The sequence below is a fragment of the Triticum urartu genome, chromosome 2 (assembly GCF_003073215.2).
Source record: "Triticum urartu cultivar G1812 chromosome 2, Tu2.1, whole genome shotgun sequence".
NCBI lineage: Eukaryota > Viridiplantae > Streptophyta > Magnoliopsida > Poales > Poaceae > Triticum > Triticum urartu.
The window spans coordinates 542,049,010-542,121,098 of NC_053023.1; the positions used below are offsets into that span (position 1 = coordinate 542,049,010).

Here is a 72,089-nt window from a genome sequence, read left to right on the forward strand (position 1 = left end):
TGGCAACCTTTGCCTGATGCCTCGGTACTCCGCGGCTGCGCTTGCCCCCTTTGCACCAAAGAGGAAAGGAGGACGCTGCGCGGGATGGCACCCACCTGGCGCCCTGAGTCGTCATGGTTTGCGTCACGGGCACCTCATGAGGTACCCCGCCTTGATCTCTCCGCCTCCTCGTGAGCCAGCCTGACGAGGCCGTGCCTGAGGAAGCTCCGCGTCGTCCGCCCCGCGAGGCTTGGCCCCTCGCGAGGGTCTTGGGTTTGTGTTGGTGAAGATGGGACGTGCTGGGCCCCCTTTGAGCCACGCCGCAGGCTGCAGGCAGGCAAGCCTGGGGACCCCCGTTCCCAGAATGCCGACAGTAGCCCCCGGGCCCAAGGCGCGCCCGTACTTGGCCGTGCTGGGAGGCGAAAGGGCAAGAGTGAAGCGCCGCGGGCCCTAACAGCCTGCGTCCTTGGGCGCCGTGTGGCAGTTGACTGGACGTGGGTGCCTCCACTTCCCCACGGTGCCTCGGCAACTACACGGATTGGACAAGTCCCTGCATGCAAAATAGGTCATGATTACCTGCGATCGTGGAGGTTGGTGGTTGGCCTTCGCCGGCTATAAGTACGTAACGGTGCGCGCCCTTCCGGTCCATCCCTCCTTGCTCCTCCTTCTTCTCGATCCTTGCTCCGTCTTGCCGCGATGGCTCCAATCCGCCGGTTCTCGATGGCAGAGAAGGGAAAGGCTCCCCGAGAGGGACCAGACCCACTCCCGCCGAAGAAACGGCTTGTCCACCGTGGCCCGGACGAGGGGGCCCTTCAGGTGGTGTCGAGGCCTTGGGGCGAGCGGGCGCCGTCGGGGTTCCCGCTTCCATTGTACGCCCACGTCGAGGGCCCGAAGGAGCTGATGCTGACCGCCACAGGCGGCGCCGCTGTCGGCGCCGACGGGTCACGAAGGTGTGGGTCGTCCCCCTTGGGGTCCACACCGAGGGCTCCTCCCAAGAGTTCGTGCTCCACGTCGCCATTCCTCTTCAGTCTTGGATCCTCCTGCCTCCCTTCTTCGCCTCCATCATCCCGCAGGGGGAGCCCCTGGAGCTCTGGCTGCAGCACGCCGGCTGCAGCACCCTCGCGACCGAGGCAGAGGTCGCGGTCGTCGCCCCGGGCGAGGTCTACATGACTCGAGGCTGGAGAGAGATCGCCCGGGTTTGCAGGACAAGGGGCATCTTCACGACCCACTTGGACTACGATGGTGCTTCGGTGATGCTCTTCAAGGTCTTCGATGCGAGCGGGCGCTGGCTGCAGTGCTGCCCCAGGGAAGGCGGCCGGGACCCTGCTACGACGAGGACTGGGCTCACCAACCGCTCCCTTGGTGGCTCCTCAGGCGGTGGAGACGTCGGAGGTTCCAGCGACTCCGGCGAGCCCTTCGCGACTCCAGAGACGAGCGACGACAGCTACGAGCCCCTGAGCCGGCGCCGCTCCTGGAGCAGGGCAGGCTCGTCAGGCCACCGTCGACTCTGATCTGGATGGGGTTGGCGTCGATGCTTGACGACCACTGTTGATGATGGCGTCTTTTGTAAGGATGCGCGTAGTTTGCGTCTCTTCAGGATCTGTTCCCTGTGAGGAACCAAAAACGCGCCCCGTGGGGGCTTGTAAGGTGCCTGTGATCCTGTTTTGTTAATATAACCCTTGTCGTAGAATTGCGCGAGTTGCTCATCCCGTCTTAGCTCGGTCCTCCCTTTCGAACCTCACGAGGGCTTGGTGCTCTGCGTCGACAGGTCCCAGTCCCAAGGCGGCTTCAGCCATCGCTGGTATGCCAGGTCGCGATGTCGTGGTCAAGGCCAGGAGGTGAGCGACCCGGAGTCCGGTAAGAGCCCCTGAGTCGCGATGCTCAGGAGGTCCCCTTTGGCGCCCAAGCAGCCGTCGCTTGGTGAGAAAGGAGAGCGGCGTCGCTAACAAGGGATAGCATTAGGTGCGGGGATGGTGCCACGGTAGCTGGTGCTTTCGGGTGATGACTTATCTCGAGGACCAGGGGCCGCTCTCTGGTGTGTCGCCGGGTCCGTGCTTCGGCAGGCGCGAGGTTGCTCGGCGAGGGCCTCGTGTGTCTCTCCCCTCTCGCCTTTGCTCCCCTTTATGCTCTACATCCTCGGGTCCCGGCCCTCGAGCGAATCTCAGCCGTCGCTGGTATGCCAGGTCATGATGCCGTGGTCAAGGCCAGAGGGTGAGGGCTGGAGAGCCAGTAAGAGCCCTGAGTCGCGATGCTCAGGTACCCCCCCCCCCCCTTTAACGTGCAAGCGGTTCGCGCGGATGAGAGCGAAGGAGACACAGCAAGAGCCTCGCCTGATGCAGCTCCTTCAGGAGGTCCTGCAGGTCCATCATAGAAAAAGCAAGGGGTTGTCATAACAATTGAGGTCAGTCGTTGGTTGCTTCTAAGGGGTAGTGAGGCACTGAAGGCTTGACGAGGTGACGCTATGCGGGGCTGCCACTGCCAGAGCTCAGCCATCCAGGTTTGTCGGCGTTGCAGGAACGGACCCATGCGCAAGCGTCGTGCCATTTGGGAGCAGCTCCGTTAGTTGGCGTCAGCTGAGCAGGCAACTAGGTAAAACACATTAGCCACGAAGGAGTGGATTCGTTCAAATAGATGCTGGGAATGCGGAGATCACTGGGTCAGGCCCGAGCGACTTGGGGGTGACGTAGCCCGAGGGGCGCCCCCAACAAGGTAAGCTAACGACATGGAATAAAAAAGGGGATACACGCCGCAGGGACAGACCCACGCGGCCTGGGAATAATGCAGCCCTGGGGGCGCTCCCAGCTGGAAGTAAAACTCGAAAGATGTCACCTGATGATGTTGAGGACGAAGGGGTGTTGGTGTAGCAAACTCGGTGGGCTGCGGAAGCCGATCCTCATGAGCCCCCAGGCCCAGGGGCCTCGGGAGGCTTCGGAGGTGCTGGTGGCTCCTCGTGGACCATCTCCATCTCCGCCGGGGCTGCGGAATGCCTGGCCTCTTGCGCCTCCGTGATGCCCCTCATGAGGCGCTGGTACGCGTCAGCCATGCTCGGCAAGCCATAAGGCATGCGAACGTAGTTGTGGGGTGGACCTCCGTAGCGCCCCACTCGCGAGGGCCAGAGGCGCTCCAGGGAGGCAACTCGGTTGAGCCCTGGTACGTCGATGCAGATGCGCAGCCCGCCATCCTCGCCTGGATGGGGAGCCACTGCTGGTAGGCGGCGGCCGCCTTTCATGACTCTTGACTCCTGTAGCTCCTGAATGGCCTTGCTGACGAACTCCTGAGGGTCTGGATCTCCTTGCCTTGCTCCTTCTCGAGGGAAATGTGCTTCAAAACACGCCTCCAGGTGGTGCCCAAGCGCCTTCCTCGTGACCCTAGCTAGGTCGGTGGCCCTCCAGGGGAGAGCCCCCGAGCCCTGCCTGAGGAGGGCATCGGGCGCGCTTTCCTATGCGATGGAAGGAGGTTCCCCCTGGGCAGGCACGGGCCCAGAGGGGCCTGCCTCCTGAGGGGCCGGGCCGGATGATGTCTTCTTCTTCTTGGGGGCGGCCTCGGGAAGCCTCCTGCTTCCGCGATCCGGGTCTTCTAGTGATGCGGCCTGAAAGGCTCGTTCCAGGGAACACACCGCGTCCTTCTCTTCGCAGGGCACCGTGATGACTCCGCCGCTTCCTGGCATCTTGAGGACGTTGTAGCCATGGTGAGTTACGGCCATGAACTTGGCCAGCGCTGGGTACCCAAGGATGGCGTTGTACGGCAGGCGAATGTGAGCGACGTCAAAGTCGATGAGCTCAGTGCGGTAGTTGTCGCGTGCCCCGAAGGTGACAGGGAGGCGGACCTGCCCGATCGGGACCGTGGAGCCGTCGGTGATACCAAAGAAAGGCTTGGTTGGCTGAAGCTGGCTGTAGGGCACTTGGAGGTTGTTGAATGTCTCCACGGACAGGACGTTGAGCCCTGCCCCGCCATCGATGAGGGTCTTGGTGACCACCACGTTGCTAATGATTGGGGAACAAAGCATCGGGAGGACTCCGGCCGTAGCCGCACACTTGAGCTGATCTGCTGAGCTGAACGTGATGGCGCACGCCGACCAGCTGAGAGGGCGCATGGCTTCGAGCCTGGGGAGGACTGCGTTCACTTCGCGGGCGAACTGCTTGAAGATGCGTTGAGAGGCTGGGGCTTGAGCCCCGCCCAGGATGCAGGCGATTGCGCGCGGCTCCTGCAAGCCCCCAGCCTCCTCGTCCTGGTGGCGGTCCTCGTTTCTCCTTGGCTGTGGCGGCAGTGGTGGGAGGCCTGCGTTGCCTTGCGGGCGATCCTCGCGAGGCTGATCCCTCCAGCCTCCCTCGCGAGGCGGGTCTTGCCAGCGATCCTCGCGAGGTTGATCGCACCACCCCTGGCGCAGGCCACGATCTTCCCAGCGTCCTGCGTTCCTTCCTCCTCCTCGACCGTAGCCCCGGTCACCGCGGTCGGGGCGACGGCCGATCCTTCCTTCTTGCACGGCTCAGAGTTCTTGACATTCGTTGGTGTTGTGGGTGTGGAGGTCGTGGTACACACAGTACCGGCTGCCCTTGGAAGGTTCGGGCTGACCTCTGCCCCGCTTGGTGTTCGGTTCTGCCGCGAGCACGGCAGCCCCCTTGCGCTTCACATCCTTGGCCTTGAGCTTCTTCTCTTCTGGGTCTGCGGCAGGCAGCTCGAGGAGGGAGAGACGCCCTTCCTCAGCCCTTGAGCACTTGTTCGCCAAGTTGAACAGCTCCAAGGAAGTGCACAGGTCTTCATGCATCGCCAGCTCCTCCTTCATCTTGACGTCGCGCACGCCGTCGAAGAAGGCCGAGATGATGGCCTCTTCAGTCACCTTGGGAATCTTGAGGCGTGCATTGTTGAAGCGCTGGATGTACTTCTGCAGGGTCTCCCCGGGTTGTTGCTTGATGCGGCGCATGTCGCTCATGGCGGGTGGCCGGTCGCGAGTGCCTTGGAAGTTGGCGATGAAGCGGGTGCGCATCTCGTCCCAGGAGGAGATTGTGCCTGGAGCCAGGTTCAGGAGCCAGGTGCGGGCCCCGTCCTTGAGCGCCATGGGAAACCAGTTCGCCATGACCTTCTCGTCTCCGTGGGCAGCTTCGATGCCCAGCTCGTAGAGCTGGAGGAACTCTGCAGGGTCGGCCGTGCCGTCGTAGCGAGGAGGCAGGTCTGGCTTGAACTTGCCGGGCCACGCGACGCTGCGTAGTTCAGTGGTGAAGGCGCGGCAGCCTGCTGTGGCCACGGGAGGCCTTGGGTGACGGAGAGCTTGGTCTTGCATGTCCCCACGCGCTGGAGCAGGAGGATGGTCGCGACGTGCTGGAGCAGGGAGCGCCCGGGCAGCTTCTGGCGGGCGAGGGACTTCTTGGCAGCTCTGTTCTTGCCGCGCTGGCACCTGACGGAGCGGGTTCCGCCCAGGGGCCACGCGCCTTGGAGCCATGGCGTCTTCTTGAGGAGGAGGCGGCCGGGGCACCGCCGGAGCCTCGTCGCCCGCGCGGGGCGGGGTGTGGTGCAGCAGAACGGACGGCGCAGGAGAGCCCCCTGCAGCGCGGACGAGCTCGGCGACGCGGTCGAGCCATTCGTCGTAGACGTCATCGACGGGATGGTAGCGCAGGAGCTCGTTTGCCGCGATGAGTGCAGCCCGAGCCTCCATGGGCGCGCGGAGCGCGCGGGACAAAGATCCAGCCGGGGCAAGCGAGGGAGTTGCGGTGCAGCCGTCTTGCCGCACGGATGGATGCTGGGACGATGCTTGCTGCTCGTCCCCCGTCGGGCCGGTGGCGGCGCTGACGGCAGGTGACGGGGAACGGCGAGGATGCCCGCCGACAGGGGCCGTCTGGGCGACGTAGGAAGCGAGCGCGGCCTGGCGCTCCGCGCGGGCCCGACGAGCGTCAGACATGGGCGTGATGGTCGGAGGAGAACGGGGTGGTAGAAGGTGGATTCCGGCGCCCCCCTACCTGGCGTGCCAAATGTCGGATTTCGGGTTCCGGCAGACCCTTGAGGTTCGAACACTGGGGTGCGCATGGAGATTTCGCCTCCTACCTACATGCACCCCCCTGCCATGCTAGGATCTAAACTACGGAAAGAACAACGCAAGAGACACAAGGTTTATACTGGTTCGGGCCACCGTTGTGGTGTAATACCCTACTCCGGTGTGTGGTGTGGTGGATTGCCTCTTGGGCTGATGATGATGAACAATACAAGGAAGAACAGCCTCGCGAGGGTCTGTTCCTGGCTGGGGCGATGAACTGCTGGGAGGAGTTCAGTCACCTTTCTCTCTCTCTCTCTCTCTCAACCAACCGACCGAACCCCCTCCCGTTCTGTGGGTGGCTGGTCCTATTTATAGAGGCCTTGGTCCTCTTCCCAAATATCGAGCGGGAAGGGAGCCAACAATGGCGGGCTAATTTGAAGGGGGACAGCAAGTATCAGCTATCCTGACAAAAGTAGTCTTCGCCTGCGCAAAGCTCTGGTGATGACGCCATCTTGGGCTCCACGGTGACCTCCATCTCGTAGTCCTCCTGGTCTTGGTCTCGTTGCACCGAAATGGCAACCTTTGCCTGATGCCTCGGTACTCCGCGGCTGCACTTGCCCCCTTTGCACCAAAGAGGAAAGGAGGACGCTGCGCGGGCTGGCACCCGCCTGGCGCCGTGAATCGTCATGGCTTGCGTCACGGGCACCTCGTGAGGTACCTCGCCTTGATCTCTCCGCCTCCTCGTGAGCTAGCCTGACGAGGCCGTGCCTGAGGAAGCTCCGCGTCGTCCGCCCCGCGAGGGTCTTGGGTTTGTGTTGGTGAAGATGGGTCGTGCTGGGCCCCCCTTTGAGCCACGCCGCAATCCGCAGGCAGGCAAGTCTGGGGACCCCCGTTCCCAGAACGCCGACATTTATGGACTGGTGCAAGCCTCTCAGATTTGGAATATACGCTATGATAGTGTGATCAAAGCATATGGTTTTATACAGACTTTTGGAGAAGCCTATATTTACAATAAAGTGAGTGGGAGCTCTGTAGCATTTCTGATATTATATGTGCATGACATATTGTTCATTGGAAATGATATAGAATTTTTGGATAGCATAAAAGGGTACTTGAATAAGAATTTTTCAATGAAAGACCTCGGTGAAGCTGCTTATATATTGGGAATCAAGATCTGTAGAGACAGATCAAGACGCTTAATTGGACTTTCACAAAGCACATACCTTGATAAAATTTTGAAGAAGTTCAAAATGGATCAGTCAAAGAAAGGGTTCTTGCCTGTGTTACAAGGTGGGAAGTTGAGTCAGACTCAATGCCCGACCACTGCAGAAGATAGAGAGAAAATGGTCATTCCCTATGCCTCAGCCATAGGTTATATCATGTATGCAATGATGTGTACCAGACCTGATGTGTGCCTTGCTATAAGTTTAGCAGGGAGGTACCAAAGTAATCCAGGAGTGGATCACTAGATGGCGGTCAAGAAAATCTTAAAATACCTGAAAAGGACTAAGGATATGCTTCTCGTTTATGGAGGTGACAAAGAGCTTGTCATAAATGGTTACGTCCATGCAAGCTTTGACACTGATCTGGATGACTCTAAGTCGCAAACCGGATACGTACTTATATTGAATGGTGGAGCTGTCAGTTGGTGTAGTTCCAAGCAGAGCATCGTGGCGGGATCTACGTGTGAAGCAGAGTACATAGCTGCTTCGGAAGTAGCAAATGAAGTAGTTCATATCCGATCTAGGTGTTATACCTAGTGCATCGGGTCCAATGAAAATCTTTTGTGACAATACTGGAGAAATTGCCTTAGCGAAGGAATCCACATTTCACAAGAGAACCAAACACATCAACAGATGCTTCAATTCCATCCGCGATCAAGTCAAGGAGGGAGACATAGAGATTTTTAAGATACATACGGATCTGAATGTTGCAGACCCGTTGACTAAGCCTCTTCCACGAGCAAAACATGATCAGCACCAAGACTCCATGGATGTTAGAATCATTACTATGTAATCTAGATTATTGACTCTAGTGCAAGTGGGAGACTGAAGGGAATATGCCCTAGAGGCAATAATAAAGTTGTTATTTATATTTCCTTATATCATGATAAATGTTTATTATTCATGCTAGAATTGTATTAACCGGAAACTTAGTACATGTGTGAATACATATACAAAACAGAGTGTCCCTAGTATGCCTCTACTTGACTAGCTCGTTAGTCAAAGATGGTTAAGTTTCCTGACCATAGACATGTGTTGTCATTTGATGAACGGGATCACATCATTAGAGAATGATGTGATGGAAAAGACCCATTTGTTAGCTTAGCATAATGATCGTTAAGTTTTATTGTTATTGCTTTCTTCATGACTTATACATATTCATCTGACTATGAGATTATGCAACTCCCGAGTACCGGAGGAACACCTTGTGTGCTATCAAACGTCACAACATAACTAGGTGATTATAAAGATGATCTACAGGTGTCCCCAAAGGTGTTTGTTGGGTTGGCATAGATTGAGATTAGGACTTGTCACTCTGAGTATCAGAGAGGTATCTCCCTCTCAGTAATGCAAATCACTATAAGCCTTGCAAGCAATGTGACTAATGAGTTAGTTACGAGATGATGCATTACGGAACAAGTAACGGGACTTGTCGGTAACGAGATTGAACTAGGTATAATGATACCGACGATCGAATCTCGGGCAAGTAACATACCGATGACAAAAGGGAATAACGCATGTTATTATTACGGTTTGACTGATAAAGATCTTCGTAGAATATGTAGGAACCAATATGAGCATCCAGGCTCCGCTATTGGTTATTGACCAAAGGTGTGTCTCGGTCATGTCTACATAGTTCTCCAACCCGTAGGGTCTCCACGCTTAACGTTCTATGATGATTTGTATTATGAGTTATGTGTTTTGGTGACCGAAGTTTGTTCAGAGTCCCGGATGAGATCACGTACATGACAAGGAGTTTCGAAATGGTCGAGAGGTAAAGATTCATATATTGGAAGGTAGTATTCGGACGTCAAAATGGTTTCGGGTGGTTCGGGTATTTTACAGGAGTACCAAGGGGTTACCGGAACCCCCCCCCCCCCGGGGGGGGGGGAATATTGGGCCTACATGGGCCTTAGTGGAGAGAGAGGGGAGGCCGCAAGGGGTGCCCCCCATGGAGTCTGAATTGGACTAGGGGAGGGGGCGGCGCCCCCCTTTCCCTCTCCCTCTCCCTCTCCTTCCTTTTCCCCTCCAGTAAGAAAGGAAATAGGGGGCGCTGAATCCTACTAGGAGTGGAGTCTTAGTAGCACTCCCCCCATGGCGCGCCCCCTTGGTGGCCGGCCTCCTCCTTCCCTCCTTTATATACAGGGGCAGGGGGCACCCCATAGCACATCAATTGTTCTCTTAGCCGTGTGCGGTGCCCCCCCTCCATAGTTTACTCCTCCGGTCATAGCGTCGTAGTGCTTAAGCGAAGCCCTGCGCGGATCACATCACCATCACCGTCACCACGCTGCCGTGCTGACGGAACTCTCCCTCGACCCTCTGCTGGATCAAGAGTTCGAGGGACATCATCGAGCTAAATGTGTGCTAAACTCGGAGGTGCCATACGTTCGGTACTAGATCGGCTGGATCGCGAAGACGTTTGACTACATCAACCGCGTTAACCTAACGCTTCCACTTTCGGTCTACGAGGGTTTGTAGACACACTCTCCCCCTCTCTTTGCTATGCATCTCCTAGATAGATTGTGCATGGTCGTAGGAAATTTTTTGAAATTGCATGTTATGTTTCCCAACATGGAAGGCATAGGATGAAGATGGTCTCTCTCAAACAACCCTGCAACCAAATAACAAAGAGTCTCTTGTGTCCCCAACACACCCAATACAATGGTAAATTGTATAGGTGAAGGAAATATGCCCTAGAGGCAATAATAAAGTTGTTATTTATATTTCCTTATATCATGATAAATGTTTATTATTCATGCTAGAATTGTATTAACCGGAAACTTAGTACATGTGTGAATACATAGACAAACAGAGTGTCACTAGTATGCCTCTACTTGACTAGCTCGTTAATCAAAGATGGTTAAGTTTCCTAGCCATGGACAAAGAGTTGTCATTTGATAAACGGGATCACATCATTAGATAATGTTGTGATTGACTTGACCCATCCGTTAGCTTAGCACTTTGATCGTTAAGTTTACTGCTATTGCTTTCTCCATAACTTATACATGTTCCTATGACTATGAGATTATGCAACTCCCAAATACCGAAGGACCACTTAGTGTGCTATCAAATGTCACAACGTAACTGGGTGACTATAAAGATTCTCTACAGGTGTCTCCGATGGTGTTTGTTGAGTTGGCATAGATCGAGATTAGGATTTGTCACTCTGTGTATCGGAGAGGTATCTCTGGGCCCTCTCGGTAATGCACACCACTATAAGCCTTGCAAGCAATGTGACTAATGAGTTAGTTACGGGATGTTGCATTATGGAATGAGTAAAGAGATTTGCCGGTGACGAGATTGAACTAGGTATTGAGATACCTACGACCGAATCTTGGGCAAGTAACATACCGATGATAAAGGGAACAACGTATGTTGTTATGCTATTTGACCGATAGAGATCTTCGTAGAATATGTAGGAACCAATATGAGCATCCAGGTTCCGCTATTGGTTATTGACCAGAGACGAGTCTCGGTCATGTCTACATAGTTCTCGAACCCGTAGGGTCCGCACGCTTAACATTAGGTGGCGATCGGTGTTATGAGTTTATGTGTTTTGATGTACCGAAGTAGTTTGGAGTCCCGGATATGATCACGGACATGACAAGGAGTATCGAAATGGTCGAGACATAAAGATTGATGTATTGAAAGGCTATGTTTAGACATCGTAATGGTTTTGGGTGAGTTCGGGCATTTAGCAGAGTACCGGGGGGTTACCGGAACCCCCTGGGGAGTGTATGGGCCTTAATGGGACTTAGTGGGAGAGAGGAGGAGGCGGCCAAGGTAGAGGGCGTGCCCCCCCCCCCAAGCCCAATCCGAATTGAGTGGGGGTCGGGCTCCCCTTCCTTCCCTCTCTCTCTCCCCCTTCCTTTCTCTCCTACTCCAACAAGGGAAGGGGGAATCCTACTCCCACCGGGAGTAGGACTCCCCCTTTGGGCGCACCATAGAGGGCCGGCCCTTCCCCTCCTCCACTCCTTTATATACAGGGGAGGGGGCACCCCATAGATACACAAGTTGATTGTTTAGCCGTGTGCGGTGCCCCCCTCCACAGAATTCCACCTCGGTCATATCGTTGTAGTGCTCAGGCGAAGCCCTGCGTCGGTAACTTCATCATCACCGTCATCATGCCGTCGTGCTGAAGAATCTCTCCCTCGACACTCAGCTGGATCTAGAGTTCGTGGGACGTCACCGAGCTGAACGTGTGCAGATCGCAGAGGTGCCGTACCTTCGGTGCTGGGATCGGTCGGATCGTGAAGATGTACGACTACATCAACCGCATTGTCATAACGCTTCCGCTTACGGTCTACGAGGGTATGTAGAAAACTCTATCCCCTCTCATTGCTATGTATCACCTAGATGGATCTTGCGTGTGCGTAGGAAATTTTTTGAAATTACTGCGTTCCCCAACAGTGGCATCCGAGCCAGGTCTATGCATAGATGTTATATGCACGAGTAGAACACAAAGGAGTTGTGGGCGTGGGTATATACATATTGCTTGCCGTCACTAGTTGATTCTTGATTCAGTGATATTGTTGGATGAAGCGGCTCAGACCGACATTACGTGTACGCTTACGCGAGACTGGTTCTACCGACGTGCTTCGCACACAGGTGGCTAGTGGGTGTCAGTTTCTCCAATTTTAGTTGAGTCAGATTCAATGAACAGGGTTCTTTCTGAAGATCAAAAAGCAATCACTATACCGTGTTGTGGTTTTTGATGCGTAGGTAAGAACGGTTCTTGCTAAGCCCGTAGCAGCCATGTAAGACTTGCAACAACTAAGTAGAGGACGTCTAACATGTTTTTGCAGGACATGTTGTGATGTGATATGGTCAAGACATGATGCTAAATTTTATTTTATGAGATGATCATGTTTTGTAACACAGTTATCGGCAACTGGCAGGAGCCATATGGTCATCGCTTTATTGTATGAAATGCAATCGCCATGTAATTGCTTTACTTTATCACTAAGCGGTAGCGATATTCGTAGAAGCAATAGTTGGCGAGACAAAAATGATGCTTCGATGGAGATCAAGGTGTCAAGCCGGTGACGATGGTGATCATGACGGTGATTTGGAGATGGAGATCAAAGGCACATGATGATGATGGCCATATCATATCACTTATATTGATTGCATGTGATGTTTATCCTTTATGCATCTTATTTTGCTTAGTTCGGCGGTAGCATTATAAGATGGTCTCTCACTAAATTTCAAGGTATGAGTGTTCTCCCTGAGTATGCACCGTTGCTACAGTTCGTCGTGCTGAGACACCACGTGATGATCGGGTGTGATAAGCTCTACGTTCACATACAATGGGTGCAAGCCAGTTTTGCACACGCGGAATACTCGGGTTAAACTTGACAAGCCTAGCATATGCAGATATGGCCTCGGAACACTGAGACCAAAAATTCGAGCGTGAATCATATGGTAGATATGATCAACATAGTGATGTTCACCATTGAAAACTACTCCATCTCACGTGATGATCGGACATGGTTTAGTTAATATGGATCACATGATCACTTAGATGATTAGAGGGATGTCTATATAAGTGGGAGTTCTTAAGTAATTTGATTAATTGAACTTTAATTTATCATGAACTTAGTACCTGATAGTATTTTGCATGTCTATGTTGTTGTAGATAGATGGCTCGTACTGTTGTTCCGTTGAATTTTAATGCGTTCCTAGAGAAAGCTAAGTTGAAACATGATGTAGAAATTACACGGACTGGGTCCATAACTTGAGGATTATCCTCATTGCTGCAGAGAAGAATTACGTCCTGGAAGCGCCGCTAGGTGAAAAACCCGCTGCAGGAGCAACACCAGATGTTATGAACGTCTGGCAAAGCAAAGCTGATGACTACTCAATAGTTCAGTGTGCCATGCTTTACGGCTTAGAACCGGGACTTCAACGATGTTTTGAACGTCATGGAGCATATGAGATGTTCCAGGAGTTGAAATTAATATTTCAATGAAATGCCCGGATTGAGAGATATGAAGTCTCCAATAAGTTCTATAGCTGCAAAATAGAGGAGAATAGTTCTGTCAGTGAACATATACTCAGAATGTCTGGGTACCACAACCACTTGACTTAGTTGGGAATTAATCTTTCTAATGATAGTGTCATTGACAGATTTCTTCAATCACTGCTACCAAGCTACAAGAGCTTCGTGATGAACTATAATATGCAGGGGATGTATAAGACAATTCCCGAGCTCTTCGCAATGCTAAAGGCTGCGGAGGTAGAAATCAAGAAGGAGCATCAAGTGTTGATGGTCAACAAGACCACCAGTTTCAACAAAGAGGGTAAAGGGAAGAAGGGGAACTTCAAGAAGAACGGCAAGCAAGTTGCTGCTCAAGTTAAGAAGCCCAAGTTTGGACCTAAGCCTGAGACTGAGTGCTTCTACTACAAAGGGACTGGTAACTGGAAGCGGAACTGCCCCAAGTATTTGGCGGAGAAGAAGGATGGCAAAGTGAAAGGTATATTTGATATACATGTTATTGATGTGTACCTTACTAATGCTTGTAGTAGCGCCTGGGTATTTGATACTGGTTCTGTTGCTAATATTTGCAACTCAAAATAGGGGCTACGGATTAAGCGAAGATTAGCTAAGGACAAGGTGACGATGCACGTGGGAAATGGTTCCAAAGTCGATGTGATCTCCGTCAGCATGCTACCTCTACATCTACCTTCGGGATTAGTATTAGACCTAAATAATTGTTATTTGGTGCCAGCGTTGAGCATGAACATTATATCTGGATCTTGTTTGATGCGAGACGGTTATTCATTTAAATCATAGAATAATGGTTGTTCTATTTATATGAGTAATATATCTTTTATGGTCATGCACCCTTGATGACTGGTCTATTTTTACTAAATCTTGATAGTAGTGATACACATGTTCATAGTATTGAAGCCAAAAGATATAAGTTTAATAATGATAGTGCAACTTATTTGTGGCACTGCCGTTTAGTTCATATTGGTGTAAAACGCATGAAGAAACTCCATGCCGATGGACTTCTGGAATCACTTGATTATGAATCACTTGATGCTTGCGAACCATGTCTCATGGGCAAGATGACTAAGACTCCGTTCTCCGGAACAATGGAGCAAGCAACAGACTTGTTGGAAATAATACATACTGATGTATGCGGTCCGATGAGTGTTGACGCTCGCGGCGGGTATCGTTATTTTCTTACCTTCACAGATGATCTGAGCAGATATGGATATATCTACTTGATGAAACATAAGTCTGAAACATTTGAAAAGTTCAAAGAATTTCAGAGTGAAGTGGAAAATCATCATAACAAGAAAATTAAGTTTCAAAGATCTGATCGTGGAGGTGAATATTTGAGTTATGAGTTTGGTCTTAATTTGAAACAATGCGGAGTAGTTTCGCAACTCACGCCACCTGGAACACCACAGCGTAATGGTGTGTCCGAACGTCATAACTGCACTTTATTAGATATGGTGTGATCTATGATGTCTCTTACTGATTTACCACTATCGTTTTGGGGTTATGCTTTAAAGACGGCTGCATTCACGTTAAATAGGGCACATCGAAATCCATTGAGACGACACCTTATGAACTATGGTTTGGCAACAAACCCAAGTTGTCGTTTCTTAAAGTTTGGGGCTGCGATGCTTATGTGAAAAAGCTTCAACCTGATAAGCTCGAACCCAAATCGGAGAAATGTGTCTTCATAGGATACCCAAAGGAGACAGTTGGGTACACCTTCTATCACAGATCCGAAGGCAAGATATTCGTTGCTAAGAATTGACCATTTCTAGAGGAGTTTCTCTCGAAAGAAGTGAGTGGGAGGAAAGTAGAACTTGATGAGGTAACTGTACCTGCTCCCTTATTGGAAAGTAGTTCATCACAGAAATCAGTTCCAGTGATTCCTACACCAGTAAGTGAGGAAGTTAATGATGATGATCAAGAACCTTCTGATCAAGTTACTACCGAACCTCGTAGGTCAACCAGAGTAAGATCCGCACCAGAGTGGTACGGTAATCCTGTTCTGGAAGTCATGTTACTTGACCATGACAAACCTACGAACTATGAGGAAGCGATGATGAGCCCAGATTCCGCAAAATGGCTTGAGGCCATGAAATCTAAGATGGGATCCATGTATGAGAACAAAGTGTGGACTTTGGTTGACTTGCCCGATGATCGGCAATCCATAGAGAATAAATGGATCTTCAAGAAGAAGACTGACGCTGACGGTAATGTTACTGTCTACAAAGCTTGACTTGTTGCGAAAGGTTTTTGACAAGTTCAAGGAGTTGACTACGATGAGACCTTCTCACCCGCAGCGATGCTTAAGTCCATCCGAATCATGTTAGCAATTGCCGCATTTTATGATTATGAAATTTGGCAAATGGATGTCAAAACTGCATTCCTTAATGGATATCTTAAAGAAGAGTTGTATATGATGCAACCAGAAGGTTTTGTCGATCCAAAAGGTGCTAACAAAGTGTGCAAGCTCCAGCGATCTATTTATGGACTGGTGCAAGCCTCTCGAAGTTGGAATATACACTTTGATAGTGTGATCAAAGCATATGGTTTTACAGACTTTTGGAGAAGCCTGTATTTACAAGAAAGTGAGTGGGAGCTCTGTAGCATTTCTGATATTATATGTGGATGACATATTGCTGATCGGAAATGATACTGAATTTCTGAATAGCATAAAAGGATACTTGAATAAGAATTTTACAACGAAAGACCTCGGTGAAGCTGTTTATATATTAGGCATCAAGATCTACAGAGAGAGATCAAGACGTTTAATTGGACTTTCACAAAGCACATAGCTTGATAAAGTTTTGAAGAAGATCAAAATGGATCAAGCAACGAAAGGGTTCTTGCCTGTGTTACAAGGTGTGAAGTTGAGTCAAACTCAATGCCCGACCGTTGTAGAAGATATAGAGAAAATGAAAGTCATTCCCTATGCTTGAGCCATAGGTTCTATCATGTATGCAATGCTGTGTACCAGACCTGATGTGTGCCTTGCTATCAGTTTAGCGGGGAGGTACCAAAGTAATCCAGGAGTGGATCACTGGACAGCGGTCAAGAACATCCCGAAATACCTGAAAAGGACTAAGGATGTGTTTCTCGTTTATGGAGGTGACAAAAAGCTCGTCATAAATGGTTATGTCGATGCAGGCTTTGACACTGATCCGGATGACTCTAAGTCACAAACCGGATACGTATTTTTATTGAATGGTGGAGCTGTCAGTTTGTGCAGTTCCAAGCAGAGCGTCATGGAGGGATCTATGTGTGAAGCGGAGTACATAGCTGCTTCGGAAGCAGCAAATGAAGGAGTCTGGATAAAGGAGTTCATATCCGATCTAGATGTCATACCTAGTGCATCGGGTCCAATGAAAATCTTTTGTGACAATACTAGTGCAATTGCCTTGGCAAAGGAATCCAGATTTCACAAGAGAAACAAGCACATCAAGAGACGCTTCAATTCCATCTGCGATCAAGTCAAGGAGGCAGACATAGAGATTTGCAAGATACATACGGATCTGAATGTTGCAGGCCCATTCACTAAGCCTCTCTCACGAGCAAAACATGATCAGCACCAAGACTCCATGGGTGTTAGAATCATTACAATGTAATCTACATTACTGACGCAAGTGGGAGACTGAAGGAAATATGCCCTAGAGGCAATAATAAAGTTGTTATTTGTATTTCCTTATATCATGATAAATGTTTATTATTCATGCTATAATTGTATTAACCAGAAACTTAGTACATGTGTGAATACATAGACAAACAGAGTGTCACTGGTATGCCTCTACTTGACTAGCTCGTTAATCAAAGATGGTTAAGTTTCCTAGCCATGGACAAAGAGTTGTCATTTGATAAATGGGACCACATCATTAGAAAATGATGTGATTGACTTGACCCATCCGTTAGCTTATCACTTTGATCGTTTAGTTTACTGCTATTGCTTTCTCCATAACTTATATATGTTCCTATGACTATGAGATTATGCAACTCCCGAATACCGGAGGAACACTTAGTGTGCTATCAAACATCACAACGTAAATGGGTGACTATAAAGATGCTCTATAGGTGTCTCCGATGGTGTTTGTTGAGTTGGCATAGATCGATATTAGGATTTGTCACTCCGTGTATCGGAGAGGTATCTCTGGGCCCTCTCGGTAATGCACATCACTATAAGACTTGCAAGCAATGTGACTAATGAGTTAGTTACGGGATGTTGCATTACGGAACGAGTAAAGAGATTTGCCGGTAACGAGATAGAACTAGGTATTGAGATACCCATGATCGAATCTCGGGCAAGTAACATACCGATGACAAAGGGAACAACATATGTTGTTATGCAGTTTGACCGATAAAGATCTTCGTAGAATATGTAGGAACCAATATGAGCATCCAGTTTCCGCTATTGGTTATTGACCGGAGACAAGTCTCGGTCATGTCTACATAGTTCTCGAACTCGTAGGGTCCGCACGCTTAACGTTCGGTGACGATCGGTATTATGAGTTTATGTGTTTTGATGTACCAAAGGTAGTTCGGAGTCCTGGATATGATCACGTACATGACGAGGAGTCTCGAAATGGTCGAGACATAAAGATCGATATATTGGAAGGCTATGTTTGGACATTAGAATGGTTCCAGGTGAGTTCGGGCATTTACCGGAGTACCGGGGGGTTACCGGAACCCCCCGGGGAGTGTATGGGCCTTAGTGGGAGAGAGGATGAGGCGGCCAAGGTGGAGGGCGCACACCCCCAAGCCCAATCTGAATTGGGTGGGGGCCGGGGGCCCCCTTCCTTCCCTCTCTCTCCCCTTCCTTTCTCTCCTACTCCAACAAGGGAAGGGGGAATCCTACTCCCACCGGGAGTAGGACTCCCCCCTTGGGCGCGCCATAGAGGGCCAGCCCTCCCCCTCCTCCACTCCTTTATATACACGGGGGAGGGGGCACCCCCATAGATACACAAGTTGATTGTTTAGCCGTGTGCGGTGCCCCCCTCCACCGAATTCCACCTCGGTCATACCGTTGTAGTGCTTAGGCGAAGCCCTGCGTTGGTAACTTCATCATCACCGTCATCACGCCATCGTGCTGACAAAGCTCTCCCTCAACACTCAGCTGGATCTAGAGTTCGTGGGACGTCACCGAGCTGAACGTGTGCAGATTGCGGAGGTGTCGTACCTTCAGTGTTGGGATCGGTCGGATCGTGAAGACGTATGACTACATCAACCGCGTTGTCATAACGCTTCCGCTTACGGTCTATGAGGGTACGTAGACAACTCTATCCCCTCTAGTTGTTATGAATCACCTATATGGATCTTGCGTGTGTGTATGAATTTTTTTGAAATTACTGCGTTCCCCAACAATAGGTGCACTAGTTCGGCGAAGAGATGGTGATACAAGTGTAATATGGATAGTATATATAGGTTTTTGTAATCTAAAAATATAAAAACAACAATGTAAATAGTAACAAAAGTGAGAAAAAGGGGTATTGCAATGCTTGAAAACAAGGCCTAGGGTTCATACTTTTACTAGTGCAAAGTCTCTCAACAAGGATCACATAATTAAATCATATGGCAATCCCTTAATGTGTGAAAAAAAGTCACTCCAAAGTTCCTATCACAGAGAACATAAGATGAAATTGCTTGTAGGGTACGAAACCACCTCAAAGTTATTCTTTCTGATAAATCTTTTGAGCTATTCCTATAAGTGTCACAAACAGCCCTAGAATTTGTACTAAAATAACACCATATGATACACATAAATCAACCCTAATGTCACCTAGATACTCCAATGTCACCATAAGTATCTGTGGGTCAATTATACGATATGCATCAAACAACTTCATATTCATAATATTCAATCCAACACAAAGAACCTCAAAGAGTGCCCCAAGATTTCTACCAGAGAAACAAGGATGAAAACGTGCATCAACCCCTATGCATAGATTACCCCAATGTCACCTCGGGAATCCGTGAGTTGAGTGCCAAAACATACATCAAGTGAATCAATAGAACAGCCCATTGTCACCACGGGTATCCCACGCAAGACATACATCAAGTGTTCTCAAATCCATAAAAGTATTCAATCCGATAATAGTGAAACCTCAAAGGTAAAACTCAATTAATCACAAGAAGATAGAGAGGGAGAAACACCATATGATCCAACTATAGTAACAAAGTTCGTGGAACATCAAGATTGTGCCAAATCAAGAACACGGGAGAGAGAGAGAGAGAGATCAAACACATAGCTACTAGTACATACCCTCAGCCCCGAGGGTGAACTACTCCCTTCTCGTCATGGAGACCACCAGAATGATGAAGATGGCCTCCGGAGATGATTTCCCCCTTCGCCAAGGTGCCGGAAGGGGCTCGCGGTTGGTTTTTCGTGGCTACAGAGGCTTGCAGTGGCGGAACTTCCGATCTAGGGTTCTTTTCGGGGTTTTGGTATTTATAAGAATTTTTGGCATCGGTCTCACGTCAAGGGGGTGCCCAAGGGGCCCACAAGCCGAGGGGTGCACCCTAGGGGAGTGGGTGCACCCCCTAGGATTGTGGCCTCCTGGGTCACTTGCTGGCCCTGCTCCGGTGCTTTGGGGGGTTTCTTTTGGTCCATAAAAAATCACCATAAATTTTCAGCCCATTCTGAGAACTTTTATTTCTGCACAAAAAACGACACCATGTAGTTCTGCTTAAAACAACGTTAGTCCGGGTTAGTTCCAATCAAATCATACAAAAATCATATAAAATTTTTGTAAACATGGCATGAATACTTCATAAATTATAGATACGTTGGAGACGTATCACTAGACGATGATGGATTGGATGAGAGTTATCATGTAATCGAGTTAGTTTTGTTAGGGCTTGATCCCTAGTATCCATTGTGTTTTGAGATTGATGTTGCTATGACTTTGCTTTGCTTAATGATTTTCACTAGGGCCCGAGCGCCATGATTTCAGATCTGAACCCTTTATGTTTTCATGAATATATTTGTGTTCTTGACCCTACCATGCAAGTTATACGCACCTATTACGTGTTATGATCCGCATACCCCAAGGTGACAATTATTGGGATTCTTTCCGGTGATTATCGTAATTTGAGGAGTTCATCTATTCACTATGTGTTAATGCTTTGTTCTGGTTCTCTATTAAAAGGATGCCTTAATATCCCTTAGTTTCCATATGGACCCCACTGCGACGGGAGGGTAGGACAAAAGATGTCATGCAAGTTCTTTCCATAAGCATATATGACTATTTTCGGAATACATGCCTACATTACATTGATGAATTGGAGCTAGTTTTGTGTCACCCTAGGTTATAACTGTTACATGATGAATGTCATCCAATATAATATATCCATCACTAATCCAATGCCTACGAGCTTTTTACATATTGATCTTTGCTAAGTTACTATTGTTTTTGCTATTGCTGTCACAACTGCTACAAAACTATTGCTACGGTTGTTACTGTTAATGTTGCTATTGTTACTACTGCTATCAAATTATCATATTACCGTGCTACTGATCACTCTGTAGCAAATATTTAGTCTCCAGTTGTGGTTGAATTGACAACTCAATTGCTAATACTTGCAAATATTCTTTGGCTCCTCTTGTGTCGAATCAATATGGGTTGAATACTACCCTAAAAAATTGTTGTGATCCCCTATACTTGTGGGTTATCAGTACTTGATAGATGTTGATGATGTCTCCTCGGCAACGAGGCCATAAATTCTTCCTACTACTTGTAAGCTGCGTTGAGATTTCCTCAAAGAGGAGAGGATGAAGCAGTACAGTAGAGATAAGTTTTCCCTTAGTTAAGAACCAATGTTATCAATCCAGCAGGAGAACCACACAACACCTCATTAACAATACATGCACACAAGATAACAAATCCTTGCACCCAAGGTGAGCAAGGGGTTGTCAATCCCTTGGCGGTTATTTGCAAGATTAAATTGTATGGTGATAGATAGATAGATGGATAGATAGATCGCACAAAAATCAAAATAAAATAAAGAAAGAAAAATTGTAGCAAAGTATTTTTGGTTTAAATATGATGGAAAATAGATCCGGGGGCCATAGTTTTCACTAGAGGCTTCTCCCTTGAAAATAGCATACGATGGGTAAACAAATTATTGTTGGGCAATTGATAGAAAAGTGAATAATCATGACGATATCTAAGGCAATGATCATGTATATAGGCATCATGTCCGAGACAAGTAGACTGAAATGATTCTGCATCTACTACTATTACTCCACACATCGACCGCTAACTAGCATGCATCTAGAGTATTAAGTTCATAAAGAACGTGTCATGTGCCCTTCTATCATTGGGATCGAACCCATTACAAAGCACCTCTCCCATTGCAAGAAAAATCAATCTAGTTGGCCAAACCAAATCAATAGATCAGAGAGAAATAGGAAGCTATAATAATCATGCGTACAAGAGTTCGGAGAAAACTCAAATAATATTCATGGATAAATCTGATCATAAATTCACAATTCATCGGATCCCAATAAACACACCACAAAAAGTCATTACATTGAATAGATCTCCAAGAACATCAAGGAGAACATTGTATTGAAGATCAAAGAGAGAGAAGAAGCCATCTAGCTAGTAGCTATGGACCCATAGGTTTGAGGCAAACTACTCATGCATCATCGAAAGGGCAGCAAGGTTGAGGTAGAGCCCCTCCGTGATCAATTCCCCCTCCGACAGAGTATCGGAGAAGGCCTCCAGATGGGATCTCACGAGAACAGAAACTTGCGGCGGCAAAAAAGTATTTTGGGTGGCTCTCTGATGTCAGGGGAATATTTGAGAATTTATAGGGGCGCAATTAGGTCAAGACATGCCATGAGGGGCCCACAGGCCTAGAGGGCACGCCTCGGGGCGCGTCTCCCGAGCTTGTCGCTCCCTCGTGACTCTTCAGGTCTTCTCCCGAACCTTCTAGGGTCTCTTCTGGTCCTGAAAAAATCAATGCAAAGTTTGTTCTCCCTTTGGACTCTATTTGATATTGATTTCCTGAAAAGCCCAAAACAAGCAAAAAACAACAACTGGCACTAGGCACTAGGTTAATAGGTTAGTCCCAAGAAATGATATATAATTGCATATAAAACATCCAAATTGATACTATCATAGCATGGAACAATATAAAAATATAGATACGTTTGAGAGATATCAATGTTGACCTTCACAATTTTCTAGCTAAAGAGGAAATTGCCTAGTTGCAAAGATCTTTTGAAATGTGGCTCCTTAAGGGGGGTTAGGATACTACTCAGTTTCGTGTTATTGATAATGGTAGGAACAAACAAACGCAATTTCTCCCTTGAGTGATTGTGATGTTACTATTGAGTGCATTGATGAGTTGCTTAAGCATGCTACTTGCTATCATAAAGAGTTGTTTGGACCTGCACCTAGTAACATGTACATTTATCTGATGGGTTGTGGGCTCCTAATGAAAAATATTGTAATCTAGATACCTTTCTACTAGCAGACGCTTCGGCAAGGTGGAAGTAAAACATGTTCTATTTTTAATGAAATCTAGTCATACCCTGTCCCTGATAATATACCCATAGAGTTTTTTCAAAACTATTGGGATTTGGTCAGTGAGGATGTCGTGCGTTTATTTGAATGTATTCATGTTGTTTCTCTAGAAGTTCAACAATTAAACTATGGTATTATTGCACTATAACCCAAACTTTCTGATGCAAACAAGATACAACAATTTTAGGCCCATTCGTTGATTGAGATGTTTTTACAAGCTTATCACAAAAGTTTTGATTGTTTGCCTTGAGCATTTTTTTGATATTTTGTTTAGAAGACACCAAAATGCTTTAATAAAAGTTGTGCCATTATGGATGGCATCATGACATTGCATGAAATCTTGCACCATACTTATGTGAACAAAATAAGAACCATTATTATTCTTAAGCTATATTTCGGTAAGGCCTATGGCGAGGTCAACTGGGAATTCCTACTTGATTGTCATTCTGTACGTGGGTTTGGCACTAAGTGGATTTGTTGGAATAGACATATTATGATCGACGGTGATGTATGTGTTAAACTGAACGTTGTAACTGGGCCCTACTTCCAGAGATCCAAGGGGGTGCACGAAGGGGACCGCTTATCTCCTTTTTTTTAACCTGGCAACTGTGAGCCTCGGTAAAATTGTTACACAAGCACACTTTAATGGGCTTTTGACTGGGCTGGAAATTGATCTTGTTCCTAATGGCATTGATATTTTACAATACACCACAATACTGAGGACTATCCAGAATGAAATCATGTCAGGTTTAAAAAATAATTGTAAAAGGTGAGGTGTGTGTGTTATTGGGGGTGATGAACCTACTATGGAAACTTATGTTGGGATCAATTTGTATATCAACTCCTTTCCTTTTAAATATCTAGGCATGCATGTAAGTTATGTTGGCCTAAAAGTGTATGACTGGAGCTTTGTTGATATTCAGTTACTTCAGAAATCGATTCTTGGGTTGGGTATGCCATGTCTATGGAAGGTCGTACTATATAGCTTAATTGTGTCCTATCCCACATCCATCTTATATATGTCAGTGTTTTTCATGAATGGAACTATGATTAAGAAATGGGATAAACCTAGAAGAAAATTCCTTTGGCAACGTTGTGGAAAAAAGAGATGTCATTTGGTGAAATGGGGCATTGTTTGTAGATAAAAAAAAGCAAAGGGGGCCTGGGTGTCAAAGATCTCAGGAAACAAAATATAAGTCTATGAGTCAAATGGTGGTGGAAATTTGAAAACAAACTATATATCTACTAGTCAAATGTTGGTGGAAATTAGATAAAGGGTAGCAGACTATGGCAAGAAGTTGTTAAAGCTAAATATTTGAAGAACTCTATTGTTTCCTTGGTTAAAGCTAAATATTAGAAAACAAAATATATGTCTATTAGTCAAATGTATGATTCTCCTTGTTGGAAGGCGATAATGAGAGTGAAAGATTTATATATGGTGGGTAGAGGGGGTTGTGCTAATTAAGGGTAATACTGCTAGACCATAGAAATGTATCATTTTTTAAAGTAGACCCTTTTGTGAGAAATTCCCTTTGCTTTGTGGTGTTTGTTCAGAACAAAATTGCACTATGGAAAAACTTGAGTCGCTTAATCCTGTAACATCCTTTAGAAGAATCCCCCATTATGGCTGAACAATGGGAGAGAATGGAAAATATGTGATGACGTACTATTCCTATATGTGATTTATCTGATGATATCATATGGAAACTTAACATAAATCATATCTACACTACTATATCTATGCATTGCTGGCTCGAAAAACATCTTGCTGGGGCTAATTTCAAATGGATCTAGAGCACTAAAATCCCTCTCAAAATGCATATTCCTATGTCAATTGTTTCAAAATGTTGTCCTTACCATGAAAGTTATAAGAAAAAGGCATTGGCCTCGAAACCCTACTTGCTCTTTATAAACTCATACTAGACTTCCCAACACATGTTCTTCTTGTGTCCGATTGCTAGAGTGGTCTGAAAAACCGCGGGTGTGGTGTTGGGGACTGATCTGTGTCCTAACTCGTTGTGGCATTGTTATGTGTGGAGTTTTCCTTTCCTTTCTGGAGGTGAAAAACAATCGTGCCACTTTTAAGTACAACTGGACCAGAATTCCTTTCGAGATAGTGTTTACACCTTGTTCTTTCATGTTGTATTGAACAGGTATTTCGAAGCCAAAGTTGGTTGATGTTGTGAAGCATGTTGGTAAGGTGCTAAAAGAGATTGCTACATAGATGATGCTAATGGTGTGGATGTCGTGTTGTTGGTCTGCTATAGACATTTGTGTTTGGACCCAATAGTCGGCGAACGTTTGTCGGGAGGGGTGGCATTTACGAACGTCTTTTCTGGCAGTTTCTTCAGAGACGCATGGTAATTTTTCAGAGGCGCATGGCATTTTCTGGAAGCAAGAAAATTTTGCGACAAGAACATGCAGAATTTGCCATCTCCTGCCACCTAAAAATGCCATCGAAAGGCGTTTGTTTGTCATCCCCTCCGGGGGAACGTTCACCAATTAGTATTTTCGTTGTGCTTTTGGGTAGTTGTCGCGTCTTGGTTTGGATGGGAAATCATCTTTGTCCGTAATATTTTTATGTGGTTGGTACTGCTTAATAAGTCTAGTTTTTCTTGATGCCGTCTAGTTTTTTCCATGCGGTGGGTTTTCTCATAGCGCCCAAACTCATTGTTTTCTCTTCCCCGCGGCCCTGCCCATGTTATCTCTCTCTTGAGTAGCCCGGTTTGAAGGGAGGAAAACATTCCACCACAACATACTGAATTTTTTCTGCAGATCGAATCAAACCAAATCGCACAAATCTAGCACCATTCGTACGTATACGTGATCATAAAGCTGCGACTTTATTATTGTTATATTTATTATTCCACTACTCACGCGGCCGTCCCATCGCAGGCAGATGCACACGTACACGGCCGTACACACGGTCGTTTACGTGAGAGTAAGCTTGGTGCGGGGACACCGCAGACAACAGGCAACAACGACAGTATTCATGGATGGATGGATGGACGGACGGACGGACGGAGGATCGTCCGCGGCGGCCAGCGACGAGGCAGCTAAGAGCTGCTAGTTCTTGAGGAGGTAGTCGTCGAGGTCGTGGAAGGTCTTGGCGGCGGTCTCCTTGATGACGTCCGGCTCGGGCACCTCGTCGCTGGCCTTGTCGAAGTCCATGGTCCAGTTCACCACCGCGCCGGCGCCGTCGGCGCCCTTGTCGGTCACCTGCACCGTCACCCTGAAGTTCTTGTAGAAGCTCACCAGCTCGCCGTCCACCACGCTGTACGACACCACCTTCTTCTCGTCGTCCGCCACCTCCACCTTCTCCTTGGCGAACGTCACCATCGGAACCCCTGAAGGCACGCACCCAATGCTCACGTTACATATATATACTGATACAAGCTCCGGATATGTGGATCGTTTCACGGCGCACGTACCCTCGGTGTACTTGATGAGGCGGACGGTGCCGGCGGACTTGCCGTCGCCCTCCACGGTCTCGATGCTCTTGTACTGCTCGGGGAAGATCTTGGGGAACAGCTCCGTCGACTCGCGCATCGCCGTCCACAGCTTCTCCGCCGGCGACTTCACCTCCACCACCAGCTCGACCTTGGACGCCATCGATCGATCGACCGGGATGCAAGGTTGCAACGCGTTCAAAGCTCTTGCCAGCTACTTGAGCAGTGAAGTGACTGTGGTGCTTGTGGTTTGTCCATGGCGAGAGCTTGTGACCTTATATAGATGATCGAGCTAGTAGTGTTCTCCAGAGGGGGAGGGGGTAGTACCTGTGGGTGCTACTTGCGCTGCCCATTGAAGATTTTCCGGCAAGATCCATCTACCCTTGTCAGGCTCCAATTTATGGCGTCGGTGCCAAGGATCAACGTATATTCATGGTGGTGATAATTCAGAGCAAACGCACAACCGTCTGCATGTGAGACTGGCTGTACAGGGGTGGAATTCTTGATCTGAAAAAGTGGGCAATAACACTGGTCTGGTTTGCGGTTGGAACCAGGGCCCCCATAAATATAAAGTCTGAAATGTTTGATGGACTGATCAATATGTCAGTGATCTTCCCACAAATCAAATCAAGGTGATAGAAGCAGCGGCGAGAGTAGGTGATTAGTTAGCCCCTGAACAGGTTATAGAGTAACACTAAAATTTGTAGAAACAACAGGAGTCGATTATTTATATATTTTTTTCCGAAAAAGGGAGCACCTCAGCCTCTATCAAGTGATGCCCACGGCCATAGTATTTTAAACACCACAACCATATATTATCAATTGTTGATAATACTGAACAAATCAGCTTGCAAAGAGAGAAAAAAACTCGAGGCCATCCACCACCTGGCATGCATCACCAGTTCACCACATCATCCCCAAGCAGATAAAGGGTACAACACTGATGTCAGACCAAAGGTATCACACTTTAACAGATCTTTGAACCAACATCTTCAATAAGTAACGACGCGGAGGCGACGACGCCCCTGATTAAGCCGGAAAGTTGGATCATGGGTTTCGCCCTGAGAAAATACACCCGCCAGCCCAAAGGTATAGGCACCCACCAGAACAGAATTGCACACAAAGCTGAGGCTATCTTGAGATAGTGATGGAGCATGATTAACCTCCCGCAAAGCCCAACCACACACATCCAGCAAATCTGTCCGTCCATACGACCGAGGCAGGCACAGCTCTGCCGCTCAGCTCAGCTCAGCTCAGAATGGTCTGCACTGCAGTCATGCCCCAGAGTTTTACACTACATACATACAAACTCATAGCAGCCGCACATAATTACTTGGCCGGACGACTCAGGCCGCCGCGTCGTCCACCTGCTGCCTGCGCCGCATACTGGACTCCTTGATCTTCAGCAGCTCGTCGCAGACAATCCACGGGAAGCTCCAGAACTGCTTCTTTCCCGGCCGTCGGTGCTCCGGGTGATAAGTCACGCGGTACCACGCCGACGCCCACCTTGACGCCTCTGCCTTTGGGCGGCTCCTGAACCAACCCTGCACCTCCTTGTGCAGGCCCTCCACCGAGTCGATGATGCGGTCCTTCATCTCGAAGTACCTCTTGTTGTCCTTCTTCAGGTACAGGAGCCTATTCCGGATGTTGCCCGTCAGGATCTCGTCCTCATGCTCCGCACCATAGTAGCTCATCAGGGTGCTCAGCTTCTCCGCGTACAGGTCGTAGAACTCCTCCGCGGATGCCAGGAATTCCTCCAAGCCAGGGACCTCTAGGTCAGGATCGAACGCGGGGCTAGATTGAGCCGAGGACGAGGGGGCAGGAGCGCTCTGCATACGGCTCGCAGCCGCTCGGTAGAGCTTGCCGAGAGCTCCGTTGGAGATGTACGTTGGTTTGTCCCACCGTTCCATGAAGTCGGGGTACTCCTTTGGTCTCAGTGACCGGGGCATTTCAGCTGGAGCTCCTGTCTTGGCAAAGTCGACCGCCATCGAATGCAAAGCAGCTAGCTGGAGGCACTCAGGGCTCCGGGCTTTCATTGGATGACGATCCGCGTGGACCAAGTGAGCAGTTGAGATTGCACCGAGCGAGTCATTTATCATGTAATCCACAAAGTACTTCTGAATTTCCTGCAGTTCATCAGGTGTTCTTATAAGATTACAGGTATAAACATGTCAGGCAAGGAAAATACATGTGCTTGTTGAAAAGACAACTTTGAACTGCTTATTGGAGCTAACTGGTAAATACTCCCTCTGTTCCTAAATATATGACGTTTTGGCAGTTCATTTGAATGGCCAAATCGTCATGTATTTAGGAACAGAGGGAGTAGTTGTGAAGCTATCAAGGTTAGATATATACATTGAAGAGCATTTTAAAGCCAACACCACTTTAAAACTCAATCATGCACAACTGTTTTCATTAGAGGATGGCAAAAATGTCTTTCTTTCCGAAATAAGTACCCACATTTCTAAAGAACGTTATTAACTGTGCATGGCGAAAAAATCAAAAAAGAAAAAACTGTGCATGGCGAGCATATATTTGGTCCAAAGCATTCAAAATTTTGTGCTGTTATTCCATCCTGGCTGAGTTCGACGCTCGTAGCCAGTTCACTCTGGCTGTAGGCATGCACCCAGTTTTTGCGAAAGAAATGTTTTAGAAAGATGTAAGGTGCCTCAAGATAATAAATCTCTAAAGTTACTAAGCTCCCCCGAAATATACCGCCCTCAGCGATCTGGCTTTTTATCATTTTGGTCCCACTGGTCAGCTGGCGTTGACACAATCTAAACTGCCTTTGACTAAGGTGCCCTGGATTGCTGCTTTGGAGGGGGGCGGGGGCTTTGAGGGGAGGTGCTGCTCCAACCAGCCACCACATCGACAACCAAAGGAACCACTTAGTACTGTGGTTACCTCATTCGCATTGACATCAGGTGTTCATCCCTGAAGGTGAAGTTCCCATCCTTAATCTGATGGTTTGCTATAGCTCTTAATGGAGTTACATATAGTTCCATTCAATCCATCAAGGGTTGTTGGCACGTCTTCATGTAGCGGCCGATGGGCCTTTGGTCGTTCGATTTATTGGGGGTAATCAGTGGAAGATGGACTCTAGCTCGGGCTCACATGGTGCGGCGAAATCGGCCTGAGGCACTTAGCACACAGGGATAGAGAAAACAGAAAGGCAGGAAAGGAGTGGTCGGACAGACTTAGTGTTGGAATTTTCAGGTTACTTGCCTTATTTGTCCACTCTAATTAAATTAGTAAACGAGCTGTAAACTTAATTAAACCTGACATGGGTGCAGTATAGAATGCTTGTGTGCCATTTTGTGTACAATCACGCCGTCAGGTTCTTGATGTGTTCAGTTACGCAAGCTCAAAATAGGCTAATATTATCACAAAATTTTCAGCAGTGACCACTTAGAATGTTTGTCAGGCTACAAAGAATTGGAAGATAGAATGCACTTTTCACCAAATTTGGAAAGTGCACAGCTCAGTCTGGCATTATTGCTTATTGATAACATCCTGGATTTGTCATGTGGTCATGTTGTGGTTTAAGAAAATAACTTTTCGTCGGACCTAAAAGAGTTATAGAGCAGTCAAAAAACTAGACCACAGGGACAAGAAAGAGACAAACATGGAAAGAAAGAGAGAAAATAAAAGATGTGAAGAAATATAAGAGTGTTTAGATCACTACTTTAGTGATCTAAACGCTCTTATATTTCTTTACAGAGAGAGTAGATCCTACACTGCAGTTTTTCCTTCCCGTTTTGTCAACTTCAAAACCTAGCTAATATATCTTGCCAGATTCTCTGGGAACCCATGAACCCATAGGCAAGCAATAAAAAGTTGTTCAAAATGAATGATTTTAGCCTGTGATTTGTTTGCATCAGAAGTTTTGTTTAAAGAATTCCTTCTTTGATGATTTATAACAATGGAAAACGGTGCGGCGAAGTGCACATTTTCTTCTAGTATTATCGAAATGCTACAGATTGTAAAAAACTGAGATTTTCATTATATTTGCAATTGCAAGTATAAAAATTGATATTAGTCAAATAAAACAATCTTCGGTAAATTAGCAGCAACAACCTAGTAAGAGAAATTAAAATGAATAAACAGCGAGGAATATACCTCAAGTGTAACAACATGATCCATTATGCGTGGCCTTGCTGCAGTGTAGTCCATAGGTGAATCAACCTTCTCTGGAATCAGTTTCTCATCCCAAGTGATAAAATAGAGGTCACCGTCCAAATCGCCCCCGGAGCATTCATTTGGATGAGGCCTGATTAACATCAAAGATTAAATTCTACATAAACAAGGCCTATTAAACATCAAAGATTAATTGAAGGAGAAAGCAAGCATTGGCAACGTCCATCAATAGGTAGAGATGTAAGTACGTAACATGAGGGGATATCAATCTAACATGGAAACGAACACGCTGACAAACACTTCAATAGAGATTTGAGCTCCTCTGAAGGCATTGCCAGAGCAATATAAACTCTAGATGATCGTCTTTCAGTTTCAGTATAACATACGACATTACCTTTCTCCTCTTTGGGGGAAGACAACACAATCAACCAGGTTCTTAGCGTACAAACCATGGTCATAGACAGCTTCAAGTACTCTGATGTCACCAGGATGGAGACAAGGATTTTTTGATACTGCAACTTTTCCAACAACAACTGCTGTTTTCTCTTTTCCATTATCTTCAGCAAAATATGGCTGACAATTATCCTTCTGCTCTTTGCTGTTCTTTGTAATTCTGATGTACACTTGACCGTATTCTAATTCACCTGTTTCATCCAAACAACCAATAAGAACACGGCCTTTCGGAACATGAATCTTACATCTAGTTCTTATGTCAGTCAGCCTATTATCCTGATGGGCCTTAAGAATCATCAACAGGTAAGGCTCTAAACTTGGTTCATAGCCTTGCAGTAAAATTTTCGATGCTGTCTTTGTTTCTGCACTACCAATTTTCCCCAGAACAGAGAGAGCAGCTTCTCTGTTGGTCAGCATTTCATCTAATTCACGCATATCATTCTGTTGCATCGACTCAAATATCTCATCTCTTATCCCCAAAGTTGAAAGGAGAGAGATAACTTCACGATTCATATAGCATGGTTGGGATTTGCTGGTACTTGTAATGTTAAACATTCTGCTCTTTGATTCGAATTTCTTCATACTAGGTCGCAGAGAAAGATTACGAAAGGAATCAGGGTCCACAGCAACAACTCCTTTGTAGCCACCATACCTTATTTGAAAAGCTGAAGGAGGGTTAGTGTAGTCTAATCCAATTCGGCAAGCCATTTCTTTAGCAAGTCTCTCAGAGATCTTCCCGATACCATCAGAAAATATGTATTTACTGCCATCAGTTGTGACTTCAATATCTGGAATCTCTTCTACATCCCGTGGTAGGATTTCAAGTGTTTGTCTGGAGGAGCTGAACAGCTGGCCCATTCTAGCCGCACACTTAGATACTGAACGAATATCTTCAAAGTTGCCCATCCACCTTCTTATATCCTCGGCCTTCAGGGAGTCATTAGAAGCAAACATCCAAACAGAACTTCCACGAAGTTGACTTGCTGAGAAGGCCAGGAATTCATACTTCTTTGGACCAATGGAAAATCCTTCTTTCAAGATGGATAAAATACGATGATATAGGCCAGTTTTCAAGGGGTGAGAAAAGAACCCTCGTCCAGTTCTAGCTGAGATAGCATCTGGAAAAAGCTTACTCCAGTCTTCGTCTACAAAAGTAACTCTAGCAAAGTCAGAAGCATACTGTTTGTGATGCTTAACCACATAATTTGAAACCTCTTCCTCAGGTCCCAAGCAGTATATTTTGGATGGAGTGATGTGAATTCTGTAACACATCATTAACTTTCCTTCACCTTCAGTCTTACTGGAAAGCAAACCATCATGGCTCCTCTTCCTGCTATGAGCCTCCTGCTGGATGAATTGCAAAGGTTCATAGCATGTAAAGTCTAACTTGCTCATTTTCTCAAAAATCCTCCTTGAAATATGAACTGGTATTTCTTCAAGAGCTTTAAACAGATCGGCATTAACATCCTTGGAAACTATCTTCCCCATGTGAACAAGAGAATTGAGACGAAAAAGAACTTCATATGACACTGAACAACCACTTGGGCAGTCAACAAGGGGAACGACTTTGGACGACGGGCCAAAAAATTCCATTGAAGAAATGACCAATTCCCCTAATTCTCCTGACATAGGCAAGCTGTTGAGAATAAATGACACCGGTGCACCTTCATCAAGTACGAGGGCAAGAGTTGAACACTTCCCAAAAGAGTGGTTGCGTGTAAAATCTAGTGCTCTGACCCAGGTAAATTTTGCATCCTCCTTGCATGCATGAAAGCGGTCATCTGAGAACCTTGAATAAACTGCAGGCCCAGAAATTGTTGTGCATATCCTTGGTGCATACATGAGCTGAAACAAATAGTAAATTAACATTAGTCAAGATAATATATATTTTACCAACTTCAGAATTATAGAAAGAATTAAAAGAGTGTTGCGCCTCACCAACTTATAGTCTAAGAAGTATGGCAATCAGTAAATTTAGAAAAGTAACGGTGATGTGTATTCATCAGATAAGCTTCATATTCATTTCACTCCAATTAGTAACCACCAACTGAGATATTTATAGGAGCGGAAATAAAAGTCGCACCACTATCCATCTTACATGGTTCACTCTAGTTTACTGAATCGAGAACTTGCCAATTTTTCAGCTCGCGCAAGTATTGAGGGAGGGAAGTACATCTAGAGCTTCCTTCTTCAAATTTCTACTTCGCCCTATGACCGCAACGTCTGACTAATATATAATGTACAAAGGAAAAACAGAAGTATCACAGCAACATGGTGACCAACTCGACTGGTTCTTCACGTCTAACAATTGGAGTTCAGTATATCCTAATACCAAGGTTACTGCCATGGCCAAACCAATCCCGGACCACATGCCTTGTTTGGTCAGTATAGGATCATCGATCCCCGCGAGCAAAATTTTCAGGTTAGAATCTTACTGGGTGCAGCACAGAGGCTTCTTTGATGTGGTGAATACTTCTTGGTCCAAACCAAGTTATTTGCATAATAGTGCAGCCAGGATTTGCCAGAAAATGAGAAGACTAAGGTACACCCTTAAAAAGTGGAGTAAAGGCCTCTCACGTCTCAAAGTGCTGATCCAAAACACTGAATGGGCCGTTAACGAGCTGGATGAAATTGAAAACCTGAGAACACTCACAACCCCAGAATCGAACTTCGGGCGAATTCTAAAAACTCACCTGCTGCAGCCTCTGAACATTCAGAACCAACACTGGAGAAAAAGATGCACTGTCAGGGTTATTCGTTTTGGAGAGGAAACTACGAAAATTTCCACCGGATGGCCACAGAGCGATACCGAAATAACTTCATCGCCATGCTGAAATTACCCGATGGCACTGAAGTTGAGAACCACACAGGCAACGAAGGGATACTGCTCAATGTGTTTAAAGAAAGATTGGGGGAATCTTCGCCTCCAAATCAGAAATTCGACACAGGCTCTATCATTACCAAGATTGATGGACTGGAAGAACTTTATGTCCCATTCACTGAGGCGGAAATTGATGAGGTGGTTGGAACCATGCCGGCCGACAGAGCTTCAGGGCCGGATGGATTTAGTGGTTACTTTACCAAATCATGCTAGCATATAATCAAACCAGACTTTTATCAGCTTTGTCATGATTTCCACACAGAAGAACTCAATCTTGAAAGCATAAACACCGGGTTCATCATTCTCATTCTGAAGATCCACTCGCCCCAGAGAGCAAAAGATTTTCGCCCCATCACACTGCTAAACTGTTGTCTGAAGCTAATAAACAAACTGCTTGCGGATCGGTTACAGAAATGGATTCTAAAAATCATTCACAGGAACCAATACGGATTTTTGAAAGGGAGAACGATACAGGACCTGCTTGGCTTGGGCATTCGAGTATATATACCAATGTCAAGCCTCTGGATCGCGTTTATTCTGAAACTGGACTTTTCCCAGGCCTTCGATACTATAGAACACCCGGCTATGATTGAGGTCATGAGACACATGGACTTTTCCCACTGCTCAATGGGGTTCCGGGCCATCAGTTTCGATGCCGCCGCCGGGGGCGGGGCGACAAGGTGACCCGCTATCGCCCTTGATCTTCGTCCTCACGGCCGACCTGCTGCAAGCTGCTGTCAACGATGCACTTCGCCGAGGGGTCCTCAGACACCCAATCCCCCCACGCACACACAAAGACTTCCCGCAATACAATACGCGGACGACACGATAATTGTGATGCAGGCATATGAAGAACAGCAAGAGGCGTGAAGAAAATTCTGCTTGATTACGCTGACTCGGTTGGACTTTGGATAAACTTCGAGAAGACTACTCTGGTGCCGATCAACCTAGACATGGCGTCGGCGGCAGGCTTTGCTGCGATCTTTGGATGTACAGTAGGCTCGATGCCGTTCACGTACCTGGGGCTGCCCATGGAGACCGCTGAGTGTCAGATAGACCTAGAGCTGAGAGATGTTTGGGCATACACATGGGGGGCCCAAATATTCATCGTCCAGATATTACAAGTTCTCCTTTGAAAATGTCATGGCTAATCAGGCTTTTCGGTGGATTTGGAAGTCGAGGTGTACAATGAAGCTAAGGGTTTTTGTGTGGCTCCTCTTGTCCGACAGATTAAAACACCAAGAACATGCTCAAACGTAGACATTAAGTAATGGGCTCATCGACAGACAGGACGGACTACTGTGTGCTCTGCCAAACCCAACAAGAAGAAACTCTGGAACATCTGCTCTATACCTGCAGTTTCTCCTACACGTGCTGGACTTCAGTTGGGTTGACCTGGGCAACAGAAGGAGATAGGTTTGACTGGATGGCAGAGGCTAAACAAACCCGTGATCATGGAAGTGTTCACCACAGCAGCGTGGTCGATCTGGACGGAGAGGAATAACCTGATCTTCAGAGGAGTGACGCCTTCCGACAGGTCCTGGTTGTCAAGATTCAGAGAAGATTTCTTGATGTTGCAACACAGGACAAAACCTGAGCTGCTAGGGTTCATTACTGAATTTGCCAGAGAGATTGCCTAGGGTTAGCCAAACTACTTTAATCCCCTGTAATTACTTATACCTCTGAACCCTAGTACACTGTGATTGGGGCAAAAGCCCCACCACACCCTTGTACACTATGTAAAGTACTTTTTTGATTAATATATATGACTGTAGGAGCCTCTCCTACAGTCTGCAACGTTCAAAAATAAATAAACACCGTGAACAGCTCACCTGAAGCAAGATGACGCCGGCCCCATCGAAGCTGCACTGGAGACAGTTCCTGATGTCCTCGAAGTACACCTCAAGCCTGTACCTCTGGGAATCGTGATTGAGGTACAGGTCTATGCGCCGCTTCCCCGGGATGACCTCCACGCGGACGCTGTCCCAAGTGTCGGCCGCCTCGAATTCGCGCTCGGCGACGCGGTTGCCGACAAGGAGGCGGGCGTCGGCCACGCGGAGAGAAAGGTCGGGCGCGCGGGGGAGAAGGTCCACGGAGGCAGGGGAGACGGAGAGGAGGGAGCCGAGGAAGCGGGGTAGCCGACAGGAGGAGGCGAGTTCAGCGGCGAGGGTTGCGGTGGCGGTGGAATCGAACTGAACGCTCCCATCGCCTCGACTTAACCAGCCGCGTCGGGCGGCGGCGATCTCGCAGGCGTAGGCTTCGCCGGCAGCGGCGACGGCGGAATCGAAGAATGCTAGGAGCTCCTTAGCGACGGCGGAGGGCGGGATATTGGAAACCCGCACCGTCGCCGTGAAGACGGGCGCTGACACCGCCGTCGCCATCGGAATGTAGTGGGGACAGAAGGGTTTGGTGTTCCGGCGGGCTCTTGGGGGTTTCTGTACTCCGAGCAGGTTTATGTGTCTGAGTGTCTCCCTTGGTCTCAGAATATATATTACTCTTTTTTAGGAGTCTAAATCTCTACTACTCTTAATCTTTATTTTTAATGAGTATTCTTTTCGTCCAGAAATATTTATCAAAGAAATAAATGTATTTAGACATATTTTAGTTTTAAATACATCCACTTTTATCCATTCCGGTGACAAGTAATTTTGAATGGAGGGAGTAGTTGGTAGGTTGTCTTGTCGCTTCATACCCCATCAAAGGCCAGCCTGCCCCATCCATTTTTTCAGCGCGAACCAATCAGACAATCAATCGATACTTTCCATATAAAAGAAATAATCAATCGTACAATCAAGACTTTCTAGATACATCATTGACCAAGACTTTTCATATATTTTCCATACAAAACTTTCTCCTGACCAAACAATTAAGACTTTCCATATACAGCACCAATCAACCATACAACAGAAAAACAATAATCGAGACTTTCCATGTACAAAACTTTCTCCTGTACGACATAGATTCAATCATAGTTCAAAATTTTCTTCTGGGCGGGCGGCGAGCTCTCGTTCTCCGCGTCTCCCTTAGCGGTACTGCGGGCCCTGGTTCTCCGTCATCTCTATACCTAAAGTCTCGGTACGTAGGTCATTCGCTCGTTTCGTTCGTTCGTTTCCTCCCCGCATCGATCGATAGGAGTTTCGATCCCCTCGATCCCGCTTTTCCTTAGCTTACCGCGTGTATTTATGGAAATATCGCTAATCAAATTTTTACCTACTCAAATAGTATTTCCGTAATCATCTAGTAATCAGATAGCTACCTAATCAAATCCTCTTCAACCCCCTCCCCCTCCATTGGGCCACTGTTGCTCCTAAAACTGTGTCGTCCTCTTCGCCTCGGGAATTCATCAATCATCTTATTGTTTCTTGACTGATGCATGCCTCGTGAGAACTACAACCATGTCGATATAGAAGGCGTTGGGTGCGGTCAAGAAGGACCAAATGAGCATCTCGGCATCGCCAAGGTATTCAGCTCGGTGACTGAGGGAGTCCTGGATTAAGGGGTCCTCGGGTGTTCGGCTCGTGTGTTGTGGGCCGGACTGATGGGTCATGAAGATACAAAGTAGAAGGCCTTCCCCCGTGTCCGGATGAGACTCCTTTGCGTGGATGGCAAGATTGGCGTCCGGATGTATAGATTCCTTCTTCTATAAACCGACTCTGTACAACCTAGGCCCCTCCGGTGTCTATATGAACCAGAGGGTTTAGTTCGTAGAGACAATCAAAATTCATATAGGCTAGACAGCTAGGGTTTAGCCATTACGATCTCGAGGTAGATCAACTCTTGTAACCCCTATACTCATCAAAGTCAATCAAGCAGGAAGTAGGGTTTTACCTCCATTAAGAGGGCTCGAACCTGTGTAAACATCGTGTCCCCTTCGTCTCCTGTTACCTTCGATCCTCAGACGCACAGTTCGGGACCCCCTACCCGAGATCGGCCGGTTTTGACACCAACATTGGTGCTTTCATTGAGAGTTCCACTATGTCGTCGGCAGAAGGTTCGATGGCTCGTCCAATCATCAACAAGGGTTCTGTTTCCGGGGAAACCTTCCTCCCCGATCAACTTTTTGTGTTCGGTGGCTTCGCTCTGCGTGCCAATTCGATTGGTCACCTCAAACATATCGACAGCTACGTCCCTGGTCATTAGATCAGATTCGGGAGCCTGCATTACGTCACCAACATCCGAGGAGACTTGATCTTCGAAGGGTTCACGGCCTCGACCACTGTTCCTCTGCTCCAAGAGGGAAACCCATCGGACCCGTCATCAGGCACCACTCAAGTACCAACTATCATCCCTGCCCTGGCCTTAGATCCATGGCAGACTACTTCATCCAAAGATGGGTATCTGAAACCGACCGGACTTTCTTCTACTATGGAACTTTTCTCCGGAGACCCGGAGGCAACTATGTCTTCGGCGAGCCTAGAATCAAGCAGGACTCTCCCTATCACCGGAGAGTCGAACCCGCCTCAGGATGCAAACTCCGAACTCTCAAGGTCTGCGTCTAGTGAGCACAGCCTGGCAAAATCTGCCGTGCCTAGCCCTGCAGGTCCTCGGTTCCCCGTCCGGCCTTCGCTCTTAAATGAGGCCTTGGACTTAATGCGATCCCTCGCCATTACAGAAGTATCGCCTCCGAACTACGCCCATCCCGTACTAGGGACTGAGAGTGGGGAATTTTACATCCCACCCACCACCCACTTAATAGCCACTGTCGAGGATTTGACCGACATGCTAGATTACGCCTCCGAAGACATCGACGGTATGAGAACGATGCCGGAGGCAAACAAAGCCAAGACCCTCCATTCACCGGGCGTTGGATGGATACCTCCACATATGATGTGTACATGGTGGATACACCCAAAGGGGATGACGACGAAGGCAGGAAAGATCCGATCGAGGACAAGCCCGCTGAGGCACCACCAAAGCGTCGACATCAGAGGCGCCACTTGAAATCGTGTTGCGAAAAGGAAAGCAACACCGGCACCGGAGACAATAACACCCCGGGCGATGCCAAAGATCCCAAAGACCCGGTCGAGCCTGCGTCCGAGCAGGATTAATGGGAGGAGGGACAAATCAACTCCAACGAGCCGGTCGGGAATGAGGACTCGGCAACGAAGACTTCATCGTGCCAGAGGAACCCCTCGAGCAAGAGCGCTTTAAGCGTCAGCTAATCGCAACTACGCGAAGCCTAAAGAAGAAGCAGCAACGGCTCCAAGCCGAATAGGGTACCCTCAATGACAGATGGACCCAAGTCCTAGTTGCCGAAGAATAAGGCCTCGAGCGCCCAACAAAGAGTTATCCGAAGCATCAGCTACTACCACAATTCGACGACGAGGCCCTTGAGTCAATACCGTCAAGATATGAACGCGTTGATGAACCAGACTGACCACCGCGTGGGCGAGATAAAGCGGTTGCTTATGTCGAACACCAGCCCTTACCACCTCGCCGTCGGGACAAAGAGGTAGCAGCTCCGGGCTATACCTACGACTTACGCCAGGACCTGGACAATAGAGCCGGTCATGCCAGATCAATCTATGGATCAAGGGGGCGTGCTCCAACGCGAGGCGATGGCCATCAAGCCTGGTGAGGGAGTCCTAGATTAGGGGGTCCTTGGACAGTCGGACTATATCCCTTGGCCGTATTGTTGGACTATGAAGATACAAGATTGAAGACTTCGTCCCGTGTCCGGATGGGACTCTCCTTTGCGTGGAAGGCAAGCTTGGCGATTCGGATATATAGATCTCCTCCCTTGTAACCGACTCAGTGTAACCCTAGCCCCCTCTAGTGTCTATATAAACCGGAGGGTTTAGTCCGTAGGACAACAACAATCATACCATAGGCTAGCTTCTAGGGTTTAGCCTCTCCGATCTCGTGGTAGATCAACTCTTGTAATACTCATATCATCAAGATCAATCAAGCAGGAAGTAGGGTATTACCTCCATCAAGAGGGCCCGAACCTGGGTAAACATTGTGTCCCCCACCTCCTGTTACCATCTGCCTTAGACGCACAGTTCGGGACCCCCTACCCGAGATCCGCCGGTTTTGACACCGACATTGGTGCTTTCATTGAGAGTTCCACTATGTCGTCACCATAAGGCCTGATGGCTCCTTCGATCATCGGCAACGATGCGATCCAGGGTGAGGTTTTCCTCCCCGGACAGATCTTCATATTCGGCAGCTTCGTACTGCGGGCCAACTCGCTCGGCCATCTGGAGCAGATCGAGAGCTACGCCCCTGGCCATCAGTTCAGGTTTGGAAGCTTGAACTATACCGCCAACGTCCGCGGAGACTTGATCTTCGACGGATTCAAACCCATGTCAGGTGTGCTGCACAATCACGATGAGCATGATTTAGCTCTACCATCGGACAGTGTTCGGGAGATCGCACCTGTAACTACTCTGGCCCTCAATCCGGAACAGATCGCGCCGTCCGAGGACGGGTGGATGGACCCCGCCATGGAGGCCGCACACTCAGCGGCGATAGAGCCGAATATTGACTTCACCTCCTATGAGACCCGTGTTGCCGGACACTCGGATTCGTCCCCGGCCACAGACTCCGAACCACTCGTGTTCGTGCCCATCCAATCTGATTGGGCACCGATCATGGAGTCCACCTCCACGGATATCTTTCAGCACTCGCCCCTAGGCGACATGCTAAACTCATTACGGTCTCTCTCCTTGTCAGGAGACCCTTGGCCGAACTATGTCCGGCTCGAGTGGAAAGTGGACGGCGAAGAAATCCATTCCCCGCCCACCACCCACTTAGTAGCCACTATCGACGACCTAACCGACATGCTCGACTTTGACTCCGAAGACATCGACAGTATGGACGACGATGCGGGAGACGAAAAGGAACCACTGCCCATAGGGCGCTGGACTGCCACCTCATCGTATGATATATACATGGTGGACACCCCCAAAGAAAGCGATGGCAATAAGGAAACGGAGGATAATCCCCCCGAGAAGCAATCCAAGAACCGGCGTCATCGGCGCCACTCTAAGCCCCGCCATAGCAAAAACAGCGATACCGGCACAGAGACAATAATGCTGCAAATGGTGCCGAAGACGAAGACAATCCCCTCCAGCCAGGCTTTGAGCAGGAGGATGGGAAAGCAAGCCCTAAGGAACAGGCAGGAGACAGAGAATCAGAGGATGACAATTACATGCCTCTCTTCGAAGACGAGGTGAGCCTTGGCGACGAAGAATTTATCGTGCCTGAGGATCCCATCGAACAGGAGCGCTTCAAGCGCCGGCTTATTGCCACAGCAAAAAGCCTGAAGAAAAAGCAACAACGGCTTCAAGCTGAGCAAGATTTGCTAGCGGATAGATGGACTGAGGTCCTGGCAGCCGAGGAATACAAACTTGAGCGCCCAATCAAAAGTTTCCCAAAGCGCAGGTTGCTCCCCCAACTTGAAGAGGAAGCATTAAAGCCTGCGTATGATGCGGCAGACCGGCCACCTCGTGGCCGGGACAAAGTGGCATACAAGCCCAAAGTCCAGCCCACACCCCGTCGCCAGTCAAACAAAAATAGCAAGGCCCAGGGTAACACGCAGGACCTGCGAGACGTATTGGAAAACAAAGCAGGACACAAAAGATCGATATTCGGATCACGAGGGCGCGCCCCAACACATGACGACAACCGTCATGCCGGATATACCAAAAGCAAATCCGGCCGGGCCGAACACAGCAGACAAGACTCATATGAACTGCGTCGTGACATAGCCCGGCATAGAGGCGCCGCACACCCCCTATGCTTCACTGATAAAGTAATGGATCATGAATTCCCAGAAGGGTTTAAACCCGTGAATATTGAATCATACGATGGTACTACTGACCCCGCAGTATGGATAGAGGATTTCTTCCTCCACATTCACATGGCCCGCGGGGATGATCTACACGCCATCAAGTACCTATCGTTAAAACTCAAAGGACCAGCTCGGCATTGGCTAAATAACTTGCCGACAAACTCCATCGGAAGTTGGGAGAACCTGGCAAACGCATTCCTGGACAACTTCCAGGGCACTTATGTGCGACCACCAGATGCTGATGATTTAAGTCACATAACCCAACAGCCCGGAGAGTCAGCCAGGAAAATTTGGACTCGGTTCCTAACCAAAAAGAACCAAATTGTGGACTGTCCGGATGCCGAAGCCCTAGCGGCCTTTAAGCATAACATCCGTGATGAGTGGCTCGCCAGACATATCGGCCAAGAGAAGCCAAAGTCTATTGCAGCCCTCACAACACTCATGACCCGCTTCTACGCGGGCGAGGATAGCTGGTTGGCCCGTAGCAACAACACAGCAAGCAACCCTGGCACACCGGAGGCGAGAGACAGCAACGGCAAGCCACATCGCAATAGATACAAGCGCCGCAACAACGGCGATAACACCGAAGACACGGTAGTCAATGCCGGATTCAGTGGCTCTAAATCCGGTCAGTGGAAAAAGTTGTTCAAAAGAAACAATCCGGGCCCGTCCAGTTTGGACCGCATACTCGACCGCTCGTGTCAAATTCATGGCACCCCCGATAAGCCAGTCAACCACACCAACAGAGAACACTGGGTGTTCAAACAGGCTGGTAAGTTGAATGCTGAAAGCAAGGAAAAGGGGCTGCATAGCGACGACGAGGAGGAGCCCCAGCCGCCGAACATAGGAGGACAGAAGAAATTTCCTCCCCAAGTGAAAATGGTGAACATGATATATGCAACCCATATCCCCAAGAGGGAATGGAAGCGTGCACTCAGGGACGTCTACGCGATGGAGCAAGTCGCCCCAAAGTTCAACCCATGGTCTTCTTGTCCGATCACTTTTGATCGCAGGGACCACCCCACTAGTATCCGTCATGGCGGTTCTGCCGCATTGGTCCTTGATCCTATCATTGATGGATTCCACCTCACTCGAGTCCTTATGGACGATGGCAGTAGCCTGAACCTGCTTTATCAGGATATGGTGCGCAAAATGGGTATAGATGCCTTGAGGATCAAACCCACGAAAACCACCTTCAAAGGTGTCATACCAGGTGTAGAGGCCTGTTGCACGGGCTCAATCACACTAGAAGTGGTCTTCGGCTCTCCGGATAATGTAACATCCCAAATTTTCAATTTGGAATGTTATACATAGATCATTCTAGCATTTCATATTTTATTGCATTTCGTCTCGCAATCCTCGAAATCCTAAGCAACTCAAGGACCCTCGGGGAGAGTTGGGGATTTCCTCAGTTTCCAAATTTGATTTTTATCAAATTTCGGAGCGAGAATTTTTGGTTTTAATTATTTTTTCCCTCCAAAAATATTTCATATTAAAATATATGAGAGGAGATAATATGACTTCTCCAAAATAATTGAAATATTGGAGGAAAGTTATTAAAATCAAGTATTTGTTTTCTTGGATTTTATTTGCAATTTTGTTTGCACTAGAAAAATTGCATGTTTTCAAATTTTCATTTTAGGGCCAAGAAAATGTTCATCTCGTTCTAAATATTCTATTTAGACGGTGAAAATATGTTTTGGCATTTTTAGATTTTTATTTTACTTTCTAGGATTTTTTTCTGTTCAGCGGCATTGTTTTTTTTTATTAAAAAAAGTCTTCGGGTGCCGACTGGGCCGAAACCCGAGCCGGGCCGGCCCACTCCCTCCCGCGCGCCGTCTCCCTCCTCGAGACCGGCCTCCGCGCAGCCGCCGCCGACTCGGATAGAGTCCGAGCCGAACTCCGCCTCCCGCCGCCCTTGCCCCCTCCCCAAGCCACCTCCCCTCCCCTCTCTTAAATACCCAGCCCCACCACCGCCACTACCACCCACCCCGCCGCCGCAGCCCCGCCTCTGCCACGCCTCGCCGCCACCGCCGCTCCTGGAGAACCCAGTGTTAATTAATGGTTTAACTTAAGGTGGCAACTTGAATACACATCTAGGTGGATTGAGGCACCTGGAGAACCCAGTGTTGCCTGTATTTTTGGAAATCCCGGGGTTCCGTGTGATTTTCCTATGGACCGCCACCCAGGCTCAAAGGGAACTGAGATGATTCATGCTAGAAACTTCCGTGTGCAGCCACAAGCTATTATGGGCTCTAGCATAGTTGAGTAAGTTACGTGAAGCTCTTGAAGAGGTGGATCAGCAAGTAGTGGGTTGTGAAAGTGCTAGTGATCGACTAGAGGGGGGGTGAATAGGCGGTTTTTAAGAAAGTCTTCAAAACCTGGGAGTTTCGAAGACAAACGATAGAAATAAACCTATTACCATGCAGCGGAAGGTAGACTACACTAAGCAAGCCATAGTCAAGTATTCAATGAAGTGAAAGCACAACGACTAATAGCAGCTATGCAGTATAGATCAGGTTGGAAGATAGTATGAAGCCAATCAGAACAAGCAGTCACTCAGTGAAGACAAAAGATAATGCAAACAGGCAATGACTTCACAAGGACCAACTGTAAATAAAGAGATGGGAAGGATAGAACCAGTGGCTCGTTGAAGACAATGGTTTGTTGGACCAGTTCCAGTGGCGTCAGTTTGAGCATGAGGGGCACGTGTGTTGCCAGCCAAGGGATATACACGCGAGACTGCCTGAACTCCTTCAATGGGATGGGTGAAGCTTTGGTGATCAACATTGTGAAGATAAATGGGATCCTTAGCAGGCTCTGGGTAAATAGCTTCAACAGACAGATCAACCTCTGGCAAGAAGACAAGATGATTGCGCGCAGACGGCTGATAGTTGATGGCAGAGTGACGCTTGATAAGGCGCATTACCCATGGAGCATAGAACTTCGGACCAAAAATGTCGGAGCCAGATGCAGCCAACTGCCTGATGAAGAAGTCTTGAGCATTGAAGCTGATGCCATTGAAGATATAGAAAACCAAAGTCTTCATTGCTCCTTCAAGCTTCGCTGCAGATGAATGTCCTTTGACGGGCCATAGAGTTTTTCTGATGATACGATAAATGGTGCGGGGCAGATACTCTAGGTCTTCAACAAAGAATTCAGATGGGTGGTCAGCGTCGTGAGGCAAAGGCTTCATCATGCTCAACATTTGGCTCATGTTGGGTTCTGGCTTCTGAAAGATGCTCTCCAAAGCATTCTGGTGTTGTTGACAACCTGGTTCATAGTATTCACCAGGAGTGGGCAGGCCTGTGAGCTCAATGATATCAAGAGCTTTGGCTTCATGATGGACATTGCCTGTCATCCACTCAAGGACCCAAGTCTTTGGATCCCTGTTGTAGCCTCGAATGTGAAGAGTTGCATAGAACCGTAGCATAAGCTCTTCATTCCAGTGTTCCTTATCTGTGACAAACTGTAGGAGTCCAGCGTCTCTGAAGCAATTCAACACTTCTTCAAGGCAGGGCAGGCCAGCTATAGCTTCAGTGTCGAGACGCATATGTGGAAATATGCGTCCTTGATTGTATAAGACGCAGGAATAGTAGCTGCGCTGTTGATAGCTCCAGAACCGATCGGATGAAATGCGAGGTTTGGTGTAAGAGTTCTTGGCGCTGTTGAAGAAGGTGTTGTGTGCCACGAAGCCATTCACATTGAAGACCTCAGGTGAAGTTGCAGTGCCTGGGAATTGTGGAAGTCTTGGCTTGGGCTTCTGGACAGGAGGTCTGTGCTCGACATGATAGTCAAATTGTGGACCCGCAGCAGGTGGAGGAACCAGAATGGGCCATCGGACCATAACAGGTTGACCACGATCAAATGCCAGCTCAATTATATGAGGTCTTGGAGGAGGTACAGGAGCATTGACATTGTCATTGATATGGGCTTCAGGGGCCACATTGGCTTCAGGAGCTGCAGTGGCTTTAGGTGCTTGCACTTCTGGCACCGCAGTAGCTTCAGGCGCCACATTAGCTTCAGCCATGACAACGTCATTGGCTTCAGTGTTGATGTTGGTGGCCGCCTCAGGATTGTTAACCTCCACTTCAGGAGCTGGAGGGTCGGACACGTTCTCCTCGAGAACAACATCTTGGTGGGACGGGGGTGTAGCAACTCTTTCTACTTCAAATCGTGGTTCTTCTTCTTCATCGGCTGATGCAGCCGGAATATCTTCAGCCATTTTGGCTTCAGACTCAGAAACGTGCACAGTGGAAGTGACTTGGGGCCTTGGTCCTTTGTGAAGCCTGCGTAATACTGGCGACACTTGCGGAGATGGAGTTTGCTGGGCCTCAAAGTCATCGTCATCTTGCAAGGGTGAGGTGACTTGTGGTTGGGGAGAACTTGGGGTGTCTTGTCGTTGTGGGTGACCAGCCCATGATGCATCCTGAGCAGTTGGCGTCAGAGGACGACCAATGCTGATGAGTTCGCTGTGCGTGATCACAGGCGATGATACCAACTAGTGCTTGATCTGAGGAAGGACTTCATCATCTTCAACATTGTCATGAGGACCAATGTCTTCAGCTGCGGTGGGGTCAACAGCTGGATTGTCTTCAGCTTCATGAGCCTCTGTGGAAGCAGGCTCATGAACTATCACTTGGCGTTCTTGATGTTCAGACGCAGGACGAGCCACTGAGATTGGCTCGACCTCAAGGGGCTCTATGGGAGCAGCCCGGTCTCTCTTCTTGGTTTTGCGTTTCTTGGTTGGAGGAGCATCATTAGTGGTGGCCTTGGTTTTGCGCTTTCTGGCTTTGGCTTCATCTGCCCTTGTTTTCTTCAGTTCTGAAGCCACTGTGGGGACCTTAGGCTTCGATCCTATCATACTGGCTGGGAAGATAATTGGATGTACTTCCTGCCTTGGTGCTTCGGGTTCTGCCACAGCTGGCTTCTTCTTCTTCTTCTTGGCCGCCATTCGGGGGTCGATGCCTGGTCGCCCCAAAGTCTTGCGCGTTTCAGCTTCATTGTATCCCTGAACACATTTAGCAGCAAGATCCTTCATGCGCTCACGAGAACCTTTGGCTTCTCCGCGTTTCGTTCGGAATGCTTCCTTGAGCTCATGCATCATGACCTGGAAGTTCTGAATGTCTTCAACATTGAGCTTGTCCATATGCTTCTTGAACTGAGCCTTTTCATAATCTATCTTATGCTTCAACTCAACAATTTTCTGAGCTAGAGCCAGCTCAGCAGCAATGGCTCCGTGGAAGGCGACGCTGAGGCCAATGGGAAGCTGAAGATCATCAAAGCTAACATTTGGGCTGTCAAACCACTCATCAATGAACTTGTTTATGATTTCAACATCAAAGAGAGGAAGGTCATTGAAGATTTCTGCCTCTTGCTTGCTCTTGATCAACTGCTCAAGAGCGTCATCGCCAAGGTCGTCGTCGCTGGACAGATCAACGGCGTCATTCTCGTTGCGCAGAACAGCAGCAGGGGTCAGTGATTGGCTAGTGGGTTGCATGGGCATCTGCACTTTGGAGGGCTTGGAGATGCCTGACAGATCTTCAGACTGCACACTGTGTTCAGGAGGTGCAGTGGACAGAGGCTTCGCCCGTGAAACCTTTGGTGCAGGGGAAGGCTTCGAAGCTTTAGGTTTCTTTAGCTTCTTTGGCTTCGGTGGTGCAGGCGCTTCGTCAGAATCAGCGTCGTCTGTAGGTTGATCCACGACTGCCCCTTGAACCTGCATGTGAGTAATGAGACCTTCTAAGTTATAGAAGGGCCCAACCAGATTGGGTTCAGCTTCGCGTGTGCCGTCCGCACGAGGAGCAGAGGGGCCTGGATTGAAGTCTAGTCCCCATGACTTCTTGTTTTCTTTGGCCGAGTTCTTGGCAAACTGGAAGTTGCGCTTGAACAGATTGTCGTCACGACACCATAGTAATGAAGATGGGTCTACATCGGTAGGCTGTGGTCCACGGACCATGCAAGGATAGAAGCCTTGTTCAATGGCTCCAGCTCTGGATCTGGGTTGAAGATTTCTGTACAAGATGTCTCCCCACAGTCACTTGATGACATTTTTCTCAGCATACTCCTGGGTCACGAACCTGTACTTGAACCATTGTTCTGCCCAATATCTTCGAATCCATTGGACTCGGGTTTTCCGCTGATTGTAGTCCTCCTCTAGATCTGTCTTGTACAGCTCATAGAGGTCAGGAGGCAAATCTCTTGAGGTGTTGCCATGATGCTGTCTGCCACCCTTCCTTGCAGATTTCTCTGTTGCCATGAAGTTCAGACTGAAAGGCTTCAAAGCTGTCAAAGTCTTCCGTCTACTGGTCAGACAAGAACTGGCTTCAGGAGAATTTATATGATGCTGTAAGAACTCTACAAATGAATGCAGACTATGAGAACCAAGGGATTCTCCCATGGACATGTACCTGTGACAGCATTAAAGGTGCGAGGGAAGGGGAAGAGGTCATATGCATTCTCAGAAGATTTTTGAAGATAAATCAGTTTAGAAGACATTGACCTCATAGTGCGAAGACATTCACTCATAGGTAGAGAGTTGGTTCCAGATTTGTACGAATCCACGAATAAGTACAAGTGAGGAATCTAACTACTTTGTGAAGCATAAGTGAATATACTAGGCATGTTATGAGATGCAGCATGAGATAGATCCAACTTGTGTGAACAGAAACTACTTGTGGTTGAAAAGGATGAATCTATCGGATCAAAAGGACTGTAAAAAGGAGGTTTTATTTACCACACGAGGAACTGCTAGACGGAGTAGGAGAGGAGGCCAAGCAGTTCGATCTTCTGTGCCCTAACTTGGCGACGAAGGACACCTACGGCGACGGCGGAGAAGATGATGTCCGCGGCCGGCGTGAGGACGGCGTCGGTGAGGTCGCGGCAGCTAAGCGCTTCGTTGTCGGTGTCGTCGAGGACTAGCGGTGGCGCTAGGGTTTGAGCTAGGGTGGAAGAAGAGATGATGAGTGGGGTGAGGCGTGTATTTATAGGGACAGGGACGGCACAGTGTTATTACACAGGTGCCCCTGGCGGTTCACATCTGAAGGACACGTGGCTATCATGCAACACATTGGAGGTTGTTCCACGTTCCCACGCACGCCTGGATTGTCGGGTGGTCGTTCCCACTTCTCCGGGTTTCAGGTTGAAGGATTTAGCATTGAAAACAGATTAATGTTTGTCTCTGTGTCTTCTGCTGACAAGGACGCAGAGAAGACATTTTGACTATGTCAATAGAGTGCATATGATTTGGATAGATAGACTTAGGATAGAAGCATAGAGGGGTTAGGGTCCGATCACATTCACTTAGTTCAAAAGATTCAGCAAGAAGCCATAGCTATAAGTGAATGTTGTAGAGGACAGAAACCAAATCAGTACATTGAAGATAAACATGAAGCCATGTTAACATTGAAGACAAACGGAAAGTGAAGACTTTGCAAATGTAACGCCATGTGAAAAAGACTTCTAAGGGAAGAATTTGGTGGTGGCGTTACCCACCGTATAGGAAGTATTAGACCCAGACACGGCGCACAGTTATCGTGGCACTCCGAAGTCAAATTCCACGTTAATGTATTCACACTCAGAATGCAAGTCTTCATTGATTGAATACATACGTTACTTTGTGTGTTGCACATCTAAGTCATCAACATGCATAAGTGTTAGGATGTGTGCCTGATCACAGGACATTTGAGGATTCCAAGATATTTAGCTCACACCGTAACTTGCAAAACCTCTTCTCATCCAAGGGCTTTGTGAAGATATCTGCCAGTTGCTCTTCAGTGTTGACGTGTATGATATCAATATCTTCCTTCATGACATGATCTCTGAGAAAGTGATGACGAATTTCAATGTGCTTTGTCTTCGAGTGCTGAACTGGGTTGTTAGCAATCTTGATGGTGCTCTCGTTGTCGCAGTAGAGTGGTACTTGCTTCAGAAGAATGCCATAGTCTTTGAGTGTTTGCTTCATCCATAGAAGCCGCGCACAGCAAGATCCAGCAACAATGTATTCAGATTCAGCAGTGGAGAGAGATATATAGTTCTGCTTCTTTGAAGACCAACATACAAGTGATCGTCCTAGAAAGTGACATGTGCCCGATGTAGACTTGCGATCCACCTTGTCACCAGCATAATCAGCATCCGAGAATCCAACTAGATCAAACTCTGAGCCCTTTGGATACCATAATCCCAGTGTTGGGGTGTGAGCCAAATATCGAAGAATTCGCTTCACAACTAAGTGATGTGATTCCTTTGGTGCCGCTTGGAACCGGGCACACATGCAAACACTAAGCATGATATCTGGGCTAGATGCACATAAATAAAGCAAACAACCAATCATGGAGCGGTATACCTTTTGATCGAACTCTTTACCATTGTCGTCGGCATTGTTGAGGAAATCGTTAACTGGTAGCTGCTCGGTTGGCTAGCGAGTAGGGGATTAATCGGCTAATCGGCAAGTTAGTCGGCCATTTAATCAATTAATCGGACGATTTTTTGGTTTATCGGCTACTCGGTGACCCTATGAGTAGGGATTAATCGGCAAGTTAACTGGTTAATCGGATAAATTCTTGAATAGGGGTCGTCGGGACCCAGATGGTGTTTAGCTGGTATTGGCGTCGTGTAGCCTTTGTAGTCTTGCATTCCAAACTTCTTCAAGCAATCTTTCAGGTATTTCTCTTGAGATATGAAGATGTCGTTGCGTTGTTGTCGTATTTGAAGACCAAGGAAGAACTTCAGCTCACCCATCATGGACATCTGATATTGCTCTTGCATCATATATCCAAACTCATACTGTATTTCTGGTTAGTGCAGCCGAAGATAATGTCATCCACATATATTTGGCACACAAACAGTTCACCATCATATGTCTTCGTGAAGAGAGTGGGATCCAGGGAACCAGGTTTGAAGACTTTGCTCTTCAGGAAGTCTTAGAGTGTGTCATACCAAGCTCGAGGGGCTTGTTTAAGGCCATACAGTGCCTTGTTGAGCTTGTAAACCATGTCAGGATGTTTTGGATCTTCAAAGCCAGGCGGTTGTGCAACATACACTTCTTCTTCAATCTTGCCATTGAGAAAGGCTCTCTTCACATCCATTTGATACAGAAGAATGTTATGATGATTTGCATAGGCCAGTAGTATGCGTATAGCTTCAAGCCTAGCCACAGGAGAAAATGTTTCATCGAAGTCAATTCCTTCAACTTGAGTGTATCCTTGAGCAACGAGATGAGCTTTCTTTCTGACAACTTGACCATGCTCATCTTGCTTGTTGCGATATATCCATTTAGTGCCTATGATATTGTGCATACGAGGATCAGGACGCTTGACCAGTTCCCATACATTATTCAACTCAAACTATTGAAGCTCTTCTTGCATAGCTTGAATCCATTCAGGTTCCATGAAGGCTTCATCAACTTTCTTGGGTTCAGATATTGAGATAAATGCGAAGTGTCCACAAAAAATTGCTAGTTGTGTTGCCCTTGAACGAGTGAGTGGACCTGGTGCATTGATGCAGTCAATTATTCTCTCAATCTGTACTTCATTTGCAACACGAGGATGAACAGGACGAAGATTTTGCTCTTGCTGATCATTGTCATCATTAGAAGGATTGTCTTCAGGTTGATCAGGTGCAGAGATGATGAGTTCCTCTTCAGGCTGAGCTTCAGACGGTATGATTTCTCCAGTTCCCATAAGCTTGATGGTTTCACTGGATGGAACTTCATCTAGCACATTTGGCAGGCGCTCTCTTTGTGAGCCGTTAGTCTCATCGAACCGCACATCCACAGTTTCAACCACTTTATAGTGAAAGAGGTTGAAGACTCTGTAGGAGTGCGAGTCCTTTCCGTATCCAAGCATAAAACCTTCATGTGCTTTCAGTGCAAATTTTGAAGTGTGATGTGGATCCTTGATCCAGCACCTGGCACCAAATACTCTGAAGTAACTGACATTTGGCTTCTTACCAGTGAGGAGCTCATAGGATGTTTTGTTCAGAAGCTTGTGAAGATAAACACGGTTGATGATATGGCATGCAGTATCAATGGCTTCAGGCCAGAACTTTCTTGGCGTCTTGTATTCATCGAGCATCGTCTGGGCCATCTCAATAAGTGTTCTGTTCTTGCGTTCCACGATGCCATTCTGCTGCGGCGTGTACGGAGCTGAGAATTCATGAGTGATGCCGAAAGTATCAAGATAAGTGTCGAGGCCAGTGTTCTTGAATTCAGTGCCATTGTCACTTCTGATGTGCTTGATCTTGACGCCATAGTTGTTCATGGCTCGATTGGCGAAGCGTCTGAAGACATCCTGCACTTCAGTCTTGTAGAGGATTATATGCACCCAAGTATATCTTGAATAATCATCAATAATGACAAAGCCATAGAGACAAGCAGTAGTAGTAAGAGTTGAGTAGTGAGTGGGACCGAAAAGGTCCATGTGGAGCAGTTCGAAGGGTTGAGTCATTGTCATGATTGTCTTCGAGGGATGCTTGGCCCTCGTCATCTTTCCTGCTTCACAGGCACTGCATAAGTGATCCTTCTTGAACTTGATGCCCTCGATGCCTATGACATGCTTCTTCTTTGCAAGAGTGTGCAAGTTCCTCATGCCAGCATGCCCTAGCCTCCGATGCCAGAGCCAGCATTCTGAAGCTTTTGCTAGAAGACATACGGCAAGCTGTGGTCCTGCTGAGAAATCTACCACGTACAAATCATCTTTCCGATACCCTTCAAAGACTAGAGACTTGTCAGATTCCATTAGAACAAGGCAATGATATTTTCCAAATATCACAATCATGTTTAAATCGCAAAGCATTGAGACAGACATTAAGTTGAAACCAAGGGATTCAACAAGCATCACTTTATCCATGTGTTGATCCCTTGAGATTGCAACTCTACCTAGACCCAATACCTTGCTTTTACCAGTATCAGCAAATGTGATGTGACTCTTGTCAGATGGACGTAAAGTTGAGTTCATGAGAAGACTTCGCTTGCCAGTCATGTGATTAGTACACCCACTATCAATAATCCATTCTGAAGCAGCTGGTGTCATACCCTACAGTGCAGTTAGGGGGATAGGCTTCACGAAGAGAATTGTGAAGCATAAACATTTGACGAGCAAGTGGATTATGAAAGCTTAGATCAAGGTTAGGACTGATAGGGCAAGTAGCAAGCGACTCAAAAACAAAATACATAATAAGACCATTTGGGCCTTTGATCTTGCGCCCTGCAAGATGTTTAAGGTCCCCAGCAATAGCTTCAGACGCATTTGATTTTCGGCTAGAGATGCTTCCCTGCAAAAGAGAGTTAAGCTTTCTTAGCCACCCACATCTTCAAGGGTGGCTTCGAAGCAATGAGTCTAAGTGTAGCATCTGAGAACTTTGGCTTTGGAGCCCTAGCAAATAGTCTTGCAGGTGGACAATAGTACTCTATAAGAATAAGGAGAGTAGTTCTTGGTCTTATGAACATGGCGGTTTGATGAAATGCGCTCATATTCATAGGCTTGAGTATGGTTTCCCTGCAAAACATTTGCGTTAGTGCGACTCAGGTGAGTCCTTTGTCTGTATGAAGCCTTTGGACCATATGAAGCCCGTGGTCTGGGGTTTGTCTTCTTCACTTGTGGTGTCATGACGACATTCACAGGAAGATTCTCCAACCACTTTTTCGGCACCCAGACTTTCTTATAGGTGGCCCATTCCTGCAGTTAGTACCAATATACCTGGCAAACACTTCACCATTCTGATTCTTAAACAGTTTACAGTTTGCATCAAAGGATTCATCAATAACAATGGGATTAGCACAAGTGAAGCCAGACAGGGTGGATGGATCCACTAAAGGTTCCTTTGCATCAACCCATGTGGTTTTGGGGTACTGCTCAGGTTTCCAGTAAGAGCCATCAGCATTCATTTTCCTTTCGAACCCAAGACCCTCTTTCCTAGGGTTTCGGTTCAGGATCTGCCTTTTGAGGACATCACATAGTGTCTAATGCCCTTTGAGACTTTTGTACATCCCTGTTTCAAGCAATGTCTTCAACCTAGCATTTTCATCAGCAATAGCAGTGGTATCCTCAGCAGAGGGGTTAGTTACCACATCAACAATTGAAGATATTGCAATAGTAGCAAGAGTAGAACATCCAGCAACAGAAGTAGCGTTGTCACGCTCAATGCATTTAAGACAAGGTGGTTCAAATCCTTCCTGAGCGGAACTGATTTGTTTGGCGCGAAGTGACTCGTTTTCCTTTTGAAGATCTTCATGAGCCGCTCTCAATTTCTCAAGATCTTGCTTCCTTTGAAGATAATCATAGGAAAGCTTTTCATAAGTTGTTGAGAGCGTTTCATGACGACTTTCAAGTTCCTCATACTTAACATGAAGATATTTTATGTCTTCAATTAAGGACTGAGATCGAGTCATTTCAGCGTCTAACAGGTCATCGCTTTGTCTAACAGTTTTTGAATATGTTCCATAGCTTTCTGTTGTTCAGTTGCAATTTTAGCAAGTGTTTTGTAGCTGGGTTTGGAACCACAATCAGAGTCATCTTCACTGGATGTTTGATAGTGAGTAGTGTGTGTGTTTACCTTGGCACCGCGTGCCATGAAGCAGTAGGTGGGAGCGGAGTAGTCCTTGTCATTTGCATCGGCGTCGGTGATGAAGTCATTGTCTTCAGTGTTGAAGATGGACTTGGCAACGTATGCTGTAGCCAGCCTTGCAACGCTAGAATCGGACTCCTCCTCAGACTCCACCTCCGCCTCCTCAGAAGCGGACTCCTCCTCTGAATCCATTTCCTTGCCAACAAACTCACGAGCCTTGCCAGATGAGCTCTTCCTGTGTGATGAAGACTTTGAGGAAGACTTGGAAGAAGACTTTGAGTATTTCTTCTTCTTCTTGTCGTCAGAATCATACTCCTTGCTCTTCTTCTTCTTCTTCTTCTTCTTCTTCTTCTTCTTCTTCTTCTTCTTCTTCTTCTTCTTCTTCTTCTTGTTCTCATTGCCCCACTGCGGACACTCAGAGATGTAGTGGCCAGGTTTCTTGCACTTGTGGCATATTCTCTTCTTGTAGTCATGAGAAGAAGCTTCATCATTCCTTGAGCTTGATCGTGAAGACTTTCTGAAGCCTTTCTTCTTGGTGAATTTTTGGAACTTCTTCACAAGCATAGCAAGCTCCTTTCCAATGTCTTCAGGATCATTAGAACTGCTGTCAGATTCTTCTTCAGATGAGGAGACAGCTTTTGCCTTGAAGGCACAAGTTCGCCCATAGTTAGGACCATAGATGTCTCTTTTCTCAGAAAGCTGAAACTCATGTGTGTTGAGCCTTTCAAGTATGTCAGACGGATCGAGTGTCTTGAAGTCAGGACATTCTTGAATCATCAGGGCTAGGGTGTCAAACGAGCTGTCAAGTGATCTCAGGAGTGTCTTGATGACTTCATGCTTGGTGATCTCAGTAGTGCCGAGGGCTTGAAGCTCATTTGTGATGTCAGTGAGTCGATCAAACGTGAGCTGAACATTCTCATTGTCGTTTCTCTTGAAGTGGTTGAAGAGGTTGCGAAGGACACTGATTCTTTGATCTCTCTGGGTTGAGACGCCTTTGTTGACCTTGGAGAGCCAGTCCCAGACTAGCTTAGATGTTTCCAGAGCACTCACATGTCCATACTGTCCTTTGGTCAGATGACCACAGATGATGTTCTTGGCCGTGGAGTCCAGTTGAACGAACTTCTTGACATCAGCAGCGGTGACACCTTCACCAGCCTTGGGGACGCCATTCTTGATGACATACCAGAGGTCGACATCAATGGCTTCAAGATGCATGTGTATCTTATTCTTCCAGTAGGGATATTCAGTTCCATCGAAGACTGGGCATGCAGCGGAGACTTTGATTATCCCTGCAGTCGACATAGCTGAAACTCCATGTGGTTAAACCGAATCACACAGAACAAGGGAGTACCTTGCTCTGATACCAATTGAAAGCGCTAGTGATCGACTAGAGGGGGGGGGGTTGAATAGGCGGTTTTTAAGGAAGTCTTCAAAACCTGGGAGTTTCGAAGACAAACGATAGAAATAAACCTATTACCATGCAGCGGAAGGTAGACTACACTAAGCAAGCCATAGTCAAGTATTCAATGAAGTGAAAGCACAACGACTAATAGCAGCTAGGCAGTATAGATTAGGTTGGAAGATAGTATGAAGCCAATCAGAACAAGTAGTCACTTAGTGAAGACAAAAGATAATGCAAACAGGCAATGACTTCACAAGGACCAACTGTAAATAAAGAGATGGTAAGGATGGAACCAGTGGCTCGTTGAAGACAATGATTTGTTGGACCAGTTCCAGTTGCTGTGACAACTGTACGTCTGGTTAGCGAGGCAGAGATTCAACTCAGAAGACCATGTCTTCACCTTATTCCCCTTGAGCTAAGGACACCCAGTCCTCGCCCAATCACTTTGGTAAGTCTTCAAGGTAGACTTCCAAACCTTCACAGACTTCATTCACCGGCGATCCACAATGACTCTTGGATGCTCAGAACGCGACGCCTAACCGGCTGGAGGATTCACAGTCCTCAAGTGTAATAAGTCTTCAGATCACACAAACAAGAAGACTTCAGTGATGCCTAACACTCTTTGGCTCTGGGTGTTTAGGGCTTTGTCCTCGCAAGGAATTCTCTCTCAAAGGCTTCGAGGTGGGTTGCTCTTAAACGACAAAAGCCGTACACTAACTCTGAGCAGCCAACCGTTTATGGTTGTAGGGGGTGGGCTATTTATAGCCACTAGGCAACCCAACCTAATTTGTCTGAAATGACCCTGGGTCACTAAGGAACTGACACATGTTCCAATGGTCAGATTTCAAACACACACGGCAACTTTACTTGGGCTACAAGCAAAGCTGACTTATCCAGCTCTGGATAAGATTTGCTCCCATTGTCTTCGCACGAAGACATAGGATTTTGGTTAAGCATCACTTCAGTCATTCTGACTGGTTCTCTTGGACCCCACTTAACAGTTCGGTGGTTCCTATGACTCAACAAAGAAGAAAAAGAATGACGAAACAACTAAGTCTTCGTGCTCCATAGTCTTCACTTTATGTCTTCTCTTGTCATAGTCTTCAATATGAATGTCTTCACATACCACCTTTGACTTCAATGTCTTCATACATTTTTAGGGGTCATCTCTGGTAGGAAAATCGAATCAATGAGGGACTTCTACCTGTGTTATCCTGCAATACTCACAAACACATTAGTCCCTCAACCAGGTTTGTCGTCAGTACTCCAAAACCAACTAGGGGTGGCACTAGATGCACTTAGAGGTTGTAGGTTTGGTATGGTCTGCCTGGAGTAGAGAGTTAATGTTTCTGAAAGACTGTGTCTCGGTCATCCGTTTCTCAAACACCATGTAGTGCGAGAAATTCAACGGAGGCAATAGAGTCTTGTGGGGAAAAGTGCGCAAACCTCTGCAGAGTGTACAAACTAATCATGGTCAGACGTGTCCCCGGTTATGGACATCTTTATCTAGTACTTGGAGTATCTTAAGTATCTCATCACTTTTAACTTAATATTGTTGGGTTGTTAATTACTTTAATTGGGATTGAGTTGGAGGAACCTTCTCAATAATGTTTCAACTACCATGATAGTTAAATTAAAATCTATTCCTTTGTTGTAGGGAAAAATTGGATTTTCGCAAAACTGTAAACATAGAGCTTTCCACCAGCCAAATATGCATGTAGTGATAGCATTATTCTATTCTTGCTCTACTATGTTACTTTGCCAGCATATTCCATGTGCTGACCCGTTTTAGGGCTGCAACGTTTTATGTTGCAGACTTTTCAGACGAGGAGTAAGGTTTGTTAGGTCGTTGCCGTATAGCTCAGCTATGCCGTTGGAGTTGATGGACTCACTTTATCTTCCAAGCCTTCCGCTGTTATCGTATTAGATGGCCTTAAGCCATATTTATTGTAATAAGTTCTCTTTGGAGACATTCGATGTAATAAGTGTGTGATTGCTACTCTGTTATAAATCCTCGAGTACTGTGTGTGTCAGCATTACCGATCCAGGGATGACACTGAAGCACAGAGACTTGACCGTTTGAGGTCGGGTCGCTACAGATAACTTCCGAAGCAAAGAGTTAATCTTCGATATCGTCCCCTTCCGCAGTGGCTATCACACACTACTCGGACGAACCGCATTCGCTAGATTCAATGCGGTACCACATTATGCATACCTCAAGCTCAAAATGCCAGGACCTCGCGGGGTTATAACAGTCAATGGAAACACAGAACGCTCGCTCCGCACGGAGGAGCACACTGCGGCCCTTGCAGCAGAAGTGCAAAGCAACCTTTTGAGGCAAACTGCCAATTTGGCGACAAGGTCCACAGACACATTCAAGTGAGTCCGGAATAACCTAAAACAGGATCACCAGGCGCATTCAGAGCTCGCCTAGCAATTCGGCCTCCGTCCTAGTCCCAGTCAAGCGACGAAATTTGTGCCGCGCATACATAACTACGCACTAAAGATACCATGGGTATAGGTGGAGGCACGACTATGGCACGTCCCACTATGCGGTTCAACCGCCTCAGGACCAGTATATCTTTATCACTTTCTTCCTTTCAGGACCCTATTCTCTGGAGGCCCTCTCCGATAGCTAGATCGTCGGACCCATCACGGGAGGGAAGCACCAAGGGAGCAAGAAGCTTTGGTGTACAAGGGAATCCCCAGGTGGTCTCTCATAACGATCGTTATACCTGTTTTACATACCCGCACGCAGCTCACCCTTGGATCGGACATGTCAGATAGTCCCATTTTTGCTTATTGTACTACTTATACACATACGCTTTGACGTATCCTCTAAATAACAATGCACATCGTCAGCTCATTATTGCATTTCTTCATCTCCCTTCTCTCTTTTTTCTTTCCTTGTTTGTTTATTCATGACAAGTTGCTGCCATACATTCTGGTATGTTCAGTACGCTAGGGGCTTCAGTGTACCCCATAACACGGCATGAAAAGTCTGAACACTTTCGACAGTGTGGCACCCCGAACTTATAGCATTATATGCATCAGCTCCGAATCATGTCTTGGGTCAATAGTTGGGTTTGCCCGGCTCCCATGTTTTGGTGCCTTACGTTCCACTATATCGGCTAAGGTAGCACTGGGAGAACTACTGTGATTGTGTCCCAGTTCTTCCGGATGAGCACCTCAGTAGAGAAAGCCGAAAACTGACTGTCATGATGCGGCGAGAGATGGTCACTGTTCGAGAGGTCCCAAATCCCTAAAGATTTTTTCCACTTCAGGCGAGGAGTCGGCCTTGTCCGATTTAGGCGTTCATATCGCCCCAAGTTCGGCCTTCCGAATACTAGGGGCTTCGCCAAAATTTACAATTGTAGACTTCTATGGCTAAGTGAGAGTGATAAAGCTTTATAGTCCGATTGCCTGGTTCGTTGTGCTGAACACCTCCTTCGAAGGACCCAAAACTGGGATAAAGAGTGATTAGATTTATCCCGAACACCTCGGTACTAGCTACATGGGGGCAGAAGCCAACAACTAGCCAACTCTCAGATTTTATAAATGGCTGCACAGAAGGTAATATTTTAAATCAACAAGCGTTATATAATGCACATGAACTCGTTTTCATATTATAGGATCACATGAGTACATTCATTCAAATATTACATCCTTAGAACATTCCTCCGCCACAAGGCGGGCACCCTTCAGGACGCTGTCATAATACTTTTCGGGGCGGCGATGCTCCTTGCCCTCCGGCGGCCCCTCCTTCACCAGCTTCTCGGCGTCCATCTTCGCCCAGTGCACTTTCGCTCAGGCAAAAGCCCTGCGCGCACCCTCAATGCAGACGGACCGCTTTATGACTTCAAGTCGCGGGCAGGCATTCACAAGCCGCCTCACCAGGCCGAAGTAGCTGCTAGGCAGGGGCTCGCCAGGCCACATCCGGACTATGAGGCCCTTCATGGCCCGTTCGGCCGCCTTGTGAAGCTCGGCCAGTTGTTTTAACTGGTCGCTCAAGGGCACCAGATGTTCGGTCCCAGTATACTGAGACCAGAACAACTTCTCCGTCGAGCTCCCTTCCTCGGCCCAGTAAAATTCCGCGGCATCAGACACACTGCGGGGAAGATCTGCGAATACTCCTGGAGAGCTTCGAACTCGGGTAAGTAAAAGGAAAGTTTCCTTCACATGCTTGCTTTGCATAATGAATTCCTTACCCACCGCTATCTTTTGGACCTCCTGAAGCTCCTGGAGGGTCCTGTGGGCTTCGGCCTTGGCATTTTTTGCGTTCTCAAGGGCCTTCGCAAGCTCAGACCCTTGCGTCTTAGAGTCACGCTCCAAGGACTCATATTTTTTGATGAAATCCTGGAGCTCTTGTTGCACCTCGCCGACTCGAGCCTCTTGCTTCTCGCGCTTGGTGCGCTCCTTGGCCGCTTCGTCTTCGGCCTCGGACAACGCCTCCTTCAGGGCCGCTACTTCGGTCGAGGCCCCTAGCAAAATTCATGATGATCCTGTGACTTAACAACCGCATTCTTTTTTATTCCTTATCAATATACGGACGGGTATTACTTACCTTTGTTCTCCTCGGGCTGCCTCTTGGTAAGGCTAAGCTCTTTTTCGGACCGCTCAAGGTCCCGCTTCAGTGCGGAGACCTCCGCAGTGCGAGCGGCAGCGGCCAGCAGCGAAGCCTGCTTATTCACATAAGACATATTCTGATTAGACTCCTGTGATTATTATTTGATCCTCTGTTAGGCCTTTCTCTGCGAACGCCAAACAAAGCATCAGGGGCTACTGCCTATGCTATAACATTTTCTTATAAATTGATTACTTACCTCAAAGCCTGTTAGGAGGCTGGCACAGGCTTTAGTCAGTCCGCTTTTAGCAGACTGAACCTTCTATACCACCGCACTCATGACAGTGCGGTGCTCTTCGTCAATGGAAGCGCCACGAAGCGCTTCCAGCAAGTTGTATGGTGCCTCTAGATGGACAGAGGCCATCGGCACAGACGACTCGCCCCCCTTAGTGAGGGGTCGCCTGACAGAGTCCAGAACCACTGGAGGTTTCGGCGCGGTATTCGGCCGGGGGCCGGACTTGCTGCCCCCATCATTAGGGCCCATGGGAGCCTTGCCTCCCATGCACCCAACGTCTGGGAGGTCGCCTTGGGGCGCCCCCAGAACTACCTTCCCTTGGTTTGGTGCCCTTCGGGATAACACCTCAGCGTCGTCCGTAGGGCGGGGGGAGGAGGCGGTCGGGAGCGAATCAATGTTCATCTCCGACAGGCCCAGAGACCCATCCGAAGAGGATACGTCAAGATGATCCTTGGGTGGGCTGCATGATCATGTTCGGCATGATAAGAAACAATAAAATGAAATATGCCAGAACTATTATGGTATCTGGATACTTATGACTTCGCCAGGGGCTTGTCCCTGTGCAACCACTCCTCGTCGTTGAACGCGGCCGTGGTGGAGCGGTCCGGAAGGAGGGCTCTTCCCTTCTTGGACCATTCGGCCTCCCCGGATGGGGCGCTCTTCCTTTTCTTATCTCCCCGGCTGGATGGGGAGAATTTTCCTCTTCCTCCTCCCCGTCTTCGTGGGAGGAGGGTGTCTCGGTGTTATCGGACGATGATTCCGATACAACCTTGCATTGGAGACCTTTCCTGGTCCCCGCGGCCTTCTTCTTGGCCTTCTTCTCCGGCGCCTCATAGGGTGCCGGAACCAGCATCTCTGTTAGGAGAGTACTTGCTAGATATTCGGGTAGTGGGGCCGGACAGTCGATCCGCTCCGGTGTCGCGACCCATTCCTGTCAAATAATGCGGAGGCTCAGATCCCTCACATAATTATACTAGGGAAAGAAATGCCTTATGAGATATAAGGAGCTTACCAGATTAGCAGGGCACTTTGCGCTGAGTCCGCGGTCCTCGGTAAGAGGAGGAGGTACCTCGGCAGACTTGAACAGCACCCTCCAGATGTCCTGGTGCATTGTGTCGAAGAGCTCTCGCAGCATCTGGTGCCTTGCCGAGTCAAACTCCCACATATTGAATGCCCGTCTTTGACACGGGAGGATCCGGCGGAAGAGCATGACCTGGACCATGTTAGCTTGATTTTCTTGCTTATCATGTTTTTAACACAGTTCTGGAGTCCGGTCAGCTCCACCGATGAACCCCAAGATAAGCCCTTCTCTTTCCAGGAGGTGAGCCGCATGGGGATGCCAGATCGGAATTCGGGGGCCGCTGCCTAGTTGGTGTCGCGCGGCTCGGTGATGTAGAACCACCCCGATTGCCACCCCTTCACGGTCTCCACATAGGAGCCTTCGAGCCAGGTGACGTTGGGCATTTTGCCCACCATGGCGCCTCCGCACTCCGCTTACTTGCTGACCACCACCTTCGGTTTAACATTGAAGGTCTTCAGCCACATGCCGAAGTGGGCAGAGATGTTGAGGATGAAATTGGGGGCCAGATCATGGAAGTCCATCCCGTAGTAGAACATGAGCCCGCGAACAAATGGGTGGAGGGGAAATCCCAGCCCGCGGACGAAATGGGTAAGGAATACAACCCTTTCGTAAGGCTCAGGGGTAGGAACAATCTGCCCCGCACCTGGGAGCCGGTGCGTGATATCTGCGGCCAGGTACCGGCTTCCCGGAGCTTTGTGACATTCTTCGCTGTAACGAAGGAGGCCATCCACTTGCCTCCCGCTCCGGACATGTTCAGAGTGTTTTTGCGGAGAAGATGCGAACTTGGGCGTTGGAGCTCGAGTGCGCGAGAATGGATAGGCAGGGAAGAAGAAGGCGTGGGTAAAAAAAGAGGAGTCCTTATCCCTTTATAAGGATGGTAGGAACTGCGTGCCTCCCCACTTGCCTGGTAAAACTAGCTTATTCCCCAAGCGTCGTGACTGATGGCGCGGTTGGGTTACCCACGCCCATATTGATGAGGATCCCGGGATAAGGGGACACGGTCTTTGCTTCGACAAGACGTGCCAAGAAAACCGCCTCGCAATATGTGCAGTGGCTGGTTGAGAAAAACGGTCCGAATAATAACCGAGGCCATGGTGTGATGTCATGTTATGAAAAGTTGTCAGGAGATTAGATTTGTGGAAATATTATACTCTCTATGGTGGTATGTGGAATTTGTTTTGCAGAGCCGGACAGTATCCTTATGTTCAAAATCTTCTATGGAGTATTCGGAGGAGGAACCCGCCTTGCAATGCCGAAGACAATCTGCGCGCCGGACTCATCGTCATTGAAGCCTGGTTTAGGGGCTACTGAGGGAGTCCTGGATTAGGGGGTCCTCAGATAGCCGGACTATATCCATTGGCCGGACTGTTGGACTATGAAGATACAAGATTGAAGACTTTGTCCCGTGTCTGGATGGGACTCTCCTTTGTGTGGAAGGCAAGCTTGGCGATTCGGATATATAGATCTTTTCCCTTGTAACCGACTCTGTGTAACCCTAGCCCCCTCCGGTGTCTATATAAACCAGAGGGTTTAGTCCGTAGGACAACAACAATCATACCATAGGCTAGCTTCTAGGGTTTAGCCTCTCCGATCTCGTGGTAGATCAACTCTTGTAATACTCATATCATAAGATCAATCAAGCAGGAAGTAGGATATTACCTCCATCGAGAGGGCCCGAACCTGGGTAAACATTGTGTCCCCCGCCTCCTGTTCCATCCGCCTTAGACGCATAGTTCGGGACCCCCTACCCGAGATCCACCGGTTTGACACCGACACCTCGCACGATAGGCATAACCTCACCCGGGCCGAAAACCGAATACGGATGTCATCCGAACTCCATCGTGGCGTTGCCTGATACGTCTCCCACGTATCTATAATTTTTGATTGCTCCATGCTATATTATCTACTGTTTTGGACTATATTGGGCTTTATTTTCCGCTTTTATGTTATTTTTGGGACTAACCTATTAACCGGAGGCCCAGCCCAGAATTGCTGTTTTTTTGCCTATTTCAGTGTTTCGAAGAAATGGAATATCAAACGGAGTCCAAACGGAATAAAATCTTTGGGAATGTGATTTTCTCACCAAACGTGATCCAGGAGACTTGGACCCTGCTCCAAGGAACAAAAGAGGCGGTCACGAGGGTGGGGGCACGCCCCCCCTAGGGCGTGTCCCCTGCCTCGTGGGCCCCTCATTGCTCCTCCGGCGTACTTCTTCCTCCTATATATACACACGTACCCCCAAACGATCAGAATAGGAGCCAAAAACCTAATTCCACCGCCGCAACTTTCTGTATCCACGAGATCCCATCTTGGGGCCTGTTCCGGAGCTCCGCCGGAAGAGGGCCGTCATCACGGAGGGCTTCTACATCACCATAGCCTCTCCGATGAAGTGTGAGTAGTTTACCTCAGACCTTCGGGTCCATAGTTAGTAGCTAGATGGCTTCTTCTCTCTCTTTGAATCTCAATACAAAGTTCTCCCCCTCTCACGTGGAGATCTATTCGATGTAATCTTCTTTTTGCGGTGTGTTTGTTGAGACCGATGAATTGTGGGTTTATGATCAAGTCTATCTATGAATAATATTTGAATCTTCTCTGAATTCTTTTATGTATGATTGGTTATCTTTGCAAGTCTCTTTGAATTATCCGTTTGGTTTGGCCAACTAGATTGGTAGTTCTTGCCATGGGAGAAGTGTTTAGCTTTGGGTTCGATCTTGCGGTGTCCTTATCCAGTGACAGAAGGGGCGGCAAGGCACGTATTGTATCATTGCCATCGAGGATAACAAGATGGGGTTTATTTCATATTGCATGAATTTATCTCTCTACATCATGTCATCTTGCTTAAGGCGTTATTCTGTTTTTAACTTAATACTCTAGATGCATGCTGGATAGCGGTCGATGAGTGGAGTAATAGTAGTAGATGCAGAATCTTTTCGATCTACTTGTCACGGACGTGATGCCTATATACATGATCATGCCTAGATATTCTCATAATTATGCTCAATTCTATCAATTGCTCAACAGTAATTTGTTCACCCACCGTAGAATACTTATGCTCTTGAGAGAAGCCACTAGTGAAACCTATGGCCCCTGGGTCTATTCTCATCATATCAATCTCCATCACTTTAATATTGTTTTGCTATTTACTTTCCCTTTACTTTTTATCTTGCATCTTTATATCAAAAATACCAAAAATATTCTATCTATCAGATCTCACTCTCATAAGTGACCGTGAAGGGCTTAACAACCCCTAATCGCATTGGTTGCCAGTAGCTAGCACTTTGTGCAGGTACGAGGGACTTGAGCGTGGCCTCCTACTGGATTGATACCTTGGTTCTCAAAAACTGAGGGAAATACTTACGCTACTCTACTGCATCATCGCTTCCTCTTCGGGGAAAACCAACGCAAGCTCAAGACGTAGCAAGAAGGATTTCTGGCGCCGTTGCCGGGGAGTCTACGCAAAAAGTCAATATACCAAGTACCCATCACAATCCCTATCTCTCGCATTACATTATTTGCCATTTGCCTCTCGTTTTCCTCCCCCCCAATTCACCCTTGCCGTTTTATTTGCACTCTCTCTCTATCCTCCCTCTCTATTTGCCTCTTTTTGCTCGTTTGCTTTTGTTTGCTCGTGTGTTAGATTGCTTGCTTGTCGCGATGGCTCAAGATACTACCAAATTGTGTGACTTCACCAATACCAATAATAATGATTTCCTTAACACTCCGATTGCTCCTCTTACCGATGTTGAATCTTGTGAAATTAATACTGCTTTGTTGAATCTTGTTATGAAAGATCAATTCGCCGGCCTTCCTAGTGAAGATGCCGCTACTCATCTGAATAGCTTCGTTGATTTATGTGATATGTAAAAGAAAAAAGATGTCAATAATGATGTCGTTAAATTGAAGCTATTTCCTTTTTCGCTTAGAGATCGTGCTAAAGCTTGGTTTTCGTCTTCGCCTAAGAATAGTATTGATTCATGGAACAAGTGCAAAGATGCTTTTATCTCTAAGTATTTTCCTCCTGCTAAGATCATCTCTCTTAGAAACGATATTATGAACTTTAAACAACTTGATCATGAACATGTTGCACAAGCTTGGGAGAGAATGAAATTAATGATACGTAATTGCCCTACTCATGGTTTGAATTTGTGGATGATTATACAAAATTTTTATGCCGGATTGAATTTTGCTTCTAGAAATCTTTTAGATTCGGCCGCAGGAGGCACTTTTATGGAAATCACTTTAGGAGATGCTACTAAACTCCTAGATGATATTATGGTTAATTATTCTCAATGGCATACTGAAAGAACATCTAATAAGAAAGTGCATGCGATAGAAGAAATTAATGTGTTGAGTGGAAAGATGGATGAACTTATGAAATTATTTGCTACTAAGAGTGTTTCCTCTGATCCTAATGATATGCCTTTGTCTACTTTGATTGAGAATAACAATGAATCTATGGATGTGAATTTTGTTGGTAGGAATAATTTTGGTAACAACGCTTATAGAGGGAATTTTAATCCTAGGCCATATCCTAGTAATCCTTCTAATAATTATGGGAATTCTTACAACAACTCTTATGGAAATTATAATAATATGCCCTCTGATTTTGAATCTAATATTAAAGAATTTATTTCTTCACAAAAGAATTTTAATGCTATGATTGAAGAAAAATTGCTTAAGATTGATGATTTGGCTAGGAACATTGATAGAATTTCTCTTGATGTTGATGCTTTGAAACTTAGATCTATTCCACCTAAGCATGATATTAATGAGTCTCTAAAAGCCATGAGAATTTCAATTGATGAGTGTAAAGATAGAACCTCTAGGATGCGTGCTTCCAAATATGCCTTTATTAAAGCGTGTTCTTCCAATTCCCATGAAAGTAATGATGAAGATCTAAAAGTTATTGATGTGTCTCCAATTAAATCTTTGTTTTGCAATATGAATCTTGATGAAACTGAATATGATCTTCCTTTGGAGTGTTTAGATCTTAATGATGAAATTGATGAAAGTGGGATGGAAAGAAATAAAAATCTAGATGTTGCTAAACCCACTATATTGGATTTCAAGGAATTTAATTATGAAAATTGCTCTTTAATTGATTGTATTTCCTTGTTGCAATCCGTGCTAAATTCTCCACATGCTTATAGTCGAAATAAAGCCTTTACCGAACATATTGTTGATGCCTTGATGCAATCCTATGAAGAAAAACTTGAGTTGAAAGTTTCTATCCCTAGAAAACTCTACGATGAGTGGGAACCAACTATTAAAATTAAAATTAAAGATTATGAGTTTTATGCTTTGTGTGATTTGGGTGCTAGTGTCTCTACTATTCCCAAGACTTCGTGTGATTTACTAGATTTCCGTAATTTTGATGATTGCTCTCTAAACTTGCATCTTGATGATTACACTATTAAGAAACCTATGGGAAGAATTAATGATGTTCTTATTGTTGCAAATAGGAATTATGTGCCCGTAGATTTCATTGTTCTAGATATAGATTGCAATCCTTCTTGCCCTATTATTCTTGGTAGACCTTTCCTTAGAACGGTTGGTGCGATTATTGATATGAAGGAAGGGAATATTAGATTTCAATTTCCATTAAAAAAGGGCATGGAACACTTTCCAAGAAAGAAAATAAAATTACCATATTAAACTATCATGAGAGCCACTTATGGATTGCCTACCAATCTAGATCTATTCTTGCTTGTTATGCCTAGCTAGGGGCGTTAAACGATAGCGCTTGTTGGGAGGCAACCCAATTTTATTTTTATTCCTTGCTATTTGCTCTTGTTTAGTAATAAATAAATTATTTAGCCTGTGTTTAGGTTGTGTTTTTTGTGTTTAATTAGTGTTTGTGCCAAGTAGAACCGTTGGGAAGACTTGGGGAAAGTCTTGTTGAACTTGCTGTAAAAAACAGAAACTTTAGCGCTCACGAGAACTGCTGTAATTTTATTTGAAGAGTGCTATTTAGTTAATTATTTTTTCAGATGATTAATAGATAAATTTCTCACGTCCAGCAATTTATTTTAGAATTTTTGGGGTTCCATATCTTGCGCTAGCTACAGATTACTACAGACTGTTCTGTTTTTGACAGATTCTGTTTTTCGTGTGTTGTTTGCTTATTTTGATGAATCTATGTCTAGTAAAATAGTTTATAATCCATAGAGAAGTTGGAATACAGTAGGTTTAACACCAATATAAATAAAGAATGAGTTCATTACAGTACCTTGAAGTGGTCTTTTGTTTTCTTTCGCTAACGGAGCTCACGAGTTTTCTATTTTGAGTTTTGTGTTATGAAGTTTTCAAGTTTTGGGTGAATTCTTTTGATGGATCATGGAACAAGGAGTGGCAAGATCCTAAGCTTTGGGATGCCCATGGCACCACCAATATAATCCAAGGACACCAAAAAGTTAAAGCTTGGGGATGCCCCGGAAGGCATCCCCTCTTTTCGTCCACTTCCATCGGTAATTTACTTGGAGCTATATTTTTATTCACCAACATGATATGTGTTTTGCTTGGAGCGTCTTGTATTATTTGTGTCTTTTTTTGCTAGTATACCACAATCATCCTTGCTGTACACACCTTTTTAGAGAGCCATACATGAATTAAAATTTGATAGAATACTCTATGTGCTTCACTTATATCTTTTGAGCTAGATAATTTTGATCTATGTGCTTCACTTATATCTTTTGAGCTAGATAATTTTGCTCTATGTGCTTCACTTATATCTTTTGAGCTAGATAATTTTGCTCTATGTGCTTCACTTAGATCTTTTAGAGCACGGTGGTGGATATGTTTTAAAGAAACTATTGATCTCTCATGCTTCACTTAAATTAATTTGAGAGTCACTTAATAGCATGGTAATTTTCCTAATAATAATATGCTTGGTATTCAAGATTTGTGAAACTTTCTTTTTGAGTGTGTTGAATACTAAGAAAAGATTGAAGCATGATAATTGTTTTGAGATATGGAGGTGATAATATTAAAGTCATGCTAGTTGAGTAGTTGTGAATTTAAAGAATACTTGTGTTGAAGTTTGTGATTCCCGTAGCATGCACGTATGGTGAACCGTTATGTGATGAAGTCGGAGCATGATTTATTTATTGATTGTCTTCCTTATGAGTGGTGGTCGGGGACGAGCGATGGTGTTTTCCTACCAATCTATCCCCCTAGGAGCATGCGCGTAGTACTTTGCTTTGATAGCTTCTAAATTTTTGCAATAAGTATATGAGTTCTTTATGACTAATGTTGAGTCCATGGATTATACGCACTCTCACCCTTCCACCCTTGCTAGCCTCTAATACCGCGCAACTTTCGCCGGTATCATACACCTACCATATACCTTCCTCAAAACAGCCACCATACCTACCTATTATGGCATTTCCATAGCCATTCCGAGATATATTGCCATGCAACTTTTCACCATCTAGTTCATCATGACACATCCATCATTGTCATATTGCATATTCTGGTACACCGCCAGATGCATTTACATAGAGTCATATTTTGTTCTAAGTATCGAGTTGTAATTGTTGAGTTGTAAGAAAAATAAAAGTGTGATGATCATCATTATTAGAGCATTGTCCCAGTGAGGAAAGAATGATGGAGACTATGATTCCCCCACAAGTCGGGATGAGACTCCGGACGAAAAAAAGAGGCCAAAGAAGCCCCAAAAAAGAGAAAGGCCATAAAAAAGAAGAAAGGCCATAAAAAATAAAAAAATATATATAAAAAATTAGAGAAAAAGAGATAAGGGACAATGTTACTATCCTTTTACCACACTTGTGCTTCAAAGTAGCACCATGATCTTCATAGTAGAGAGTCTCTCATGTTATCACTTTCATATACTAGTGGGAATTTTACATTATAGAACTTGGCTTGTATATTCCAATGATGGGCTTCCTCAAATTGCCCTAGGTCTTCATGAGCAAGCAAGTTGGATGCACACCCACTAGTTTCTTTTGTTGAGCTTTCATATATTTATAGCTCTAGTGCATCCGTTGCATGGCAATCCCTACTCACTCACATTGATATCTATTAATGGGCATCTCCATAGCCCGTTGATACGCCTAGTTGATGTGAGACTATCTTCTCCCTTTTTGTCTTCTCCACAACCACCATTCTATTCCACCTATAGTGCTATATCCATGGCTCATGCTCATGTATTGCGTGAAGATTGAAAAAGTTTTGAAAAAGTTAGAGTATGAAACAATTGCTTGGCTTGTCATCGGGGTTGTGCATGATTTAAATACTTTGTGTGGGGAAGATGGAGCATAGCCAGACTATATGATTTTGTAGGGATAACTTTCTTTAGCCATGTTATTTTGAGAAGACATAATTGCTTTGTTAGTATGCTTGAAGTATTATTATTTTCTATGTCAATATAAACCTTTGTCTTGAATCTTTCTAATCTGAATATTCATACCACAATTAAGAAGATTTGCATTGAAATTATGCCAAGTAGCACTCCGCATCCAAAATTCTCTTTTTATCATTTACCTACTCGAGGACGAGCAGGAATTAAGCTTGGGGATGCCTGATACGTCTCCAACGTATCTATAATTTTTGATTGCTCCATGCTATATTATCTACTGTTTTAGACTATATTGGGCTTTATTTTCCACTTTTATGTTATTTTTGGGACTAACCTATTAACCGGAGGCCCAACCCAGAATTGCTGTTTTTTTGCCTATTTCAGTGTTTCGAAGAAACGAAATATGAAACGGAGTCCAAACGGAATAAAATATTCGGGAACATGATTTTCTCACCGAACGTGATCCAGGAGACTTGGACCCTGCTCCAAGGAACAAAAGAGGCGGTCACGAGGGTGGGGCCCCCCCTAGGGCGCGCCCCCTGCCTCGTGGGCCCCTCGTTGCTCCTCCGGCGTACTTCTTCCTCCTATATATACACACGTACCCCCAAACGATCAGAATAGGAGCCAAAAACCTAATTCCACCACCGCAACTTTCTGTATCCATGAGATCCCATCTTGGGGCCTGTTCCGGAGCTCCGCCGGAAGAGGGCCGTCATCATGGAGGGCTTCTACACCACCATAGCCTCTCCGATAAAGTGTGAGTAGTTTACCTCAGACCTTCGGGTCCATAGTTAGTAGCTAGATGGCTTCTTCTCTCTCTTTGAATCTCAATACAAAGTTCTCCCCCTCTCTCGTGGAGATCTATTCGATGTAATCTTCTTTTTGCGGTGTGTTTGTTGAGACCGATGAATTGTGGGTTTATGATCAAGTCTATCTATGAATAATATTTGAATCTTCTCTGAATTCTTTTATGTATGATTGGTTATCTTTGCAAGTCTCTTCGAATTAACCGTTTGGTTTGGCCAACTAGATTGGTAGTTCTTGCCATGGGAGAAGTGTTTAGCTTTGGGTTCGATCTTGCGGTGTCCTTACCCAGTGACACAAGGGGCAGCAAGGCACGTATTGTATCATTGTCATCAAGGATAACAAAGATGGGGTTTATTTCATATTTCATGAATTTATCTCTCTACATCATGTCATCTTGCTTAAGGCGTTACTCTGTTTTTAACTTAATACTCTAGATGCATGCTGGATAGCGGTCGATGAGTGGAGTAATAGTAGTAGAAGCAGAATCGTTTCGATCTACTTGTCACGGACGTGATGCCTATATACATGATCATGCCTAGATATTCTCATAATTATGCTCAATTCTATCAATTGCTCAACGGTAATTTGTTCACCCACCGTAGAATACTTATGCTCTTGAGAGAAGCCATTGGTGAAACCTATGGCCCCCGGGTCTATTCTCATCATATCAATCTCCACCACTTTAATATTGTTTTGCTATTTACTTTGCCTTTACTTTTTAACTTGCATCTTTATATCAAAAATACCAAAAATATTCTATCTATGAGATCTCACTCTCGTAAGTGACCGTGAAGGGCTTGACAACCCCTAATCGCGTTGGTTGCGAGTAGCTATCGCTTTGTGCAGGTACGAGGGACTTGAGCGTGGCCTCCTACTGGATTGATACCTTGGTTCTCAAAAACTGAGGGAAATACTTACGCTACTCTACTGCATCATCCCTTCCTCTTCGGGGAAAACCAACGCAAGCTCAAGACATAGCATTGCCCGTTACAGAGGTGCCACACACCCCTTATGCTTTACCGATGAGGTAATGCAGCACCAGTTCCCAGAAGGGTTTAAACCCGTAAACATTGAAGCATACCATGGAATGACTGATCCAGCGGTATGGATTGAAGACTTTCTTCTCCATATTCACATGTCTCGCGGCGATGATCTCCACGCCATCAAATACCTCCCCTTAAAGCTGAAAGGACCAGCACGACACTAGCTAAACAGCCTCCCAGAGAACTCCATTGGTAGTTGGGAAGATCTGGAGGATGCCTTTAGAGACAACTTCCAAGGTACCTATGTCCGACCTCCGGACGCCGATGATCTTAGTCATATAGTCCAGCAACCCGGAGAGTCAGCCCGCAAACTCTGGACTAGGTTCTTAATTAAAAAGAACCAAATCGTCGATTGTCCGGACATCGAAGCCCTCGCAGCCTTTAAACATAGCATCTGTGACGAATAGCTCGCCCGACACCTCGGCCAAGAAAAGCCGAAGTCCATGGCAGCACTTACCGCACTCATGACCCACTTTTGCGCGGGAGAAGACAACTGGTTGGCTCATAGAAGCAACAGTACCAGCTACCCTGGCACCTCTAAAGCCAGAGATGGCAATGGTAGGCCACGACGCAACAAACACAAGCGTTGAAGAAACAATG

At 46.7% G+C, this 72,089-nt stretch overlaps 2 protein-coding genes across 2 annotated transcripts; both read right to left on the minus strand.

Moving 5' to 3' along the window:
- Window positions 1–25,525: 25,525 nt before the first annotated feature.
- Window positions 25,526–26,414, minus strand: LOC125541807 (MLP-like protein 423). The gene is made up of 2 exons (XM_048705120.1): window positions 26,133–26,414; window positions 25,526–26,048 (listed from the first exon to the last, which is right to left on the minus strand). The coding sequence occupies exons 1-2, from the start codon at window positions 26,311–26,313 to the stop codon at window positions 25,768–25,770; spliced, it is 462 nt and encodes a 153-aa protein (XP_048561077.1). The 5' UTR covers window positions 26,314–26,414; the 3' UTR covers window positions 25,526–25,767.
- An 872-nt stretch (window positions 26,415–27,286) lies between these two features.
- LOC125538643 (probable RNA-dependent RNA polymerase 2) lies at window positions 27,287–36,076 on the minus strand. The gene is made up of 4 exons (XM_048701909.1): window positions 35,454–36,076; window positions 30,682–32,585; window positions 30,270–30,420; window positions 27,287–28,276 (listed from the first exon to the last, which is right to left on the minus strand). Exons 1-4 carry the CDS (start codon window positions 36,000–36,002, stop codon window positions 27,497–27,499), a joined length of 3,384 nt encoding a protein of 1,127 aa, XP_048557866.1. The 5' UTR covers window positions 36,003–36,076; the 3' UTR covers window positions 27,287–27,496.
- Between the last annotated feature and the right edge of the window lie 36,013 nt (window positions 36,077–72,089).

What these genes read in the sequence shown, in the direction of transcription:
- LOC125541807 (XM_048705120.1), bottom strand. Translation starts at nt 26,313, where the DNA reads ATGGCGTCCAAGGTCGAGCTGGTGGTGGAGGTGAAGTCGCCGGCGGAG. An exon ending in CCTCATCAAGTACACCGAGG is followed by an intron (nt 26,049 to 26,132) that starts GTACGTGCGCCG and finishes GCGTGCCTTCAG; the next exon opens with GGGTTCCGATGGTGACGTTC.
- LOC125538643 (XM_048701909.1), bottom strand. Translation starts at nt 36,002, where the DNA reads ATGGCGACGGCGGTGTCAGCGCCCGTCTTCACGGCGACGGTGCGGGTT. An exon ending in CCGGCGTCATCTTGCTTCAG is followed by an intron (nt 32,586 to 35,453) that starts GTGAGCTGTTCA and finishes TATTTGTTTCAG; the next exon opens with CTCATGTATGCACCAAGGAT. An exon ending in TTCCCCCAAAGAGGAGAAAG is followed by an intron (nt 30,421 to 30,681) that starts GTAATGTCGTAT and finishes GATGTTAATCAG; the next exon opens with GCCTCATCCAAATGAATGCT.